Raw genomic sequence first — 69,711 nt, 5'->3', positions numbered from 1 at the left:
TTGGATACTTTTGGCAGATTCCCAGAGTATAAGTCCAATGGGGCTGCGTCTACATTGCAAGGCAGTAGGCCTTGAACCCTGGGTACCGGCTTGACTGAGGCGCTCAGACCCTCCACCCCGTGGGAGCCTGAGTTTGAACCCTGGGCTTACGCTGGGTGCGTCTACACTGCAGTGAAATACCCGGGGCCGGCCCACGTCAGCTGACTCAAGCTCACGGGGCTCGAGCTGCAGGGCTGTAAAATTGTGGTGTAGATATTCGGGTGTGGGCTGAAGTCTGAGCGCTGGGACCCTGCGAGAGGGGAGGGGCCGCGAGTATGTCGCCAGAGTTCTGGATGGGCTTGTACAGCCCACGCTGCCCCATCTTCACTGCTATCACACGGGCAGGCCGACCGCACTGCAGCCACACCGCCGATGGCTGTAGTGTAGACACACTCTACCGTTCTAGCCCTGGCGGCTGCGGCTCGAAAACGTGACCCCTGCAAGGTTCAAAAGCGAATAAGGCAAATAAAAGAATCCTGGGGCATTTTAAAAAACCTCCTCATTTTTAAGCCAGTCTCCTGAGTTTCTAGGACTTAACTCAGGAGTTCTGGTCATTTGGGGTTGGCCGTGGTGGTTTCTCCCTCTGTAAAATGGGGCTAATAAAACTCCCTTTCTCCCACCCTTTGCCTGTTTAAGCTCTCAGTAGAGGGATTTTCTCTTAGGAGGTGTGGGCCCATCACTGCAGAGTTAACGCGAGCTATAGCCCCGCTCAAGTGAGAGCATCCACACTGCAAAATAACACTAGCTACACAGAGTGGTCATGTTAGCTGCGGATGAGTTATGCTTACTCCCGCTGTCGCCTGTATCCCCTGGCGGGCCAGCCAGCTTGAACTAGAAGCAGCCCCGACCTCGGGTTAAGGGGCTTTGCGTGTGGACGGGATCGAATTGGGGCAACACTCGAGTTAATTGTGCCTGGTTTAACTTCCAGTTCAAACAGGAATTAGCCCGGGGACATTCTCTGGCCAGTGCTGTGGAGGGGTTCAGACAGGATGACCATAGAGGTCCCTTCTAGCCTTATGATCTGTGCGTGTTTGCCACCTTGTTTGTACAGCGCCTGGCACGATGGGGTCCTGGTCTGGCTGTGGCCTCCATGTGCTGTTTTATACAGATAACAAGAACGGTTATCTGTGATCTATTGAGTTATCCTGGCCAAAGTGGAGTAACAGAGAGAGGCGAGCTAAGCTAGGGAGTTATAAAATCCTCAACTCGATCCATGGTCAGGTCATTAGCCTAGAACCTGTGAGACCTGGATTCCGCTTCCTCTGTGGCTTAGGGCAAGACACTTTGCCTCTTGGTGCCTCATGCCCCATCTGTCCAGCGGGGATTACAGCACTGCCCTGCCTTACGGGGGTGCTGTGAGGATGAATACATTAAAGATGGTCAAATGCTTGGAGATCTACCGAAAAGCGCCCTATAAGAGCTAAGTATTTATTTCTATTGCAGGAATGCCTAGGCGCTGCCATCATGGACCCGGGGTGCTAGGCGCTGTACAAACACAGTCCCTGCCCCAATGATCTTACGCTCTTTAAACGTCCAGTGAATGGGTTTTGTCCGAAGCTACATTTTCTTCTACCCTTTGCAGCCCCGACACTGTCACCAGAATGTATCAGATTCTGTAGCTGAGAAATTTCAGCCTTTTAAATCTTCCCGCAGTAAATGTTGTTTGTCGTCAGGCCAGCTCCGGCAACGCCTGCCTTGTTTTCCTGGTTACGATTCAACCATCTGTAGAGATGGGAGGAAAAAATGGGGTTTGCCGATAAGTTGTTTGGTGATTAAAAAGGCAAAATTGAGACAAACACTGGGGACTCCTCTGACCGCAGGTGCTTAGGGGGAGACAGAGGGCGAGCAGCGGTTAACGCTCTCCAGTGTAATTCCACTGCTTTGCTTTCCGTTGAAAAATGAAACTCTCAGTAATGCTAGCACTTTATCTTTCCCGAAACACCTATTGGCAGAGGATGGCCAAGTGCTTTGCAGCTAATGGATTAGCTCACAGCTCCCCTGTGCGGTAGAGATCGCTATTGACTGGTAGGTAAACTGAGGCTCAGCGCAGTGAAGTGACTGGTCCAAGGTCACGTAAGCAACCAGGAATCCATGCTGTGTATCTTTGACTCCCACTTGCCTGCTCAACTCACTTGACCACACTCCCCCTCCCAGAGTAAGAGAAGAACCCAGGTATCCTGACTCCTGTTCTTCTACTCTGACAACTAGATCGCGCTCCGCTCCCCGAGCTGAGGCTAGAACTCTCAATCGTATGATGTAACCACCAGCAAACACTCACCTCACACAGAAAAATTGCAGCGGGGGATTGCCCTTGTTCTGACACATCACCCTCTGCCCATCCTGCCCCTTCCCCTTTCTCCCACCAGCTCCATAACTTTCCTCCTCCTGCAAGCTCTCGATCCCACTGAGCTCCAGCAGCCAGACGTCGCTGAGCAGCCCAGACCAGGGTGGCCCTTTTCCAAACCGGGATGGTATTTTTGTCCTTTTTTTTTTATAAGCAGCAGGAGATGCTGTTGTCCCGGTGGCAGCGCTGTGTGAACGGTAAGTATGGTGAGGTGCAAAGCCTTGAAATAAGTGGCCCGCAGGATGCAGTGACCGAGGGCCCCGATGCTGCAAAGGCATCCGCGCGGACAGATCCACCCGCAGGGGGTCAGCGGACAGAAGGGTCTGCCTGCCTGGGATCCCTTTGGCAGATGGTAGCTTAAGTGACACCGGTTCATCAATGTACACAATCCACTCCCAAATGTCTGCATCTCTGCTCCAACATGCTCCACCCCAGGGCATGAGATGAGAGATTCCCGATCTTCAGAAAGGGCCACGCCCCTGAGCTGCTCTGAAAATCCCGGCCATTGAAGGTGCTTCGGTTGGGCCTCCAGAAATGGAAAACACCCAAAATCACTAGCCACTTAAAAGAAAAAAAGTCGTGTGCTGCCAGCCCAATGCACTAGAGCGTCCACTCTCCGAGCCCTGGGCATTGGCAGAGAGCGTGTGGCACGTGGACAGGAAATCTGCGGCTCCTTTTGCCTTCTTCCAGCCACAGCCAACGTCCTGCCTGGGAAAGTGTCGCGCGTTGTTGGCTCATTCGTTCAAGGCTTTGCACGGGTAGCTCTGATTGGTCGGTGGCCGTTGTCCTCCCCTGGCTGTTATAAATATTCGGTGGAAGGAGTGAAAAGCTCCTGGACCCGGTGAAATCCGGAAGGGAAACAAGTGCGATCAGCAGCCGCGCCGCTGTCTCTTGCAGCTCAGGAGTGCTGAGGCCAGCAAAGTCAATGGGAAATAGGGGGGATTTGGCTCCTCTGAAAGTCAGGCCCTCGGATACTTCGATTGCTGTTGTAACCCACTGGGCGGTGCGCGTCACTGTCCCTCCCTGTGCCTGATCCACGGAGGATATGGCTCTGTCACGGCTCTGAGCCAGAAGCCCTCAAAATATAACTTAAATGGCGCCTAGGCCTTGTGCTCCCTCCCTTATGGATTCACTTCCTGCGGGCAACGTGGCAGGAATAGATCTTGGGGAAGAATCTGAATGAGGACGGAGGGTGGTGGCTTGGCAGTCCAGAGCTAGGAGGCTGCTCCGTGCCGTGGGAGTGATGGGGAAGAGGTCACGGAGGTAGCTGTAGGAGAAATTGGGCATCGTGGCTGGAGTGGAGGGGGCAGGGGGTGATGCTCCCCTAAGAGGATTTAAGGAGTTGGATGGGGGTCTCTCCCTTGGGGAATTTGCTTTGCAAAATGGCAACATGGAGAGCCATATCCTCAGGGGGTGTAAATCGGCATTGGTCCATTGACTGCAATGGAGCGATGCCAGTTATACCAGTTGAGTTTCTGGCCCATGAAACATCTATCTGATGGTCTCCGTACCCTCCCTCCTGTCTGTCTGTCAGTCTCCGTACACTCCCATCTGTCTGTCTAGCTCCTCCAGCCATGGGTGGGTTCCACCAGTTAAACGCAGGAGATGGGGTCCTTTCCACCCCTCTCTCTCTCCCACACTCACAGCCCCATTTGAATTTTAGGGCGATATCAATAATAATCTGCCCATCAGAGGAGCTCTCCAGCTCTAGATCCCACCCACAGCCTTTAGGCAGTCGCTCGCCTTCCTGTTTCGCGGGGGTTTGCGTCGTACCGATTGGCCCTCTGCAGGGTTAGCAAGGCGTGCTTAGTGCGATGGTGAAAACAGGCCCTTGCGTGAAGCCAAGGAAATGAGCAACAACAAAACCCGGGTGGGTTGGTTTGAATCTGGCATGAGTCCGTGGGTGGGGGCGGGTTTGGGGTTGGCTGAGCTCCGGCTGCGTCATACAATCACCAGATGGGCAAGATCGGTGCCCTCTGCTTCGTATCCTGAGCCTGATTCTCCTTGCGTTTACACCAGCGTCCGTCCTTCGGCTTCCATGAGTTGCAGCGGGTTTGCAACGGAGTAAGGGCCCCATTGAGAGCCAACAAAAGGACTCCCCTTGGCTTCAATGAGCTTTGGCTCAGCCCATGTATGAGATCAGAATCAGGCCTCGGTGGGGGGGGTGCAGGGGCAGAGCATTGTGGGCACTCGGGGGAAGAGCAAGGCCGCCGTAGGTCAAGATCGCAGTGCATGTTGGGAGCTCTGAGAAGGCAGTGGGGTGCAGTGGGTAGAGCAGAGGGGGCTGGGAGCCAGAACTCCTGGCTTCTATCCCCAGTGCTGGGGCGGGAGTGGGGTCTAATGGGTGGAGCAGAGGGGGCTGGGAGTCGGGAGCTTTAACTGTGAACTCTGAACTCTCCCAACGATTTGCACCAGCTGAGGAGCCGGGCCTCTGCCTTTCTTTTGGTTCTCTCCCTCCACCTCCCTTTGCTCCCAGGACAAGCTGGCGGGGTGGGGCCTTTGGGGGGGGGGGGGGGTGTTTTTTGCGGGGATAACATAACCAGGCATTCCCGGGGGGGGGGGGGGGTCTCTCTTGTACTTGGCTCCTTTGAGACTGGTTGGGCTGGCCCTGGGGGCTGTGGAGGGAAAGCCCATGCTACCCCTTCCCATTGCACGCTGCTCAGCAGCCGAACTCTGTCTTCCAGGTTGGAGAAGGAGCTGGAGATTCTGGAGAACGGGGACTCGGCGCCTCCCACCAAGCAGAAGCTGGGGAAGGAGGTAGCGGTGACAGCAAAGGAGGAGAAAGCAGCAAACACACAGAAGGTCAGGAGGAGGGGAAAGCTTAGCCCTGGCTGGCCTCAAAACCGTCCCTTAAAGAGGTCAGTTCCATTAACCCCCTAGAGAACCGCGAAGCCCAGAATAGCAACGGGATCTCCATGCAGGGGCCCGCCCACTGCACAGGTTGGCATAGAGAGGCTGGGCGGTTAAAGGGATTACCCCGGGAAAGCATCTCTGACTGTTCCCTTGAGACAGCTGTGAAGGGGCAGCAGGGACAGAACCAGCTGCCTCCGTTTACCCTCAGCCACCCTTACCCAAGTCAGGGGTTCTGCTGCTGTAATGCACCGAATGGCCTCGAGTCCCGGGGTTCGGGGACACGGGCCTGGAATCGGTTCATCTGTCGTCGCGTCGTACGTGCGTGTAACGGCAGGTGCCCGAGCTGCAGTCAGACATGTGCACGTACATGAGGCCCCGGTTTCCCGGCTGCCTTGCGCCGTCGTGTGCCGCCTGGGGGTAAAATGCCGCCCGATCGGAGTGGCAACATTGGGTATCCACTCGGCGCGGGTGTCGGGGGCGGTTCTGCTCAGGAGTATTTTGCACGTGCACCGGTGCAAGCCGTGACATGAAAGCAGGCAGGGGCGACTCGGGGATAGGGTATGCAATGCTGCGTGGCTTTATTAACAGGTGAGATCGAAACAGGCGGCAACCAGCGCCTCTTCCCCTGAAAATAATGTTAGGGTTACCATATTTCAACACTGAAAAAAGAGGACACTCCATGGGGGCCCCGGCCCCGCCCCAACCCCATCCCCATTCCAACCCCTTCCCCAAAGTCCCTGCCCCAACTCTGCCCCCTCCTCTGAGCACCCCGCATTCCCCCTCCTCCCTCCCGCTCAGATCTTGGTTGGGGGTTGCTAAGTGCTTCCCTGCTCCCCACTCGCCTTGCAGCCTCTGTGATCCCTGCTCCCCCTGCACCCCTCCCGCCCCTGCAGCCTCTGTGACCCCCGCTCCCCACTCGCCCTACAGCCCCTGCATCCCCCCCGCCCCTGCAGCCTCTGCGCCCCCAGCCTGCCCTGCCCCTGCAGCCTCTATGCCCCCGCCTGCCCTACTCCTCCTTGCCCTGCAGCCTCTGCGCCCCCCGCCTGCCCTGCTCCCCCGGCAGCCTCTGCCTGGCGGGGGCTTCGGATGCTCAGCGGCGACCGGGGCGGCGCGGGTCCCTGCAGCCCCAGCACACGCCGCACTCCCGCCCCGCGCCACAGCCTCCTTCCTGCCGCCGCCGCGCACGTTCCCCGGCCTGTCTGTCCCCGCTGGAAACAGCTCCGGGTTCCAAGCCGCGCGGGGCGACGGGGCCGCAGGAAGGGTCCCCCAGTGGCCGGGGGGTCCCCGCCCGCGAGGGAAGCCCGAGTCGCTGGCTGGGCCCGGCCTCCCCGTGGTCCTGCGGGCTCGGCTGAGGCGCACAGTCTGCCCGGCCTGCGGGGGCAGCAGCGGCCCCTCCGCCGCCTTCTGCGGCTGCATCCCCCCCTCTCCCGCCGCCCGAGCTCGCTACAATGTAGCCGGGGCGGCTGGGCTGCGCTGCGGACCCAGCGGGTCGTGCTGGGGCCGGGCGGACCCTGGCTTATGCTGCCTCCCTATTTCCCCGGACGTGTTCGGCTTTTTGAAAATTCCCCCCGGATGGGGATTAGAGGACCAAAAAGCCGGACATGTCCGGGGAAATCCGGACGTATGGTAACCCTAAATAACGCCCCCATCTTTCCCAGAGCAGAGCTTTCCCGCCAGCCCACGTCCACCCCTCGAGAAAATCCCCACCCCTCAGCCGCCGCGCTCGGGCCAGCCCCACAGCTCTGCCTGGTGCACCCCCGCCCTGCCATCGCAGAGCTCAGCAGGGACAAGGCCTGCTGGCCAGCGGCCTGTTTGTGCGGTTAATCAGCCGCATGGCCCAGTCTGGCGTGGAAGCAGACGGTTGTTTGCCGGGGCAGCTGCCGTCAGCGGCTGTGCTCAGCCACGCCCCCTGCTGGATCAGAGGGGACACTCCGAGCCCTCCGCACGCCCTGCCCGGTTGATGGGGATGTGAGTCCTCGTGGGGAATTAAAAGGCGATGATTGGCTGGTGTTTGTCAGTGGGTGGAAATAATTGTGCTGATGAAGACAGAGAATGCTGGAAAGAAGCTGGAATCCACCTGACTGAGTTCTGCAAATCCATTTGCATCCCTTCACCGCCTGGCTGGGGAGCTCGACGCCGGGTGAAGGACAAGACTCAGTCTAAAGGGGACTCGCTGCTGTTAGCCCTGAAGGGTCTATGACACAGCAGCTGAACGGCCCTGATCCCATCCGTGCACATAGACAGTGGCCAGTTCCGCACCGTATTCCCCTTTCAAAGTGCACCAATTCGGGGCGCTCCGTTATCTCTGGTTGCCCGGCCCCCAAGTACTGTGATTTGAGCTAACGAGTCTCAAGCCACATGGTTAGAGTGAGACGTACCCGCTGGGTCTGAGTGCTGCTAGCTGGCAGCAGCAACTAGCGGAGCAGGGGAGCCGTCTGCTGTTCTGGTGGTTGGATTAGCTAATGCCTGCTCGACTGGGTGGAGGACTCGGGTGCCAGAGGAGGGCTGGGAGTCAGCAGTGCTACTTGTAACCTCTCTGTTCTGTTTTGCAGACTCCGCTGGGCACAACTAAAGGTGGGTTCTCTCCTGTCTCACCCACACTCCCCTCACCTAGGAGCGAGCTCCCCGGCGCCCCTGCTCTGAGTGGTGGCCTCCTATGTAGGAGAAGCAGAATGTGATGCCCTGGCCTTGCAGTCCTTGGTCCCGGCCGCGTGGCTGGGCAGCACTCGGACAGGCTTGGCCGCTGGATGCCAATCGGTGCTGAGCTCCCAGTCGCCTCGCTCTGCAGGGAGTGAATCCCCAGGAGCGGGAATGGCTCCTTCAATCAGTCGATTTCCCTTTGCTTGAGTGCCACCCAGCCCTGGAAATGCCCCCAGCCCTACGGCTCGGGGTGGGTTGCCGAAGCCAGTCACCCACCTTACCAACCCCCCCCTTCTCCTCTCTCCATTAAACAGCTATCAGCCGTCTCTGACTGCACCTGCTTTCTGCAGGGTGAACTAGGCGCTGACCTAAGGCACGAAAGCCCATTTGCAGAGGGCAACAGCCTCCCCGGTGGTGGGAAGTGCCTCCCCCCAGCTCCCCAGGGCGCGGGGTCGAAGAGGCGAGCTGGATGATCGTTGCTGTTGCAAGCCCGTGTTGAGCCCCTGGCCCGTCCCCTGTTGTGGTGGACATCATGGAGCAGGGCACGGGGCGTGGCTGGGAGCAGGGCATGGTGGGAACAGGGCATGTCCCCTGCTACGACAGGTCACCTGGATAGAGAAGTCATTGTTTTTCCTCTTCTTTCCCACAGCGGAGCAGAAGATCTCCAACAGCCCCATGAAGTCGGTGGAGGGCACTGACATGATGAAGGCAGGTACGTACGTCGCCTCTTGTCCCGGGGAGGACGCTGGAGTCCTACTGCCCCATGGTACTTAGCGCTGGATGGGGGCAGGATGCCGTGGGGCTACACCAGGGTCGTGTTGAATCGGAAGAGAAAATCGCAGCAAAGCCGCAGTGCTCAGAGCAGGGCTGCAGGTGTCTATCAGCGGGAGTTGGGGACAGGGGTGTACGGCACGGGGGTCAGGGCTAGGGTTAGGGTTAGGAATGTGCAGGGTAGGGTCGGGGTGTTCGGCCAGGTAGGTTGAGGTTATTGGTGTCCATCACCCGGGCTTAGAATTGCAGACAGCCATTAATTTGATGGTCCATCGATACAAGTCGTACGCTCTGCACGTGGAACCGTTCCCCGGGGGAAGGGCATGCGAAGGCCCCTGATGCCAGCCAGATCCTATTAGGGGCAGGCTGAAATCCACCTTGTACCAGGCAGTCAGCACTTGGAGCAGTGCTGGGTACCCAGTGTCTGGCGCATCCAAGGGCTGTACCCCAGGGAAACGTGAGTCACGCACTCCTCACGTGAGACACGGGGTCGCCCGATGCAGTGCTGGGCGCACGGCCCCGTGCGTTAAGGACACACTGGAAGCGTTTCCCTCTTAGCCTGTTTCCTGGCTCTGTATCTGGTACGGCACTCGAGTTACCAGGGAGAGTCACCTTCCATGCACGCCCTCCCCCCCCAATCAAAGCCAGTTGGCTGGCTGAATCTTTATTTGATTCAGTCCCTCGTGTTGTGGCTTCTTGAGTTTTATCCGAGATCTAGCGTAGCTGCCAATCCAGCCTCTTGTAGCCAATCCTGCAGGGACCGGCCTGTGGGGACACACCCCCCCCCCCTGCGCATTGCACCTTTGGCCTCTGCCCTTGTGTGGCTATAGACTAGGTGATCATGGGCCCCGGCCCAGGACGCGCTGGCTCCCTTTGGCGCCAACAGAGGCTGAGGGGACTCCGCCCCAGGGGTGTCATTTCAGAAAAATTCAGGGGGGCCAGGGGGGCAAAACTGCGCCGGCACAGAGACCATTATCTGTGATTGTCAGTCTGGGAGGGGGAGTGGAAGACAGAATGGAGCCTATAGGCCTAGGAAAAGTTGGAGGAGGGGCAAACCAAGGTCTTGCAAACTCCCCCCCCCCCCCCCCCCCAATAGCACATGATGCCCCTGCTCAGCACCGTGCAGGATTGTGGCCCTAATGGGGCATTTCAATCGCTAAGGACTGTGCTGCTCAAAACCCATTGTAGCACGGCTTCACCGGGCTGGCCCCTGCCTCAGTTTCCCCTCCCTCCAGGCCCACAGTCCTTTATGAGGGCCCTTATGCAGCAAGCTCCTGCTTCCCGCAGGGATCTCTTTGAGGCCTCCTGCCTGGGAGCTCTGGAGAGCTGTCACTTGCCCTTGTCCCAGCCAGCTCCCTCCCCAGGCCCTCTGCCCAGCAGCTCATCCGGCCCTCCAGTTCCTTTGGGCCTCTCCCTGGACTCCCCCCCACCCCACCCCACTATACCCAGGCTGCCACTTAGCTCTTCCAGCAGGCCTAGTTCTACGTCTCTTGCTCCCATCACCTGATCCCCTGTCCCCATTCCTGTCCCCTGGGACGGTGGGTTACACCTGGCAGAGGCCAGGCTGAGCGTCCGCCTTTTAAAGGGCCAGCTCCCCCTGTATCACTCTCATAAAGCAGACCCCACGCTTTTCCCCGCTGTGTTGTCACGTAGCAAAGGTGAGCTCCGCAGGTGGGTCCGACTGAACCGAACGGAACAGCGTGAGTAAATTCTATGGCCCAGACCCTCGAAGGTGCGGAGGTGCCGAACGTCCATTGAAATCAATGGGAGTTTGGTGTCCCAAGACCTATGAGGATCTGAGCCGGTAATCTTGTTCTGTTCTCTAGTGGAGGTGGGTCTGTGATTTTCCCCTCGGGAAGACGGTTGTCTCAGGAAACGAAGGCACAGAAAATTCAAAGTGTTGGAGCTGTTTCCATTTTGCAGGGCTTGAAAGGGATCCATTTGCCACCAAAATCTTTTGTGCTTTTCAAAACGGTTACCAGAAATATTTTGTTTCCCAAAAATACTTGGCCTTGGTGGCTTTTCTTTTTTTAACTGAAAACCAGGTTTTGGGTAAATGAAAAATGTCAATAATGATCATGCTTAAAAATACCAATTAAAAACACCCCTGGAGAATTTTGTGCAAGACAGAGAGTTTTTGACCGTGTAGAAAAAAATTTTTTGCAAAAATTTCAGTTTAAAAAAAATGCCATTTTTCAATGTAAAAAAATGGAGGGGCAAAGAATGCCAACCACCCTATGAGCGAGGAAAGGGGCTTTCCCAGCCCTCCTGTTGCAGTGCATGCGTGTATTAAAGTCGCAATAAATGATGCTGCTCACCAGGTTCTGTTTAACAGTAATTAGGGACTGGCTCAAATCTGAAACCCTTCAGCCTTTGGGAACGCTGGCTCTCGATAGAGCTGGGGGACATTTTTAATGAGAATAGTTTTGCTCCTCCCCCAAAAAATTGGAAATGTCAAAATGTTTCCGTTTTTTGTTTCAGAGAGACGTTTCTTTTCAGAATTTACCTACAGGTATTTTTAAGAAAATTACAAACATTTCCCAAAAGCCAAACAAAAAAAACTTTTGTTTTGGGTCGATCCGAAACGTTTTGTTCCATCTTAAATGAACTGTTTTTGTTTTTCTCTTGCATCAAGAAAAACAGAACATTTTTCAGTTTGGTTCAAGGCGAAGCAATTGTTAAATCAAGCTTGGCTGGTTTTCTGAACACTCCGCTCTAGCAATTGGTTGGGGGCAGTTCTCTGGCCTGGTCAGACACGATCACAATGCTCCCTTCTGGCCTTGCAATCTAGGAATCTAGGAACAATTACTCAATTCAGCCACCAAACCGAAAAATCGGTTATTTGCCCAGTCCTAGATTTGGCTGTGAATCCAGACTTTGAGCCCAACTCCAATAACTATTAGAAGTCCTACCCACAGCTCCTTCTATGCAGGATTGGCTCAAGCTTTCGGTTGCATGTCTCTGCCATCTGGCAGTTACCCCCGAGGGCGCAGGGAAGATGGAACTCAGAACTTGAGCGAGTTTGTATCTCCGAGAAGCAGGTGGACGGGCACCTGCCCATGGGATGGGCAAAGGACAGGCCACTCCACGGTGAGCTAGCTCCAAAAGCATTGCTGTGAATTTCGATCCCCGACACCGACCAGACATAAAGACGACACGGCTATTTCTGAACTGCGTCCACTGGGGCCTTTTCACACATGTGTAGCTACCGGGCCAACCCCAGCCCTGCTTTGCCAGCGCTGCGTGGCGAACGGTGGCGTGAATGAGCTACACCTTGAGTCCTACCACACAGTAAGGTCGAGCTAATGCCAAGAACAATCCAAGCCACAGCCCCAGAACCTCTGCCTTCCAAAGTGGAGATACTCGTTAACGACACGCTTGTTACATACATGTAAACCCACTTAACGTCAAGTGCGATCCATACAGCTCGATTGCTTTCCAAGCCCCAGGCAGAAATGTTATTTATATAATCTTAGATGCTGTTTCTGGCCTTACCCTTTTACCCTCTTATTATTTGAAATCACGCTGCAGCTGCACTTGTTTGGGTTGCCTGTGGATAGAAATCCCCTTACTTTCCCTTGGGTTGATTTCTTTCTTTCTTTGCCTCCTGCTCCTTGTGGCTTGTTGGCTCAGAGGGAAGGACACGCTGATTCATAGCATGGCTCGTCTAACCCCCCAACGCAGCACTGCAGCCTGGCTGCTTAGATAAAGCGGGCTGGCTAATCTAAAGGCTGCTTGCAAGCCAGCACAGCTCAGCTTGGCGCGCTTAGCAGCACGGATCTCCGTAGGTCCATACCGCCATTCTGCTGGTGCTCTGGTGTTTGCAGGTTAAGTACAACGGGGCTTAGCAACGTTGCATGAAAGGGAAGCTACATTCCTGTTGCAAATGCCTTTAGCCAGGTGAGTATGGATCAAGCCTTAGAGTCCACGGCTCCATCGAGGAGCTACCAAGCCAAGGGGACAGAGCAGGCCCCAGAGTTCAGGTGTAGCACGCGAGAGCTGGGTCCGAGGCGTTCTCAGCGACGAGGATCCAGCGGTCGAAGTGCCGAAGGAGAGCAGACGAGCCCAAAGCCAGGAAGCGCTGCACAGATGCCAGTGGAGCTACGCCATTTTACGCCAGCTGAGAATCTGTCCCAGTGCCTGGTTCTCCACCGGCTTGCGCCTTGCGTTGTCACGGACGCCTGCGCAGAGCAGGGGGGACACCCTCCCAGCCGCGGGAGTGGGGAATTCCAGCTGGGGGAGTGTCTTGCACCCACTTTGCACAGGGGAGAACAATGCCACAGAGGGCAGTTGGGCTCCTGGGGCTCGCTGTTCATTGGAGAAGCCGAGCCCTGCGCGTCTTTGATTCATACCTGCTCAGTGGACTGACGGAAACAACTCCTAGATTCTCTTCTGCCTCCTGCCTCCATCTGAGAGATCAGAGGGCAGGTGCTTTCCTGCCGTTCTTACGACAGCTGAATTTGAAAGTTGGGGTTTTTACTAAATGTACAAAACCGGAGTGAGGGTCAGATCCCTGCTCAGAGTCCTTGGCGGGGCCTTATCCTGCTGGCCAGTGGAGAGAGGCGAGCTAGGCCCATCCCTCAGCTCTCTAGACAGAGAGGTGACAATGGAAGCAGTTCTCTGTCCACAATGTCGCATCAGCTACCAAGAGGGGAGACCAAACAGCCCCAGAGGTAAGGGAGCTCACAGCAGCACTGGGATGGCCCAGGCGCTAAGGATGCTGGAAGGTAATGTACATCCGTCTGGGAAGGCTGTGCCTGGGACGTAGGGGCTGCCTGCCACGCACTCCTCCCTGCTGGAACGCACACTGCCGCCTCTCCCCACCTAACATCTCCGAGCTCGCCCACTGGCACCCCCTCCTCTCCATCACGCACCCCCTTCTCCCCCTGCGCTAGCTGCCTGCTTCTGAGTGCTGGAGCCTCGTAGCGGGGTGGGAGCCGGGGGCTGGTTTAACTCTCACTGTCCTGTTTGTATCCCAGCCATGTACTCAGTGGAGATCACAGTGGAGAAGGACAGAGTAACTGGCGAGACCAAAGTCCTATCCAGCACCACCCTGCTCCCCAAGAATCATTGCCTGCAGGGGGTCAAGGTGTACGAGGATGAGATGAAAGGTATGGGCCCAAAGAGCGTCCCTCCCTCCCCAGGCATCCTGGAGGCCAAAAGGGAGGTGAAGGGAGAAGGTGGCTGTAGGCACAGCCGGAGGAGCATCAGTGACCGTTCACTTGCTCTCTACCGCTCTCCAGCTTCCCTGGGGACTGGCAGACGGACCCCTGCCCCAGCTGCGGTGGGTCATTGGCACCAACTACTCAGGGTTAGCAGCTAACAGCCGCCACACCCTGCGTCCCCGCCCAATACCCAGCGCCATGTTGCTCTCCCGGAACCAGTAGATTCAATCTGCAAGCCCCTGGAGAACAGTAGGGTTCTAAGGAACAGCCAGCATGGATTTGTCAAGAACAAATCAAGCCAAACCAAGGCGGGTGCACAACTGCTTGGAAAAACTGTGCTCAGAGGGTCGTGCTCAATGGTTTGCTGTCAAACTGGGAGGGCGTCTCTAGCGGCATCCCGCAGGGCCAGCTCTGGGTCCGGCACTAGGCAATATTTTCATGAATGCCTTGGGTAATGGAGTGGAGGGCATGCTGATAAAACTTGCAGATGACATCAAGCCGGGAGGGGTTGCAAGCACTTTGGAGGACAGGCTTAGAATTCAAAATGACCTTGAGAAATAGGAGAATTGCTCTGAATTCAACAGGAGGAAATTCAGCAAAGACAAGTGCAAAGTACTTCACTTTGGAAGGAAAAATCAAATGCACACCCACAAAACGGGGAATAAATGGTGAGGCAATAGTACTGCTGAAAGGGATCTGGGGGTCCTAGTGGATCACACATTGAATATGAGTCAACAATGTGATGCAGCTGTGAAAAAGGCGGTTCTCATTCTGGGGTGTGTTAACGGGAGTGTCGGGTGTAGGACACGGGAGGTGATTGTCCTGCTCCACTTGACCTTGATGAGGCTTCATTTGTGTCCAGTTCTGGGCACCCCATTTTAGGAAAGATGTGGACAAATTGGAGAGAGTCCAGAGGAGAGCAACAAAAATGATGAAAGGTTCTGAAAACCTGCCTAGGGGAAAAGGTTCACGAAACTGGGCACCTTTAGTCTTGAGAAAAGACGAGAGAGAGAGAAGATCTGATAACGATCTTCAAATATGTAAAGGGCTGGTATACAGAGGCTGGTGATCAGTTCTTCTCCATGTCCACTGAAGATAGGACAAAAAAGTAATGGGCTTAATCTTCAGCAAGGGAGATTTAGGTTCGATATGAGGAAAAACTTTCTAATTATAAGCGGAGTTAAGCTCTGGAACAGGCTTCCAAGGGAGGCTGGGAAATCCCCGTCATGGGAGGTTTTTAAGAACAGGTTGGCGGAACCCCGGTCAGGGATGGTCACACAGGGGGCTGGTCTTAATGACCTCTGGAGGTCCCTTCCAGCCCCGCATTGCTCTGATTCTCTCTCTCTCTCGTTGGAGGATGTCAGATAAGCGCTTTCATGTCCCAGGGTAGCCCCAGGAGATGGAGGAAAGATTCATAGGATGCATGACATAATCTCGAGTTGATGCATCGGCGTGTGTGGGAGGTAACATTGTTTAGGTCGAAGCTGTGTGGTGCCGTGGCTTGGATGCTGGACTCTGGGTCCAGTTCAGGCCCTGGCTCTGCTACTTAATTTGTGCGACCTCGGGCAAGTTGCTTTCCCTGCCCTGTGCCTCAGTTTCCCTAGTGTGTGACATGGGGGCTAATATGACCTGACTTCCTGTGTTACCTTGCTTTCTCGTTGAGAGCCTCCATGACTGCAGTTACCTTTTGCCTTTTGTGTTGGGCCACCGCATCAGCTGACAGCCGCTTCCTGGGATTGTGAGTGGATAGCAAGAGGGTGGTGCTAACTATCGGAAAACAATAGTGATTTGCTGCAACCTTCCCCTCGCAGCAATCGTCCCAGGCTGCTGGGACAAATGCCCCAGCGTGGCAGAAGCCGCGTGGATTGCTGGGCAAGGCAGCTGAGGTGTGATGGGAGGGACGTTCAGACTCTTTCGGTCAAGTGCAGCTTTGATCTTGTTTGTCGCCCGGCGGGTGCAGGGAGGCATTGGGGCTGAAACAAGCGAAGGCACGTTTAAAAGTCCCTTCGCCCCTTGTAGCGTTCAGCAGATGTGGGGGGATCGGTTTACAAACGATGGGCAAACACAGCCCCATTTTCAGTGAACATCAGTCCCCATGAATGGCTCTTATCGAGGGTGTGCTGCGACCTTCCCTGTTCCATTGGTAACCGACACTGGCCCCACACCTACTCCACACATTGGGCTTCGACGTGTGTTCTGCTTAGATAGGTTTGTAACAGCATCTCCACGGGATGCCGACAGGAGCGCTGAGCTTGGGGCTCCCTTGGTATGTGGACTGCTCATTTTGCTCTGATCAGGTGCTTTGGGTTTCTCTCCTGGCCTGTCCCATGATCTGTGTGTGGGTTGCACTATTTTGCTGCCTTGCATTATTCACACACCCTTGTCTCCTGGGAAAAGATGCACCAAGCTAGCCACATAATAAACAGCAGAGCCACCTTCCATGGGGATAACATGTCCTCACCACCAGGGGGAAATCAAACCCAAATGCCTTAGTATGGAGCAGTAGCGCCACCTAGTGGCTGCGTAGACTAATCTCAGGGGTGGGGATTCTTTCTTATAGATGTCCCAGGTCGTCATCCCTGTACTGAGGATGATCTAGATAGATTATGCCTGTGGATGTATCCTAGCTGACCAATTCTAGGACTGGTGGTTTCCTGTTTAAAGGGTTTTTTCCTGTGTGGGTGCCCAGTGGGATCGGTCCCAAGCACTGCTTTAGAAGCCATTGGTTCTCTTCACCTGACTGAAGATGGGGGTTTGCTGGAATAATTCCCTGGACAGTAGCAAGTGCTGATCTGGGAGTGTCACTGGATGACAACCACGGTTTCTGGTGACTGGGTCGAGGGTGCAGCAAACAGCGGAGTGTAGGGCGTGTCTGCTTCTTTGAAGGGCTCAAAAGCTGCCTGATCCAGAAGGGGAGTTCTGGGTGTGGGTCAGATCCTAAACCAAGAGGCACCCAGCTCCAGATGGGGGCGATAATGTGAGATTAGCTCCGTAGATTCCTGCCGTCTGAAACCTAAGCCCCCAGCCCCGGCTTGGTTCTGCCTACCCCAGATCCAGGCACCACCTCTCATCTCTAGACCAGCCTGGCACACGCCCCCTTGGCCTTCCTCTGAGCCCTCACTGTCTTCTCTGTCTCTCCCGCAGTGGTGCACGCGGTCCACATGGAGGATGGCGCCATCGAGAACGGGGTGCACCTTCTCAGCTCCTCTGAGGTGGACGAGCTGATCCACAAGGCAGATGAGGCGAACCTGAGCGAGGCCTCCCGGAGGGACTCCAAGACCAAGGAGCGCGAAGAGGCCAAGAAGGGGAGTCCCGGGAGCAACCTGCCCAGCCAAAAGACCACGCCCCGGAAGGAGATCACTGGGGTGCAAGCCAAGCCAATGGACAGCCCAAGAATCCTGGCCTCCGGTGAAGGGGCAGAGCCTAGCAAAGAGCAGCCGGTCACCATGATCTTCATGGGCTACCAGAACGTGGAGGACGAGAACGAGACCAAAAAGGTGCTGGGCCTGGGGGGCACCATCAAGGCCGAGCTGGTGGTGATCGAAGATGCCGACAACAAGCCAGCAGCGGCTGGAGCGGCAGACTGCACGGGCAAGGACCACGCCCCGCCCAACGGCAGCACCGTGGAGCCTGTGGCCGCCCTGCCGCAGAAGGAAGACGGCCAGGTCGGGGAGAAGCCAGGGGCCAACGACACGGATCCCAAGGGGGCCGATCAGGACCTAGACATGAAGAAACACCGTTGCAAATGCTGCACGGTGATGTGAAACGTCGGCCGGCTCCTTTTGACCTCCCCTCATTGTACAGCCAAAAAGGACTGCCCCCCATCTTCTGTTACCCTGTCCCTCATAGTTCGCTAAGTTCCACAAACTCCAAGTGACACAGTATTTTATTTACTTACCAGACACAACTTCTTTTTCTTAAGAGACTGGGGAAACAAATGCAGTGTTTGTAAAGTGTATAATAGGCAGCACCATCTCCCGGCCGCGGCATCGCTCGTCTGACGTCCGCTTCCATGCAATACGCCACCGGCGCTGAATATTATATTTATTATACACGCTTATTTTTTTCCCCCTGCCTTTGTCTCTCCCCTCTGCTCCCCTGTGCCATGGTGGGGTTTCTCAGAGCTCCTCAGCCCACCGGGGATGGCCATCACGGAACTCTCCCGCCTGTAGGACTCCCGTTTTTTTAATTGTACTGATGGCTTTCCCCCTCGTTAAATGACACCCTCCTCTGTTATCCGAAGGATGCTGGAGCTGATCTCACTGATGGGGGGGCTCAGGAGAGGGTCATAGGACTAAGAAGCCTCCTTAGATGGTTCTTCAAGAACTGGCTGTTGTTAGGAATTTCTTTCCGGCCTTCTGGAAGGGGAAGGAGGGAGGCCGCCTACGTCCCAGCACTTTCTCCACACGCCCTGGCGTCAACGGGCCACGGTTTAGAAACACCTGTATCATCTTGATAAGGCCACGGCCCAGCCGACAGAGCCCGCCTGTCCAGCGGCAGCTTAACTATCCCCCTCGCCCCGGGTTCGTTCCGACGACAGGTCTGGGGAAACCCGACAAGTCACAGACACAGCGCCCCAAACCACAGCTCCACAAAAAGTTTGAAGCAGAGGTTTCGGCCGGCACGTGAGCTGCTGGACCGAACTTAAATTTGGCCTGACCTTGCTGCTTGGAGTTTTTAAGCACTGACGCGAGCCTTCAAACCAGCCACAAGAGGGACTGTTTCTGCGGCAAAAGGAAAAGGACACTCCCCGGAGTCCGTGTGTGACGTTCCAACACAGCTTGGCCAAGGTCCGTGGGGGTGGGCTGTGAGATGGACCTGTTGTTTCAACACCTAAAGTTGATCGTTCCTGTGGTGCCTGGGGCAACGCGCAGCTCCAGAAAAATGCAGCGGTGTAAAAAATAAACAGATCCCTGCTGGATTTCCAGGCAGCAGAATCAGTTATTCTGGAGTCACTCCTTCTCTGAAGGAACTTCTATGTCCGGCACTCACAGTGGTGACCACAAGCCTTAAGGTACTTTATTGACCCCGCTGGTTTGAATGCCGGAACCGGGACCTATCAGCTCCCACACCCCTGTGATGTCATGTCCTCTGCTGGTTTCTACAGAAGAGCGGCTCCTTCATTTCTTAGCTGGCTTTTCTCTGCTGGAATGACAAGGCCGTGAGGGGGCGAGGTGGTTGGAAGGACACTGACTGCGTCTCCCCTTGCATGAACTTTTCCCTTGTAGACGCCGTGCCGGTAAGGATATCAGCCACTGAGCTGTTGACCGAGATGCTCCCAGCTCTGGACGGTGGGTGAAATTGGAAGAGGTTGGCCCAAGACTCGGCCAGCGGGAGAAGGGACTGCTCGTCGGGAGTTCTGGAGTGTTGTTCTGAACATGTTCGTGGTCATTAAATTGTGGAGCCCTGGTTAGCCACAGGTAGGGCCCTCGTCCCCTGTCAGCACCTCCACCCACTCAGCACCGGCAGCTCCATAGCATCAATGCTGTCGCCTTCCCGGTCCAGGGCAGCCCTCCCACGCAACATGCTCGTCTGGACAAAGTCTGAGCCCTCCAATCCCTTGGCACGTCCTCACTCGAGCATGCCCTGCCAGATGCCCTATTGCTGCATGGGTGGGGGCATTATGATTTGCCTTTGGCGCCACCTAGTGGCATTGATGGGTCCCCTCGAGCCAGTTGCTTATTCAGCACATTTGGCCCTGGCAAAGGAAAACGGTTTTCACTTTGTGGCCAAGGAGCCCAGCAAGGGACCCGACAAATGGCTTTGAAGGGGGGCAGAGTTTGGCAGCTGCCTCAATTGCTTGGAGACACCCCTAAACCAGGCCCCAGTTCTGCCCTCCTTGAAACCTAGGCAGGCCTGGTGACACTAATGGGGTTGCACCAGCTGTACCTGAAAGCAGAATTCCCCCGTCCCCCAAGTAAAGCGATGGGGCTGGAGTCTACTCTCGGCTACCCGCTGACTGTTGTGGGTCTGCCCCAGAGCTTGCGGACTCCTCTGGGGGCCACTCACAGAGGTTTCCGGCCTCAGAATATCTTTATTCTTGAACTGTGTTATGCTGAAGGAGGGCACCTGGCTTTTAAAGCAGTGAAGTGAGTGGTGATGCTTTGCTCGGCTTTAGTTCTTTTGCCGCTCCTGGTTCGAGTCTGTAGCTGGCCACTGGGCCCCAGCCACCTCCAGGGAGCGTCTGGTTCTTATCCGGGCTGACGTCCGTTCTCGGGAACACCTCGCGAGGGAGCTCTTCAGAACAGAGGCCTCCCTGATCCCTAATCGCTTTCCTTGCACCCACTCTCCCTGAAGCGTAGCGCTGTGGGCGTGGCGAGATCAGCCCCTCGCTCCCCTGATCACGCCCGATGAATTGCAGGCCAGACCCCAGCTGGTGTAAACTGCCAGAGCGCATCGACTTCAGTGGAGCGACGCCAGCTCACTGACACCAGCTGAGGGTCTGCCCCAGGCTCTGCAGCAGAGCATGACCCGGGAGGCAGTTCTGCTCCGCAACTGCCAGATTCGCAAGGATGCTACAAGTCCCCCAAAGGCAGCTTGTTGGCTCGCTGCCTTTGGGCCCTCCTCGGAGTGGGCGGTCCTTTACTGGGTTCCCTAGGGGAGGCAATGGGAGTACAGGACAAATCCCATCCAGCAGAACAAATCAAGCAATGGGCCATGACCCAGGGGGTGCCATTAGAATGCAGGCTCGGTGCTAGAGGTAAGACTTCCCGGCTAGACAGACAAAGCTCCTGGGTGTGGGTCTTGGGTCTCCTTTGCTGTGACAGGGGCTGAAATAGGACGAGCTGTAGGGTTAGTGGTAGGACTAGAGATTGGAGCTTGTGTAAGGAAAAGCTAGCGCTCAATTAGTGTTTGGTTCAGGACGACAGAGTCAGGGATGCATTGGGGCTGGGTCATTTATCTGCAGTGACTCATTTATCGATACGACTTTAGACCTTTTTTCCCACACCCCAGATAGACATTATTACAAATTTGCTCGTTACTGGAAACGGTTCGACGAACGCTCAATGAAAACGCTCCGGGAACTTGGCCTTAAGCAGGGCGTCGGGTTGCGGGCCGGAGTCTTTGGTATCGCCTCTGCTCTCCAGCTGGAGTGTTGAAATTTGTTACGAGCGGGGACGAGGAAAGGGATTTAAGGAGGTGCCCCTGGGAACGCTTCCTGCACGGAGCACACGTTTGTACGCACGTGAGCGTCCCAGGAACGTTCTTGCAGACAGACAAACACCAAAGCTTTTGGGCGTGTTCACGGAAATCACGCCAAACGCCCTCAAGGTCAAGTTGGGGCCAGATCCCCATCTTGAGTAAGTCAGCCCAGTTCCATTGACTCCAGTGGATTTACGCCTTCGGAGGGCCTGGCCCTGGGAGTTGAGGAATGCTTTTTATTTGTTGAAAATGTTCGCCCGGCTCTAGACGCTATGGGACCAGATTCTCACCTGGTGTAAATGGGAAGCCAATGGTGTTATGCCAGTTTATGCCACCTGTGTGGTGCATCAGTGCCAGCTCCGCCATCGTTACACCAGGTCGGTCAGTTAATGGGTAGGTGATAAAAGTGTGGGGAGGTGGCTCTGTGCTCCCTTGGTTTTCACCCTGTTCTCTCACATCATCCTTAGAGGCTGATCTCACCCAGGTAGCAACAGCATCTTCTGCCCAGGCATGCAGGTCCTGAAGGGGGACGTCATCCTGGCTTCTCTGTTATGTGGAAATTACCACTGGGCAAGATTAACAGCACGTGCCCTGGAGGCTTAACTGGACTCAGCAGGTGCCGAGGCTACTTGTTGCCCCTCTGCAGAGGGGTAAATTTCACCCTAATGTGATGTCTCAAGGATTAACCAAAGATCAGGCCCCTGACTGCACACAATGGTCTCCCCCCTCCTCCTCCCCCCGCGATTTGTGTAGCCGTCGCTGTTAAAGCGTTTCCCCTGCTGCGCAGCTTGAAAGGTTCCCGTGCTCGGTGTCGCCCCACGGCTACTCCATGCTGCACCCAGCTGTGGTTTTCACGCCCTTCCACTACGTGTCGGCGGTTCTCATCCCTGGCATTAGTCCTTGTTCGGTCAGTCGGCCGGAGAGGACTCGCGGTCCTGGCAAAGGTCATGGAGCACAACACACGTAGCAGCCTGCGTGCCCATGGAAAAATACCCCCCGGGGCCGTGCCCATGGAAAAATACCCACCCGGGGCCGTGCCCATTCTCCCTCCTAGCTCTACTGACTTTGAGAGGGGCCCAGAAGGAGGCAGCAGTGAAGCTGGCCCCCAAATAGAAACCAAGGGGTTAAAAAGTATGTGCCCACACGTGCGCACACACACACACACAGGGAGACATCACGACCTGAAGCCTTGATCAACAGCGAATACATTTTACAACAGGGAATACATTTTACAATCAAATTGTTATTGCCTCTTCTAGGCGCCGATCCAACAAAGCACTAACGCCCGTGTGTAACTGCACATGTTCTTTGCTGGATCAGGGATCCGTCGCCTGTTTGCACCTGGTTCCATTTCCAGGCTCCTCACGGTCCCGTTCAAAGATTCTCGTAGCAGGAGGAGGGCTGGGTCCAGAGAAGCAGATCCCAGTTAGTCACTTGCTATTTTCCCACTAGGCTGGCCAGTTCTCTTCGGTCTGTGACAATCATTTCTCCAGGGGCAGACGGAGGCCGAGGCTTTCCTCTCCGTGCTCAGCCTCCGACCCTTGGCCTTCAAACGCAGCAGTAGCACAGATGCTTCTCCCCTGGGATTGGGGTCTAGACTAGCTTCCCTTGGTGACCCCTGAAAGAGGTACCCGGCTTCCCAGCATTGGGTTTGGTGCAATCCAGGATGGACACTGGCAAAGCTTCGCCTGTAGCCGATTCCACCACCCCTCAATTATTTCATTTAACCAATGGTCTTAGCCCCCATGGCTGAGATCTTTGCCGAAGAATAACGTTAAGGACCCTGTAATCATGTCTATTCTCTGGGGGTGGGGGGGTGAAGAGGGGTGTGGCGGGGCGGTGTGAGAGTGACCCAGCTGTACAAAGAGGGACGTTGCCTGCCCGGCTGCCCTTGCCAGGTGCACGTTGTCCTCCTGTAGCCCCTTCCTTGGTCCCGTCCCAACCTGGGGTGGGGCCAGGCTGCGTCCTCTCCTCCACGGCAGGTGGCTGTCGAGAATCAGCCAGCTTCGTGCCACCTACTGGGTGGGGATCTGGCTTCTAGGGCTCCACGGATCCGCCCTTAGTCCGGCCCCGGGAGCTCTTGCTGTTCTGGGGGCAGTCCCGCCCCCCAGTCCACACATGGGGCAGATGGGGAGTTACGCTACGGGGCAGACCTCCCCCAGGTTCCAGTTTAGCTCTGGACCCAAGTCAGTCTTAAACCAGGCACCAGCCTAGTCACTTAGGGCCCGAGTCTGCTCCTGATGGGCTTTCCGCTGCTGCTGTTAATGGACTCCGGATCGGGCCCTTGATTCCCCAGCTGGATCAGGGTAGGGGTGGCTTGAGGGGGAGAAAGCAGGCGCCCAGCACATTCTGAACGGGAGACTGGTATGCAGCCCCCTCCCCTAGCCCCTTTCCCCCACATCTGCCTGGCCCCTTCCCAGCCGGTGTGTGTACAGGGCGGTCCCTCTGTGAGTCCACACCCACCGCCCCCCCCCATTCCTCCCCGCCCCCCGCTGCGTGACTCGGCTAAAGTGCACTTCCCGTGCTCCTGTGCTTTTTAATTGTGACGAGCCCCCGTTGTTTGTAATACACCCGAACTAAGCCAATAAACTGTGTGACTAATCAGACGGATGCCTCTGCCCTCTGCTTTGGGGCCAGCCCCAGAGGCCCGTGCGGGGAGATGGGACGTCACCCTGGATTCTTCGCCACCCTGGTCCTTGCATGGAAGCGTCCCGTAGGGTGACCAGATGTCCTGATTTTATAGGGACAGTTCCGATTTTTGGGTCTTTTTCTTATATAGGCTCCTATTACCCCCCCTACCCCCTGTCCCGATTTTTCACACTTGCTGTCTGGTCACCTGTAGCGGGGTGGTCACCCCGCCCCTTCCCAGAGGGGTTAAAACAGCCCTGGAGAGGGCAGCAGCTGGGAAAAGACAGGCTGATTGGGGAAGCAGCCACAGGTGGGGCCACGCCCCAATCAGACTGCGGCTGGCCCTATAAGAGGGCCGAGGGCCAGAGACTGGAAAAGAGATTCTCTCTCTAGCTTTGTGAGAGAGAAGGACCTGGCTGCTGGGAAGCCGAGGAGGGGACCTAGGGTGGTGAAGGGCTGGGGAGCTCCAGCCTAGCTAAGCCCCAGGCTGCAGGCCAAGCTAAGGGCCCACAAAAGGGCACTAGGGCTGCAGAGGGGCAGCCCAGAGATAGGCAGAGGCCGCTGGTCCAAACCCCCTTGCCGATGATGAGTGGTTTACAGACTGCAGTTTGCCCCAGGGGGCGGGGACTAATGGTGACTGGCAGTAGCCACTGAGGCAAGGTGGGGATAGGGGGTGGGAGTTCCCCTGGGAGGGGAGACCCAGACAGAGGGTACCGCGGTGGGCAGAACCCCTGGGCAAAGGGCACCGGGGTCCGGGAGGGACAAGGGGCCAGCGGCAGGCGAGACATCAACCGGCCTGTAGAGGGTGCTCCAGGCTGGAAAGAGCTAATTCCCTGGATGACCAGCAGGAGGCGCCACACCAGTGAGTCGTTGCCCCGCCACATCACCCTAAGCGTCCGAGGGCTCAATCTCAGGATTTGCATCAAAGGCTGAGAGGCACAGTCAGGGCCGGCTCCAGGCACCAGCCCACCAAGCTGGTGCTTGGGGCGGCACCTGGAGGGGGGCGGCGCAGCGCTCTGGCCCGAGAGCGGGGCCGCGACCGGGCTCGCCGCCCTCCCCCCGGCGCTGCCTCTGGCCGCCGGGGAGAGCGGAGCCCCGGCTGGGCTCGCCACCCTCCCCCCGGCGCTGAGCCTTTTTCCCAGGATCCCAGTTCCCCCCTCCTTAGCAGGCATAATTATACCTGTAGTGCCCGCCCTTGGTCCCACCCCTTACCATTTATGGTCATGGAGAGTCGTGAGTCTGGGGGCTTCGTACCACCTCTTTTGTATCCCATGGGAGGGGTAAAGTGTGAGGTTGTGCTTCAGTCAGGGACAGGCCTTTCTTTGGCCCTTTAGTGTTTCTGATGCTTCCCCCGCCCTTGTTCCTCCCAACTGGTTGCTTGACCTCTCGGGAGTGGCATTTGAGGCAGGACTGTCCTTCAAGTGTACGCTGGTATACTTACACTCCCACTCTGCCCAGCAACACTTTAGCTCTATCATCTATTTTCACCCCATCTGCTTGCGGGCAGGTGTAACACTCAGTGTCTTTGTTCACACATATTAGTAAGAATAGAAAACTATCAAAAGTCAAATGGGCAAAGAAGACCGAAAATTCTCTCTCCAGCAAATATACAGGCCTGAATATTAACACTCCGAACAGGATGGATGTGTATGGAGATGAATGGATGGATGGATAGATGGGGCATGTATGGGGATGGATCGATGGGTAATGTATGGGGCTGGATGGATGGATGGATAGATGGGGCATGTATGGGGATGGATGGATGGATAGAGGGGTGTGTATGGGGATGGATGGGTGTGTATGGAGATGGATGGATGGATAGATGGGGCGTGTGTGGGGATGGATAGATAGAGGGATGTGTATGGAAATAGATGGATTTCAAACCATGCCCCCTCCTTTGGATCAGGATTTTGGTGCAGGCCATTACACACATCACCCCATCTTGAGCCACAAAGAGGATAATGACCTACTACTGCTACCAGCTAAGGGGGTAACTCTTGTAGCTCAGCTGGCAGAGGCGCATGCTGAAGCGCCTGGGTTCAAACCCCATGGGGGTGGGAGCTTCATGCCATGGATCGGACCCTTTCCCAAGCTAACGTCCCCTCCTCAGATCATTGAGATGGAAATGGCCTGTTAGTTCCCCTCCTCTGTCTCCTGCAGGGTCTCTGCATGATGGTCTCCTGCTAAGGGCCATGTCTGGCCTCGCATGAAGCATTGGGCCTTCATGAGAGGCCACTCCCCAGCCTGAGCTAGCCCTGTGACTGTGCCAAAGCCTCCAACAAGGGAGAGCTCTAGGTAGCCAAGGAAGTGGGCATCAGGAGGGGAAGGATAATACAGAGCTTAATCTCCTTTCTGTGCAGATAACGATCTAGGCACACGAGAAGGGGAACCACGCTGACCAGCTGGGAAGCCATTATCGCTGGAGAATGCAGCTGCTGGCAGCGACAGCCGCCCCACGCCCCATTAGTGCTGACGGCAGTTCTGCTGGAGCGATGCTGGTATTTCCAGCCGCTTGTGCACGGTCTCTGGTTAAAAATGAAGGGGGGTGGGACAGTCTGGCTCTTGTGAAATGGGGAGCAGAATAAACTGGGAGCTAGGGGCATAGCAGGATAAGCATCTGCATAGATCCCGCACGCTCTTTGCATGCTCCGTGGGGAGCTTTCTTGGCAGGGTGGGGCTTGCTGGCTTGGACCCTGGGGGTGTTTGTCTCGGCTGAGCAGCAGGCTACGGGTAGGGTAAGGGAAGCGTTCCCCACCACATCGCTCGCTGCTCCCTCACCTGTGCTGGGCTTTTCAACAGCCGCTGCACCCCACCCCAGAGGTGGCTGCATGTCAGACTTTGGTGAAGTTAACCCCGATCTGTTGCTTCATGAGGATGGCCATGACAGGGGTTGCGAGGCTTCACTGGTATGATCTATAGCGTGACCATGACTTGAGCTCCGTGGCTGGAGGGCGCTAGAAAGATGCTAAGCGTGGTGACAAGTCCATGGGCTCACTATGCTGTGTGTCACAGTGGGGCCCGAATGTGTCTCCTTCTCTTGTGACAGCACCAGGCCCCCACCGGTTTGAGCTCAAGGAGAATCCCTAATTGCTGCCAGCAGTATAGGGTGTATGACACACACCGAGAGTTAAGCAGCCCTGATTCTGTCCAGTAGAGGACAATGGTGCCACCTACATGCTAGCCACTTCATGACACACATTACATTTTCCTTGGGTGATCTAGGCTGGGGCGTCCTGTCCAACTTCTCCTGCTCTTCCCTTCCCTTGGGGGCTCAGGGTGAAAGAGGATGCGCCGGGCTCTGGCTCTTCCTGTCCTGGTGCAGAACTTTCCTGCATCCCTTTTTATCCTGATGATTTGTTTGTTCCAGCCCCGGGGGGGAGGTGGAAGGGGGTTGTTGTCGATGCTAAAGTCCTTCCTTTGATCAGCAACATTCCCGTGGCCTCATTGTCAGCACCCCTCTGCCCCATTGTCTGCCCTTCCCTACAGCACCCGGGCTGGCGTTTCCACTGTCAGCTCCTGGGCCTCTGCCCAGCCATCAGCTATTGTTGTCTGCAAATCCCGGTAAAGCCCGGCTTTAGCCGACAGATGGTCCAGAACCTCAGGCCTGCCGAGTCCTGCAGCTGCGGACTGAGGGCCGCAGGGCCGTGATCCTGGAGGCACCGGACCCCCTGCCCCCCCATGGGACTCCCCAGAGATGCTCCCCTACAGCAGGTGGGTGACTATCCGGTGCAGCAGGGCAGGGCGGGGGATCCGTCTGGCTATTGCTGCTCTGAAATGGTTTAAGATCCGGTGTGTCCATCCTGCTGGGCTGGGCTGCTCCTGGGTGGCAGGGGCGGGGATGGGGGGGCGGGCAGAAGTATGTGGGGAGCTCTTCCATTTGGCTTCTGGCGCCTCTCGGCCCAGGAGACCTGGCTCCTGTCTTCATTGCAGGGCGTTGCCAGAGCCCCTCTGCCCCAGCACGGAAGGAGAAGCCTCCGTCCTTGGCTAGTTCTGCCGGGCTCCTGCAGTGTCCGGACAGAGCTGGAGTCCCCAGATGCACCAGGGACTGCAGAAGGGAGCTGCCCGTGGAGCCTGATCCTGCAGGGGGCTGGGCACTGGCAGGGCGCTCAGCACCCCCATGGGATTGAGCTGCGCTGTCGGGATGGGCAGCCCGGTGAGCTCGCCCGCCTCTTCGCACCGGCTGATCCCTGCCAGCAGGAGACGCTGACCAAGGAGGCCGGGCTCCTAGGAGCCCTGCGGGAAGGGAGCTGCCCTAACCCGGCTGGGAAGAGGGGCGTTCTGGGGAACCCAGCTTTAGCTGTGGTCACCCTCGCTAAGCAGGGAGGAGCCTGGAGCCAAACCCAGACCAGCCCCTCGCCCCAAACTCTAGGGGTGACTTTCCCAGTGGCCCAAATCCAAACCCAAGTTTGGGGGGGGACTGAACCCCAAATCCAGTTCCACCTTTTGCAAATGGCCTCTTGTCTTCAGAACGGGCTGAAGCCAAACCCAATTCTGAAAACATCGGGGGGGGGGGGGAGGAGGGGTTCAAAAGCCAGAACTGGCCCCTGCCCCCGCTGGAGCCAAAGAGGGCCTCTGGCTAGCCGGAAAGCAACGTGGCTGGTGGCAGGGGCCAGCCCTGATATCGGCGATCCCAGAGCACTGCACCAGCCCCAGCGGCCTAGTGGGTGGGGCACAGTGCTGCCAATCCGCTGCACTTCTGCCGGGTGACCTTGGACATGCGCTGCCCCGCTCTGTGCCTCGGTTTCCCCAGTTACAGGATGGGCTAATGCAGCTGCCCCTCTGCCGCATGTTGAGGCCAGGGGACTGGGACGGTGTACTGTACCAGGAGCTCAGTCAGCACCCACCCGCACCAGTGTCTATTCATGAGGCTCTAACGGGAGGCCAGGCAGCTGCCCGAGGGTGTCAGTGAACTGAGCAGGGCCACAGCTGAATACAAACTGACTGGATGAAGCAGGCAAAAGCGGCTGCAGTTTGGACTGTGCCCTGTGCTAGAAGCACGTGGGGAAGCTGGCTGGGCCCTGTCACGCGATGTAACCCCACTACAGGCTGGGACCTGCTGGAAGAATACAATCAAACCCGGTGGAGGGGAAGGAGAGCCGGGGTGGGGGTGGTGAGGCCGGAAAAGCCCCTCCGGGGACCATGCTGTGACAGGGATGACAGACGAGGCCTCCTCGTTCTTACGGAGTCTGGGTTTATCTGGAAGGGAAAAAACAGCTCAAATAGGTGCCGGGCTGCAGCCGTGATAGGACTCCCGTGTGAACAGCCCGGGAGAGCGATTGGCTGGATCCTAGACCCGGCCTTTGCCATGCTCAGTTCAGTTCTATTCCCTTCCCGCCCTGGACAGCTGAACCTCCCCGATGGGCTGATCTCCTGGGATTTCCGGTCCGGCTCGTTCCCCGCAGCAGCAGAAACCTTCCCCAAAGGGGCCTGGTTTCCTGCTCTCCTCAGTGGGAGGCAATGGCACCTTTGCCTGAGCAAGGACTGCAGGATCCAGCCAGATTTCCAACCTGGAGCAGCTTCGTCCCCGAGTCCCTGCCCTGAGCGTGACAAATCACTGGGGTCCCTCCTTCCCTGGGGGAGCTACACTGATCCAGACAGGCATGGCTACCCCTTTTCCTCAGGCGGCAGCTACAGATCCGCCTGCCAGCCCCTGGACACAAGGCTCACGCAGGCACTTCTGGTGCAACAAAAAGCATCCTGTCGGCTGCCCCGATCTCTTTTCCCCCTGGGCCAGACTTGGCACAGCGCCGCCAGCTCCACGCTGGTCCCGCCCCAAATCAGGGGCTGCAACTGCTGGCACAGGCGACAGTTGCCTTGGGGGCTGCCCGGAATTGTGCCCCTGCTTCAGCAGCCTCTGGACGCACCTGGTGTTGCCAACTCGTGCGATTTTTCTAAGGAGTCCCGCAACGCTGGGATGTTTTCCTTGCAGCCCCAGCTCCTGGAGTCCTGGGATTATGGGAGATTCTCCACTTTCATTGGAACAAATGTCCATTCCTAGCCCTCCAGCTTGCAGAACTGTGACCCCGACACACACACACACACACACACGGAGGTTCAGAGAGCGCAGAAGGCAAATAAAAGGAACCCCCACTTTTATTACTGCTTTAAAATGGTGTGATTTTTAAGCCAATCTCGTGATTTTGGGGCAGGCCAGACTCTCGGTTTTTCAACGCCAGAGGCTGGCAATAGCTCATCTCTGGCCCTGTTCATCCTTTGGCCAGCTATGGCCCCTTCTCCTCCAAACGGCTCCTGGCCTAGAGCAGGGCTTCTCTAGCCGTCTTCCCAACCTGTGGGGTCCTCCTAAGCACACTCAGGCTAGCTAGCCTACCAGTGACCCACCCAGACCCTGTGTATGGTAAAGGCTGGACGCCAGTGGGTAAGAACACCCCAGAGGCTCCGCCGCACTCTCCAGCGCTTTCAGTTCCACTTTGCAACCCCTTTCGAGAGGCCTTTGCATTTCCCGTAACTCGACACACACAGAGCAAAGGTCGGTGGTGCAATCTCTGGGTTTTGCTTGGCACCAGCAAGGCTGCAAACAGCCATGGGTCCAGCACATACCGTGTGCTGAGTCGGGCTCGGCCTGCTGTCCGGGCCCTGAACCCAGGAGTAAAGGCTCCTCTCAGCTAGGGTCAGACGCTCCCTAGAGCTCCCTCAATCCTCCTGAGCTTCAGCCCCCCCCCCGCACCCCATTGTCCTGGGCTCCTCGTGTCCTGCTCTGCCAACGCACCTCGGTCCTGACCAACAGTACCCCTGGCCAGTCCAGCCCTGGACTTCGGAGCCAGACGCTCTTGGCTCTGCTGTGGCTTTCTGATGTCGACAGATGTCCACTGGCTTGAGGATGAGAAAGTCCCAGCTGCTCCCACCCTCTTCTATCACCTTTCTTCCAACTGTTTCCAGCCAGGCGAAATCACATCACGGCAAAGCGTGACGTCGCGGCCGGTTGTGTCTTGCTGCTGCACGATCCAAGCGCCGTCTGCCCACTGGGCCATCTAGAGAAGGCCGCTGGTTGTAACCAAGCCTCTAAGGGTCTCATGATCCTTTGCACCCCGACGGAGCGACTCTGCTCCCATTCAGAGCTTTCCCATCCTGTCTTCCCACTCGTTTCCGTGCCAAGCTCAGCGGATTGACCAAACCCAGAGTGGAATGCCACCCGGGGATGCTGGCTACTGCTTTACTCCAAGGCGCCATCTGCAGTCCATCAGTGGTATCTCCCTGCATTTCAACCTTGCGCTTCAGCACCATCTCTTCTTACAAGTGTGGGCATGGGGCAGAGGAATCTCGGGTGTTAGTGGTTGTGGGGAGCGGGTGTCGTATAGCAGACAAGCACTAGCCTAGGGAGAAAGGCCGTCAGCCTTCCGGAGGAGTCAGCGGGGATATCCCCTCAACTAAGCTAACTTCAACCACAATCAGGATGCAGGAGCAACGTGTGGGTGCCTGTGTGATCTGGGGCTTGCCCTGGTTTTTTGTCAGACAAAGGAAGAAAGAAGAGACTCCTCCATGTGCCTGGGGTGGCGGGAGCAAATCCGTCACGCGGGGCAACCGTCCAAGATTGTTTCGTTCTCCCAACACCAGGAAACCATTTCTCCCTGGGCCTGGCAAACAAGCCATGATCTAACGCCACATTCTGCCCCGTAGGGCTTGGCTGGGGCAGGGCCAGGCTGGGAAACAAGGAAAAGGACATTGAGCCACTAGGGGAGCCCCCATTCCTTGCAGGGGGCGGGAAAGGAGCTGATTTCCAGGGCTGGATGAATGAACGTGATTTTCCAAAGGGTTAATTTCTGGATGCCGCTGGACCTCTCTGCTGTTGAGGAAGCAACATTAAGGTAAATTAGATCTGATCAGTAGGAATGTCAGACAGTCCAGGCCTCCGGGCCACCAGGTGTTTCAGATCATTGGATCCCAGTGGCCCAGGAATTCTGGGGGCTTTTTTGTACATGTCTATCCCTGAACCTGGAACCAGATCCAGCTCTGTGTTGTAGGGACACACATGACGCAGGCATGTGCAGAAGGCAGGGAAAGCTGTGTAATCAGACAACTTCAGCCTGTCTCTCACACACTCAGGCGTCCTACGTGGTCACAGACGCACGCCAAGCACATGTATGAGTGTGGCTCATAGGATCACACCACTGAGGGATGGGAAAGACCTGTCAGCCTATCCCTGTACAGGGGACTGATCAGAAACTGTGCCCAGCCTTCGCCAAAAAGCTAGCTGGGTGTTCCTCTGCCCAGACACCCTGTTACAGCACATGAGGCCTAAACCCTCCCCAGGATCTAGGCATGTGAGAGCCAGCCGGGTCCCTGTTATACACAGCCACATGGGAGCCCAGCTTTCAGCCCATCCCTCAAGGAGCCTGGGGGCTCACATCGAACGTGGCCTGCCACAGAACCATGCGCAAGAAACAGGCGTAAGTGACGCCTCCTCCAGGGCTGATGCCTGGAGCCCGTTGTCCCCTGATCCTGGGGCATTCAGATGAGGCGGGCCCAGCTCTTCCCTCTGTTTCCCTGTCCCGCCCGCCCCCTGCAGCCAGTTCACCTCTCCCAGGGATACTCGCTCCTTTCTGATGATCACGGCTCGTTCTCGGGACAGGTGGGATGCTGTGGTGTTAGTGCCACCCCCCTGCTGCCTTTGGAGATGACAATCTGGGGGTCCAGGTTTCCCAGGGAGTTGTGTGAGCCCAAGGGAGTGTGTGTGTGTGAGAGAGACACACACAACCTAAAGCAGGCAAAGTGGTGGGGACACCCAACCAGAAGAGCAGCGGCTCAGAGGGCTGGATGGGAGCTCAGAAGCACAAGGGAAGGGAGCAGCCAGCCATGAGGTTCACCTGGCTTTTCCTCTCCCCCCCATGACCCACGCCTGCAGGGCCCTTGGCTGGGCTGCCTTCCCCATTCCTGCTGAGTGTCGTGCGGCTCTTGCTTAAGAGGGTGCAGCCAGCTCCCTGCAGCGCCTAGAGAGGAAGTGGAAGGAGGAGCGCTCGCCAGCTGGGATTGGCTCCGGAATAACTGGTCGCTCCCCAGCCGGGTGTAAACAGACTAAATCCCCTTTCTCTTTCTGCTCCAATCAGTCCTACGCGCTGATGGATCGCGGTAACCTGCAGAGGCTGGGTGCCTCATCACAATCAGACTGACGGCCGTGGGTCTGCCCTGTACTGCGGCTCTTTCACCTGGGACCCGGCATTGTGTGCCACGGGGCAGCCTTCCTGGCACAAGCTGTGATTCCAGGGGCGAGAGAAGATGTTTAAATACACCCCGCCGTGGCAGGTCCTCTGTTCCACCCTGGAGCCCAGGGCACAGGTAAGCGCAATGGTGAGACATTCTTAGGCTGTTTCTTCATGTGAATCTTCACCCCCAGCGCTAAGAGGAGGCTGTGTGACCTAGTGATTAGAGCAGGGGGGAGATGGAACTGTGAGCCAGGACTCCTGGGTCCTACAGCCTTTCCATCCCTGGGCTGGAGTGTGCCCTAGGGTTAGGCTGGGGATCCGGACTCCTGGGTTCTGTTCATGCCTTGAGTACAGTGCCTAGTTTAGTGATTAGAAACGGGCGGGGGGGAATGGAAGCCAGGATGCCTGTGTTTTCTATTCCCAGCTCTGGGAAGGAGTGCACCCTATGGGGTTCAGACTGGGAGCCAGGACTCCTGGGTTCTATTCCTGGGTTTGGTTGGGGGTGTAGTCCAGTGGTTAGAGCAGGTGGGTCTGGGAGCCGGGACTCCTGGGTTCTATTCTTGGTGAGTGTTCTCTAGCAGGTTAAGCAGGGGACTGGAAATCAGGATTTCAGTGCTGGCCCAGTGCTTGGCTACATTCCACATCAGCTGTTGTTACCTCCAAGTGACCCTGGCTGACACCAGACAGACTGGTTAGTTCACCGCTCCCCTGGAAGCTGCTGGCTTTCGAACAGCCCTGGCGTTCGCAGGTGTAAGAGGAGAGCTGGTTGTCCGTGCAGGGAGCCCTGCTGGGGTCAGGACTCTGCGAACATCAACATCCCACTCACATCAGAGGGAAGCGAGAGCCTAAATCACCTCTCTGGAGCACCGCAGCATAATGGGTGCGTCCTTCCTGGACTTACCTGCTGCAGGTGTGTTCTATCCAGAGTCCGCTGGTACGCTCACCAGCGCGGCAGGGACCTTCCACCCGCATTCACCTGCTGTATTCAGCCACACGCCAGGTACCTGCTGTCTGCCCTTCCGTGAAACACTCAGCAGCTGGGAGGTGTCCTCTGCCTGCACTCACCTGCTGTGTTAAGTAGCTGCGCTCTATTTAAAGCTGTCTGAAATGTCCAGCAGCCGCAGGGCTCTGAGACCCAGAGCTAGAGCATCGGTGACACCTGCCAAGGGGTACAAGAAATCCCAGCGCCTGGTTTTGAACTAGACACACCCTCGTCCTGAGGGTGCGGTATCTTTCTTACCCACGTTAACAGACAGTGGACTTTGTTTCAAATCCATGGGGAACGAGACCCCGTGCTCCCTGCCCAGAACACATCTGCTTCTGCATACTGGAGCCTTAGCCCCGGTCTACACTACGAGTTTAGGTTGAATTTAGCAGCGTTAGATCGATTTAACCCTGCACCCGTCCACACAACGAAGCCATTTTTGTCGACTTAAAGGGCTCCTAAAATCGATTTCGGTACTCCTCCCCGACGAGGGGATTAGCGCTGAAATCGACATCGCCGGGTCGAATTTGGGGTAGTGTGGACGCTATTCACGGTATTGGCCTCCAGGAGCTATCCCAGAGTGCTCCATTGTGACCGCTCTGGACAGCACTCTCAACTCAGATGCACTGGCCAGGTAGACAGGAAAAGCCCCAGTGAAAAACAAGAGCGACACTCACTAAAAAAAACCCTGCCCGAGCTGGGTGAGGCCTGGGGGAGTGGGAGGGGAGAGTGTTTTTTCACTGGGCTCACAGCAGAGCTGGTCAATCAGAGGGCGTGAGCCTGCCTAGAACACCTGGGATTTTCAACTACAGCTTAACAAGCCCCGATCTAGGGTTTCAGCATTGTTTCTCCCAGGCAAAGGAGAGGCTGGATTCTGCTGTGAGCGGGGATCCCAGCCCGGGAGCGATGCCTAAATCTGACGCCGGCAGCAGTGCCGGGCGCTCTGGGCGCGTTGTAGGAAGTGATGGGGGGGTTGGCTGGGGAGGGGGCATCGCGGTGTCGCTCTCTCGCGCCCAGTCGCTCTCATTTACACACACTGAGAAAAGCTTTGGCCCCGTCTCTCTGCTGAGATGCCACGTTGATGCTCAGCAGAGTCTCCCTGGCCCGGCTGGGGGAGAGGCCAGGGCCCGGCAGAGGGTGAGGTGTGCCCGGCACTGGTCTGAACTTGCTGTTTTCCCTTTCCTCTGCGATGCCCCCCTGGGGAGCGGGTTTTCCCCTCTCTTGTTCAGCTTCCAGCTGGGGCAGGAAATCAAAACAGGGACGGGATTTTTGTTCGGTGTTTGTGCAGCGCCTGGCGCCTGGGCTCTGACTGGGGCTCTTAGGTGCCAGAGTAATACAAATACTAAGGAATAATAATCATCATCATAATTATAAAGCAACGGAAGAGGCCACAGTACCACCACGGATCAGCTGCTAAGAAACACCAACCCACCCGGACACCCCTTGGCCCTGGAGGCATTGGAACATGGGGCTTCTCTGGAGACCTCTCTGGCCAGGGAGAAGCGCAGTGGTGGGACTGGCCTTGAAGGGGTCGAAGCCGCTTGCCGTTGTCAGGAGGGGGCCCTGGATGGCACTATCAGGCAGCAGCGCTATGTATCAGGAGGTGCTCTTGTCTGGTGCCACTGTTGATTGGCAGGTGGCATAGGGTGCTGCCGTTTACTGGTCGCTCGCACTAGGTGGCACTTCCAGAAGGTGGCGCTGTGAGCGTCATGAGGCTTTCCCCCAACCCGTGAACTCAAAGGATGCCGGAGAACACCCCCCTCCTGCCCCTGCCCCTGCCCCTGCCGCTGGCGCTGGCTTGTTAGATGGTGGATGCACAGGGGTCCTCTGCAGAGAGACACTGATTGCATCCGCATGCCCGTGGGAAGGGGAGGCCTTTCCCCTTAGTCTGACTCCCCCTTTCCCCTCGTTGGTCTTGCCTCCAGGAGACGTGAGTTGTTGCTGAGGTTTAGTATGAGCTGCCCAGAAGCACCTCCCGCCAACTGGTCCTTGGCAGAGCAGGGTGATGGTGGCAGCGCCAGTCCCGGGGGAGGCTTCCGAGTTAGTGCCACATCCTAGGGGGAGGCAAGAGAGGCCAGAGTTTGATTCCCAAGATCCCCAGGATGGCATGGGCTGGGAGCACCAAGGCAGCCAACGAGAGACTCCTGAGGGATAAGCCCTCTCCCAGGAGGCTTTGCAGCTGCTGAGCTGAGTGTTCGGGGGCTAGGGTACCGTGCGTTGGCGAGAGCTCCCATCTCAGCTATGCATGAGCAAACACTTGGGGTATCAGACATAATACACAGCTGAGACAGGAGAATCCTGGCCGGGGAGAGGCGTCCATAATGTAAACAGGACAGTGCGTGTGCCTGAACCCACCTCCTCCTGAAGTGTTTGCTGAGCAAGGCCATTTTGGTACCCTTCAAGGGCTCTTGGGCACAGTCCTGCCCTTTCCAGAAATTTGCTTCCTTCTCAGCAATAAGCCACAGGTAAAGAGCTCTGACTACCACGCTCAGGTATTGGGGCTTTGTTCTAGCATCTCCACTTGACAGTCACTAATCCCGTGTCTCCCACGCACCGGCTGATGTGGCAATGAGCTGTATGATCTCCCAGCCCTCGGGCAATTTATATGACATGGGTGACAGTTACAAGGGTGCAGGTAGCAAATTCCACATCCAGCTTTGGATCCAAACAACCGTCGTCCTTCTCCGGTGCCGTGTGTCGGAGAAGCTCCAAGCACTTTACATAGAGAGAATGTAGCACTTGGTTGGACCGTGGCCACAGGGGCTGCTGGGTAATAGAGGATGTGGTGCTTGGCTGGGCAGTGGCCCCAGAGGCTGCTGGGTATTAATGTGGTGCTTGGCTAGGCAGTGGCCCCAGGGGCTGCTGGGTAATAGAGAATGTGGCGCTTGGTTTGGGCAATGCGCTGCACTGCACTGATGAACTCACACTCACAACTCTACTCGTGCGATGGGTCAGCGTCGTCTTTATACAGATGGGGAAACTGAGGCCCAGAGAGGGGAGGCGACTAGCCCAAAGTCACAAGGCAAACCTGTGGCAGAGGTAGGGAAAGTATTTTAGTCACAAGATTTCCCTCAAATGTCAGGATGGTTTAGATCTAGGGCTTCACTAGGGTCCGGATCTAAGAGGGTTTAGTTTGCTGCATCAGAGAAGGTGATGGGTGGTAAGGGAGGGCATCAAATGTATTAAACCGTGGAGCCCGTGTCTCTGCCAGGGCAGGGGGTAGTTTTCCCAGCAGATGTCTCAGTGCATTCCAGGCTGCAGGACAAAGGATCGAAAGCCACCTCTCGCTGCAGCCAATGCGAGGCCTGCCGGAGAAGGGCCAGGCCTGTGGCCCTGGCTCCCTCCCGGTGAGTCCCTGCAGTAACTCAGCTGCCCGATAGTTCCAGGGTGCTGCAAAGTGCAGGTCATCACGATGAGGTGCACGTTGGGGGAGGGAGCAGGGCACTAGACTCAGGTTCAACAACCCTTTGCCTCCAACAGCGAGCCCAGGCAAATTCTCAGAATTCCTCCACCGACTTGGGGCCAGGAGCTTATCAGGACAATGCAGCCCCTGGTCTCCTGGCAGCTCCGGGAGCGTCACCCCACCCTGCCCCCAACCCAGACCTGCGTAGTTCAAAAACACACTCGCTCGCAAACACCAGCCCAGCCGGATGCCCCCTAAGAGGTCTCCATGGGGAACTGGAACGCCCGTGCTGGAGGGTCCATTTGACAGTACGTGCATTGTGCTCTGGGTGGGGTGGGAGGGCTGGATCAGGGGTGGGGCCTCAGTAGACTTTGCAGCTCCTGTATAACTTTCTACTGCTACTAGTAATACAGCCTAGCTCTTCTATAGCGCGTGTAGCCAGGACTCTCAAACGCTTACACTGTACTGTATGCGTCGTCTGTACACCAGTCCAGTGTGTGTGAACATGCTCACGTGTGTGCAAATGGGTCCGTGTGTGTGTTTATGCATGTTTGTGTCTGTGTGTATGTGTGTGTGCACCTGTGGGTGTGAGTGTCTGTGTACAGATGCCTGTGGGTGTTCTGTGTGTATGTTTTGGTCAGTGTTCACGCATGAAAGGAGCGAGAACCAAGCCAGTTGTGTTTGTGAAGAGCCTGTGGTGTTAAGTCTGGGGAGGGACCGGGGGCTGCTGGGTAATAGAGGATGTGCTGCTTGGTCTGGGGAAAGCCCCAGGGGCTTCTGGGTAATAAAGGATGCAGTGTTGTGTATGGGCAGTGGACCCAGGGGGTTCTGGGTAATAGCGGATGCAATGTTGAGTCTAGGCAAAGGCTGCAGGGGCTGCTGGGTACTAGCGTGTGCGGCGCTTGCTCTGGGCAATGGCCCCAGGGACTTCGGTGCCCTTTTTAATATTTGTGGGGCAGACCCTGAGCAGCCCAGGAATGCTACAGAAATGCCAGCGCCCTGCGGGGTCGCTCCCTGCTCGTCCCTCTCACAGTAACGAGGTGACGGGGCTACTTCTGGCCTCTCTTTGCAGTCGTTCTACCGACCAGGAACCGGAGGGCAGGAGAAAGGGGCAGTAAGGAGCAGGGTCTGGGAAGGGTTGGGTTTTGCCCCACTGCCTCCTTAGTTTCTCTCCCAGGCTTGAGAAGCAGCAATTCAGGTCTTGCTTTTCTGGTCCATGTTGCTGGCAACAATACATTGCTGAGGAAATTATTACAGAGAGTGGGGGTTGCTGTGGACTGAGTGTGTGGGGGCCGGCGCGGCCCGGAGCGATGGGGACCGGGTGCGCTGGGGCCGGCACAGCCCAGAGCGATGGGGACCGGCCGCGTTGGGGCCAGCGCGGCCTGGAGCGATGGGGACCGGGTGCGCTGGGGCCGGCGCGGCCCAGAGCGATGGGGACTGGGTGTGTTGGGGCCGGCACAGCCCAGAGCGATGGGGACCGGGTGCGCTGGGGTCAGCGCGGCCTGGAGCGATGGGGACCGGGCGTGTTGGGGCTGGCGTGGCCCGGAGCGATGGGGACCGGGCGCGCTGGGGCCGGCACAGCCCAGAGCGATGGGGACTGGGCGCGTTGGGGCCAGCGCGGCCTGGAGCGATGGGGACCGGGCGTGTTGGGGCCGGCGCGGCCCGGAGCGATGGGGACCGGGCGCGTTGGGACGGCCAATCCCAGCGCCCTGGCGAGGAATGTGCTGTAAGAGAAACTGGCCCTGTGACGGGAGGCCCTTTAAATATGAGAAGCCACGATCTCTAATGCTCCTAAACGTTCCATGATCTACAGCTACACCCACCTCTGCCCATCCTCTCCCCTCTGGAGCTGCAAGGGGTGAGTCCCTGGGCATGCAGTGGTGGGGGCTGGGTCCAACTGCACTGGGCTTGACACCCTATTTTCGCCCACCACCCATGGGTTCTGTGGCACTGTGTGACTCAGCCCTGGCCAGCAGATGAGAGTTTCCGCAGTCAGCAGGGTCACTGCCAGGCAGGGATTCCCTCCTCTTGGCTGTACCAAATTCTCCCACGGAGGGGGGTATGATTTGGTCTGTGGGCTCCTGTCCATGGTCTCTCATCCCCTCCCTCCTCCTCGCCTAGGCCGCCAGTGCGCCGCTCATTCTCCCCCCCAAACTCCAGGGCAGTGAACCCCACAACTAGCAGAGGCTTGCCCCATACCTTCCTATCCGGGCATTAGAAAAGGTTCAGAGAAGGGCAATTAAAATGATTAGGGGTTTGGAACGGGTCCCATATGAGGAGAGATTAAAGAGGCTAGGACTTTTCAGCTTGGAAAAGAGGAGACTAAGGGGGGACATGATAGAGGTCTATAAAATCATGAGTGGTGTGGAGAAAGTGAATAAGGAAAAGTTATTTAATTGTTCCCATAATACAAGAACTAGGGGCCACCAAATGAAATTAATGGGCAGCAGGTTTAAAACAAATAAAAGGAAGTTCTTCTTCACACAGCGCACAGTCAACCTGTGGAACTCCTTGCCTGAGGAGGTTGTGAAGGCTAGGACTATAACAGGGTTTAAAAGAGAACTGGATAAATTCATGGAGGTTAAGTCCATTAATGGCTATTAGCCAGGATGGGTAAGGAATGGTGTCCCTAGCCTCTGTTTGTCAGAGGGTGGAGATGGATGGCAGGAGAGAGATCACTTGATCATTACCTGTTAGGTTCACTCCCTCTGGGGCACCTGGCATTGGCCACGGTCGGGAGACAGGATACTGGGCTGGATGGACCTTTGGTCTGACCCAGTCTGGCCGTTCTTATGGTCTTATCCCCGGCCACCTGCTTTAGTGCTCTCCACAGAGAACCCTCTTCCAGTCCTGTTTGGAGCCACGATGCTACCCAGTGACCACTACGGAAATCCCCAGGGTGTGGGGGGCCTTCCTTGGGGAATCCCACCATCTCCTGAGCCACTCTTAGCATCACCAAACTCCCCTTCACGTTCACACACGCCCCATTCGCTGTCTGTCCCCTCCCCTCTCCTCTCCTCCTAGGAAGAGCCGAGAATAGAACCCAGGAGTCCTGGTGCCGCTGTCCCTTACTGTAAACATAACCCATATCCCTCCCTCAGCCCCCTGCCCCCAATCTTCTACTTGATCAGCTCCCCTCACAATGTTCCTCCCTCTGTAATTGAGAAAGCTGGCAGGACTAGCAAAGAGCCCTGTTGCTTCCAAAGACAATGGAAGTGGGCGTGGGCCTTCCTCGGAGGTAGGTCCTGGATCACGAATATCCATCCAAGGGTTAGTGCTTCTTCTCCTGCTCCGTTCCCCACGCTCCCTGGGAGTGGGGCAGGGAGTTTAGGAACCTGACCATCCATTCAGGGGTCGTAGAGGGTGCAGGCCAGGAGTATGGTTGTGACATTGTCCCCTCTCAAAGCACAGAGTGCTGCATGTGTGGATCCCGTGCACGTGTGACATACGGGGTGGGGGATCCTTGGTGGGGGATCATACAGTGACATATTTCCTGCCTGCCCGCCCCACTGCACAAAAGCCAAAAGCAGGGAGCCAGAAGCAGCATCAAACTCTCATGCTCTTTGTTGAGGCTTCCCTTCATAAACCTCGCAGCATTTCAGAAAAGTGGTTAAGTCTCATTATCCCCATTTTACAGATGGGGAGACTGAGGCACTGAGCTGGGCCGTGACTTGTGCGCGGCCAGCCAGCAGGTCTGTGGTAGAACTGGGCAGAACATATTTCCTGCCCATGTCTCCCCCCACTCGGCCACGCTGCCCCCGGACCAAGATTTCCAAAAGTGACTTGGGACTCCGGGTGCCCAGCTTCAGACACCTTACAGGGGCCTGATCTGCTGAGTGCTGTCTGGTAATCGGGCTCCTTTAACGTGTCTAACGCTGAGCACCCCAAAAATGGAGCCAACCCAAATCACTAGTCCCTAGGGTCCTTTCCCATCCGACACTGCATTGCAACAGTGGGGAATGTTTTCAAAGGCCCGCTTTGGCGTCTAAGTCCCATTGACTTTCAGCAGGACTTTACCCCCTGAGGTGCAGATCCTCAAAGGGATTGAAGCGCCTGACTCCCACGCGCTTCCCACTGAGGCTCTGGGCTTTGGAAAAGGTTCCCGCTGCAGGGGCCTGCTCCAGCTGGCGGCTCACTCCGTGGCAAGGCCGTCGGAGGAACGTGGAGCGTACAATGACGTGTCCAGTGCTGACCACTTGCTGACACCCACCCACATTCCACAACGGCAAAGCCACTCCCAGCAGGGACCTTTGGCCCCCGGACAGGAGATAAGCTGCAGGTGGGTGATAAGTTTCCAATCTCCGTGTAGTCAGGAGCTATAAAGGAAGGATAATTACCCGCCGGTATGAAATGAGAGAGTCATATAAGAATTCAGCTGAGCATAAACTCTTGGCAACTGCAGCGCCATTGGATTTCGGTTCCCAGTGTGCACCGGGCCCAATCCATCCCTGGAGTCAAGCGCCTTACACCTGCTGTCCCAGTGACTCTCTCTAAGCAGGTCAGTGTCCGTGCAGTGAAAAGCCTATGGGAGCCAGTCAGACCTGCTAGAAGCAGAGGTGGCTTCAGTGCCAGTGCATTGCACCTGCTTTCTCCAGGTGTGAATTTGACCCTTTCATCTGTGGGCAGTGGCTTCCCAGAAGCACTGCAGAAATGGCTTCTGAACGAGTCGGAAATAGCTCCAGGGTCTCTTCTGCTTGGAGCAGACGTTCTGCACCAGTCACGCAGTAGGAAAGGCTGCAGATACCATTGCCAGAGAGGGGGTGTTATAGTTCGAGTAGGGGACTGGGAGTCAGGACTCCTGGGTTCTCGTTCAGGGAAGGAAATGGGGGGTAGTGATTAGGAGCGGGACTCAGCTCTGGGAGGAGAGTGGGGTCTAGTGGTTAGAGCAAGAGATGAGGCATCCTGGGTTCCATTCTACACCCTAGTATCTTGCTCTAATCTGTCAGTCAATTTCCTCCACTATAAAATGGGGTGTCATAATATTGACGTAACCTCCAGCTGGGAGGTTGAGTTAACTGTATTTGTAAAGCCCTCAGCTCCCGGGAGGAACAGCTGTGCCAAGTTCTCCAGTGGCTGGCAGAGCCATCCCTCACATAACTCAAACGTGAGGCTTGTCACTGCTTCGTGCCTGACGCATGCAATGGCTAGCCTTAGCAGGTGACACCGTTTTACTGACCGCAGCAACGTCACAGCTGGGAGAGATGCGACCGCATCACAGCAGCCCTTTCATCAAGCTGTACAAGGCATGACAAGATCCAGTGGTTGGAAGCTGAAGCTGCAGGCTAGAAATAAGTGGAAATATTTAAAAGTGAGGGTGAGGGGCATTAATCATTGAAACAACAGACCTACGGTGCTGGGGGATCCTCCAGCGCTTGAAGTCTTTACATCAAGACTGGGTATCTTTCCAAGAGCTGCTGGGTGAGTTTCTCTGGCTTGGGTTATACAGCTGGTCACACTAGATGATCATAAGGGTTTCTGATGGCATCGAGAGACCTATAGTCAAGGTTGTGAAGAGATGTTGTGAAGGCCAAGGCTATAACAGGGTTCAAAAAGGAACTAGACACGTTCACGGAGGATAGGTCCATCAATGGCTATTAGCCAGGACGGGCAAGGATGGTGTCCCTAGTCTCTGTTTGCCAGAAGCTGGGAATGGGCGACAGGGGATGGATCACTTGGTGATTCCCTGTTCTGTTCATTCCCTCTGGGGCACCTGGCATTGGCCACTGTCGGAAGACAGGACACTGGGCTAGATGGACCTTTGGTCTGACCCAGGATGGCCGCTCTTATGTTCAAGGTGCAATATACACCTCTACCCCGATATAACGTGACCCACTATATCCCGAATTTGGATATAACGCGGTAAAGCAGCGCTCCAGGGGGGCGGGGCTGCGCGCTCCGGTGGATCAAAGCAAGTTCAATATAACGCGGTTTCACCTATAACGCGGTAAGATTTTTTGGCTCCCGAGGACAGCGTTATATCGGGGTAGAGGTGTACTTACTTTGAGCCTGATGCAAGACCTCCTGAAGCTATTTCTATTAACTTCAGTGGATCAGGCTCTTACTTGTTACATGTAATCATGTCTCCTTCTAGTGTCCCCAGCTACTATAACAGCTGGCGACTTACTACCCCTGGATGGAGGGTCCCCTTTAGCTCAAATGGAGAACTCTGTTTTTGGTGCTGAAAGGTCTGATTCCTGCTGACGTGTGCGGCAAGGATTATTACATAGATACCCTGGACTCCCAGCCCCGCCCCAATACATGAATGAATGCACTGCGTAGATATCTATGGCGCACCCCATCCCTGAGAATTCTGTGCTCCACTAATCGACCCAGGATGCAATATAACTCCTGCCACAACAAAGGAGGTAACGGGTTTACCGTCATCGGAGGATTAGCATAGACTCTCCGGCTGCTGTCGCCACCTTCAGCAGGTTTCATAATGAACAATTGGCATGAGAAGGCGTAAAAGCCAAGGTCAAGGGCTGGAATTTATTTCTGTTTTGCACGATACTTGGGTGAAAGTTCGCTGCATTTTATGAGCCATGGAACTGTGTTTATGATCCACACCCTTTCGATCATTTCAGATATATACCCTAGTTGCTGGCGCTTATCGTTCCCTGGCTCGAGAGGGGGAAATCTGCGAGAGCTACAAAATGTGAACGCTAAATGACATTCTTTTTCCATCCACAGGTTCATTCCCCTTTGCTATCTGAGCTTGGTTGTCTTTCCCTGCCTAGGTCTTCTCTAAATATGATCCCCTCCCCTTCATTGCTGAATATCCTGTGTCCATAACGCACCCATGGACATAATCATTGTGCTAAGCACCACAGCCACGGAGAACTTTATAGCCATAGAACTCAGATCCTCCTGCTCCAGACGCATAGGTCTGTAGCACTGAGCTAAAGGAGAATCCCTTGTGCCAGCAATATAGGGCCTATGACACATAGTTAAGCAGTCCTGATTCTCTCCAGTAGAAGGCAGAGATGCTACATACACACCAGCCACTTCCTCAATATGTTTTCATCATACGATGCCCCAAAAAGTGTACAGTACACAGGTGTGGTGCCACCCACAGCTTCCACAGCATTATGTGGGTTATAGCAGCTGTCACCAGGTGGCGCTTTTCCAAGTTCTGAGTGTGTGAGCAAGTTTTGATTCTTAAGAAGATATGCAGTGTTGTTGTTAGTTTTGGCTTATGCAAGGGTTTTGTGTAGGGGCAGCTTCAGGAGAGAAGGGGCTGTGAGAGCAGCACAAGAATTTCCTGCCTGCCATGGACTCTGATTTTAGGCAATTCTTGATGCAGAGTTGCTCCCAGGGAAGCAGACATTAGTGTTGGGCTGAGATTCCTGGAGGATTGCCCTGCATGCTCTTTGACCACCTCTGTTCGGGAACTGGTGTATATGTGTAAATAAAACAAGTTACACTTAGAATATATCCCTATTCTGCATCGCTGATTTTTCCTCCACTAGGAAGCTGACCTGCAGGGCCCTGGACATCAGCTACTGATCAGCAGAGGAGTATCTCTGGGGTCAGAATGGAACACTGGTGTCAGGAGAATGAGCAGCGTTCTCATACTCATTTGTGACTTCTGCTCCTTGTGTTTCTCTCTAACATGTGACTTCCCTCCCGCTTTAGGGACAGCAAAACGTCTTTCATGCAGAAGGCCTTCAGGTGTATGAGGAACCCGCGATTAACCCCACTGGTGAACTGCAGCTCAGAGTCCAGGAAGACGCTTCTGAAGAGTTGACTGAGGAATCGCCCCAGGAAATGGACAGAGTCACCAGAAACCTGATCTTCCATATCCCTCACACGACTCCTGAATACAACACTCACCAAGGCAGCTCATCTGCAGAACCGAGAGCTGAGAGCAGCGATGACGTGTTTGCTCCCTACAGCCAGGGCAACCGGAAGGCTGAAAATGGCCACGACTGGAGACCCAGCTATCTGCCAGAAGACAGATCTGAATTAGCAACAAACTCTCTGGATGCTGGAAGGGATCTCTGGACTCCACCTCCAGACAGAGAGTCCAAGCTAGAGCTCGTGAAGTCGGGGATGTTGTATGATGTCAGAGCTTATAAAGAGGAGAGGAAGCCATCCAAGCTGTACTCAGATGATGAAGAAGAGCTGAATTACCCGCTCACCCGTTTGGACATCTCTCCCGAGAAAGCAAAAGAGCTTGAAGAGGAGAGGAAAGAGGTCATCCAAAGCCAGGTGGTGAAGAGAAGCTCCACCATGGCTGAGAAGCAGAACTCCATAGAGGAGCTGGATTCTCTAAGCACAGGCTCAGCTGGTAGGTATGAGGCTAAGCAGGGAGGAGGCTATGCCACCAGCTTTGCCCTTTGCTTTGATAGCCCTTCCCCGGCTCAAGTGAGGACGACCGTCAACCCTGAAAACATAGACAGGGAGCAGATCAACTTTGCCGCTGCCCGGCAACAGTTCCTCACGCTGGAAAAGACTAACCCAAGCTTGCTCTTCAGCCCGAGGCGGCGAGTTATGTCTCCAAAGCCAGAATCAACTCAGAACACCTATGAGGGAGGGTGGCACAGCGCTGAGGCTGTGGTAAAGATGTTTATGGACGATGCCAATGCACCCAGCCAGAGAGAGATCAACGGGTATGATGTGGTGTACAAGACACCCATGGCTGAGGAGCTGTATGCTCCCAAAAAGGCTGGTATAGAAAGGGAAGATCCCAACGGGAGAATGGCCAGCTTGACCAAAACCTCTTCCAGAGATGACCTGGACTCCGGCTTGGGTGAAATGTCCAATGAGTTCAGCGCGGGTTACATTAGCGATGGAAGCATGTCCAATGAAGTTTTCGACACTCAGCTGGATTTCAAAGCCAGCAACCAGGATCCTGCCAAAGAGCTGAAGGCCAGGAATGAGACGCCCATTGAACGGGAAATCCGCTTGGCAATAGAGAGGGAGGAAAGCCTACGGAAAGAGAGAGGGATCCAGAGACTGACCAGCAGCAGTGAGCTGGTGGAAATCCAGACCAAGCCCCTCTTCTCCACGTCTCTCTCTTTACCTTCCTCCAGGAAAATGAAAGACAAAGGCCGTGTTTCCTTCTACGTCCAGAGGGAGATCGAGCAGGAAACCAAGCGGGAAGAAGATCTGAAGAAGGAAGGGAGGCTACTGGGGATGTATGATAAGGGGACGCAGCAGGAACTGGGTGAGCGCAAGAAAGTGTTCGAGCAGGAGGATGCCTTCCCGGCCCCACACAAAACAGCGTTTGCAAAGAAATCAGAGGACCTAACGGGGACCCTGAACGGCAAATTTGCACTAGAGCAAGCCATGGATGGCAGCTTCGGCCCCACGGAGAGCACCACAGATGGAAAGAGAGTCCCTAACCACAATGTGAATCTAATAAGCTTTCAGGCTTATCAGCCATATTCCACGCTAAACACCAGTAAGAGAAGCACGGCGGATGAGCTGCTGTCGTGCAATCAGCCCTCCGGCAGCTGCAGCAAGTTGGTGGATGAGGATTCCTTCGGGGCAAGGTGCCCCAGCAGTACAGAGAGGGCAGATTCCACACCAAGTCCGGAGGAGAGGGTCAGGGTGCACAAGGAATACTTTGCCACACCGTTCTGGAAACCCAAGATCTCCTTTGTGAGCGACCAGGGGACACAGGGCCTGCTCGGAAAGGAAAAGATGCTGGAGCCAGCGGGCGCCCAGGAGGACCAGTACACCCTGAAGAAGTGCAAGCCCCAGACGTCTTGGCTGATCGAGGAGGAGATCCGGAATGCTCTGCAGAGGGAACAGGAGCTGCAGGAGCAGCGGAGGCACAGGCTGCTGACGGACAGCTTCTCTCCAGCCACCGATGACGGCTCTGCCTGGGAGAAGGGCTTCCGGTCTCAGCTTTCATCTCAGAGCTCAGGTGAGGAGAGAGAGACAGAACTATGGGGCTTCGCTCCCTTGGGGTGACATTCACCCCCCTGCAGGGGGCCAGCGTGAGTCCTATGCATCACCAATGTCCTTATGCCCCGGGATCCTTGGTGACAGCAGGGCCCCTTTTATCTGCCCTGGCTGCATAAGGGGACCTTAGAGTGAGTGGAAACAGCCCCAGGATGATTTTTGCCCCCCGAACACACTCCGGCGCCCCCCCCCCCCCGGCTGGCCCAGTTCCCAGTGTAGCAGGTGTATTGGAGTCATGACCAAGAGCTATTCTGTGCTTCCAAAGGCCCCTAGGAGACCATGGGAACCATTGGGCAGGTCCCTGCAGAGCCCCAGAATTGGGGGAGCACAACCAGCCTACCTCACCTCCCCCCCCCGCCATCCTTGTCCTAAGCCCAGGAATGGAGTAACTGAGAACCAGGCCTTTAGGCTTTAGATGGTGCACAGAGTTGGTGCTGGCCCCCTGAGCAGAGAGGAGTTTTTCCCTCAATGGATATTCAAGGAGCCTGCAGCCTAAGAGAAGGGTTCACAAGGGGTTAAGCGCTGGGCCCAAACTGGGACCCCAGATCCTTGTTCCCCTACCCCACCCCACCGCTTCCCATGTTTGAATTCAAATCCAGCTCCAAAGTTCATGGCTCAAGCCCCATCTCCAGCGAACAAGCATCTCCCCAAGGAGCGCCTCCTGGTCTGACTCAGGCAGATGCCACGCCAGATCACCTTCCCCTGTTTGCACATTCCTCTCCCGTGTCAGCCTCCCACACCCCTGGGAATCCAGTCACGTCTTGCAAGCTGCCCAGCTGCAAGCAAACAAACAGAGTAAAGGTTAAAAATGCCACATCCCCTCCACACCCCTGGGGCAAACATCCCTGAGAACAGGAGTGGGTGGGGGTGGGGATGGGGATGGGGGGGCAAAGAAACTCCTCCCTGCAAGGACTTGCTCAGCTCTCCAGTAGGATGCCCGTATCCTGTTAGCAAACAATGCCTGCTGGAGGATTCCATTACTGGAGCACAGAGCGGCTCGATCCAGAGCCCACTGACGTCCCTGGGAGTCTTTCCGTCGATTTCAGTGGGCTTTGGATCCAGCCCAGATTGCCTGGGCGGAGGCCGGGTTGGGGTGGAGAAAGCATAGAGGGCGGTCTTAATAGAATTAGGAACTGCAGACCCAAGACTCCTCTGGATTCTGGGGGTGCTCTGGACTCAGGCCAAAGGAAAACTCCTGAGACTTTGCTCCTGTTTTTTATATCTCATGGGCCCAGTGACCTCTGAAAACGCATCCCCGGTATCTGCTCCCTTTGCACGTGTCTCTTTCTCTTTAAGCCGCCTCGGGCATCGCTGACAGCTACTGGGTGACTGAATCACCCGTCTCTGTTCCTGCCTCGCACCAGTCAGGGACGCCGGGGTCAGCCTCTCCACCTAACGTGCCCAGTCCCTATCAGGGCTACACGGGCAGACACGCCTCTGAAACAGCCCATGACGGTCCCACGGGGCCCCCACGGGATGAGAAGAAGAAGCTGAAGCTGAAAGAAGACAGGAAGGTGAGCGCTCCTGCCTGGCAGCCTCGGGGCCGGCCTGGGTCACAGTCACGTTCTCGCCGCGGGCTGGGTGTGGGAAGCGTGGCCGTGCACTTGCTCAGGTATAAAAGGCAATGACATTTTGTCGACGTTGCGCGTGGTGCTGGCTGTGAGAGGAGAGGCTGAGCCTCCCCTGCTGCCTTATTCCACCTGCCACTTGGAAAAGCGGTAGGTTAAGGCACCAGGCCAGGGCTTAGGTGACCTGGGGTCTATTCCGGGCTCTGCTGCAGATTCCCTGGGTGTGACTCAGCTCAGCTCCCTGCCTGTGAAACCTGCCTACTTCCTGGGCCTGCGGGTGCCCAGATCCTGCAGGGAGGGAGGCTGGCTAGACGGTGCAGCAGCTGCGCTGCCTGAGGGTCTGTCTGTGCCACAATTAGAGGGGTGAGTGCACATGGAGACCTGCCCACGCTAGCTTTGATTTCGCTAGCAATAGCAGTGACGCTGTGGCAGCTTGGGCTAGCCGCTTGAATACGTCCCCAAGGGGCTGGCTGGGCTTGTACCAATGCTGCCTCGTCACTACTATTGTTCTTGGAGCTAGGTAGAATCATAGACTATCCGGGTTGGAAGGGACCTCAGGGAGGGATCCAGTCCAACCCCTTGCTCAAAGCAGGACCAACCTCAACTAAATCAGAGCTAGCTTGGCTACGTCCACGCATGCCGCCGTCACGCCTCTGATGGCAGCGTCGACACACCCTTAGCCACCGCAGCGGTGTGGGTTCCCCTCCGCACCCAGCGAGCTCTGCGGCTGGAGCTATGCCTGTGCCCTATTCCTCTCCACCCACTTTGGGAGGGCTGGCGGTGAGTGGGGTCTGTGCTCCACCGCCCCACAAGCAGGCGCAGACTCCTTGAACCTTCCCCTCCACACACACTTGATGCAGGCCCAGCACAGTCTGTCTCTGTAGGGCAGGGGTGGCCAACCTGTGGCTCCAGAGCCACATACGGCTCTTCAGAAGTTAATATGCAGCTCCTTGTACAGGCACCGACTCCGGGGCTGGAGCTACAGGCGCCAACTTTCCAATGTGCCGGGGGGTGCTCGCTGGTCAGCCCCTGGCTCTGCCCCAGGCCCTGCCCCCACTCCACCCCTTCCCGCCCCCTCCACTGAGCCTGCTGTGCCCTTGCCCCTTCCCCACCCCCCAGAGCCTCCTGCATGCCATGAAACAGCTGATTGGGAGGTAGGGGGAGGCGCTGATCAGCGGGGCTGCCGGTGGGTGGGAGGCCCTGGGAGCGGGGCAGGGGAGCTGATGGGGGGCTGCTGATGTATTACTGTGGCTCTTTGGCAATGTACATTGGTAAATTCTGGCTCCTTCTCAGGCTCAGGTTGGCCACCCCTGCTGTAGGGGGTTTGCCCCTCGTGCCTGTATTCTCTTTATCACCCTCCCTGTTTCTCTGCCAGGTTCCTTTCGTCTGACCCTTTTTTTCCCCTCTTGCAGTATGCAAGCATTGAAGCAAGCGATGACGTCAACGCAGAGGTAAATACATCAGACACTTAAGCCTTGCCTCGGACTTCCCCTGTCTTCTCAGACCCGCCTCCCTCCCCCCAAATACCCACATGGTCCAGACCACGTCTGCATTTCTCTGGCACTCATTTCCTTCTAGCCAGGAAGATTCCAATCACTGAGCAGAGCTCCGAATGTCAAGTCCCCCTCCAACAGGCACGTCAGGAAAGAGAACTGTGAGGGCATCTCTATGTGGAATGCCAAGGGCAGGGAAAGGGTTAACAGCCTATCCTTGCGCAGTGTAGCTACTTTGTCTGGCGTTGCATGGAGGAAGTTATTCCATTGTGAGAGGAGTAGAATAGAAGTTTTTTTCTAGCCAGTCTCTCACTCCAAGGTCAGACTGTGCTAGGAGCCAGCCCCAGCTGGGGTGAAGGGAAACTCCAGTGGGTTAACACTAGTAGTGAGTTCATTAGAAATAGGCCGGATCCAAACACCCTCCAGCACTGGGGAACATCAGATGGGAATCCAGCCCCTGGAGGCTGAGAGACTTCTTGGCCGAGTCCAGGTCTCTGATCGACTTTGGGAAGTCCTGATCTGAGTCTCAATCCAACTCTAGGTTTAGTTTTGTGAGCTCAGGCTGGGGGGAGCCTTCATTTCTTGGTCCTATTGGGCACACATCGCAAACACACCATGTTAATTTCCTAACGTTTCAAGTCAGCTGATGGAAAAGGAACGTTACTGAAATACCCGAAACAGACAGGGCCTTGAGTCTCTGCTACTCTGCACCTTGTGCTGTTGTTGACATCTGTGCCAAAGGGATGTAAAGGGCTACTCAGCCGGAATGGTAGCGGATTACACCCATCTGCCACTGGTGTCAGAGATGGCACAAGGTGCTGGGCAGCAGTGAACCAGGCCTGTAGTGTTCAGTGCCTGTCCACGCAGTGCCTTAGGCCTGGTGTACGCTGGGAATATTGCAGAGAGAGCTGGTCTCTGCTGGGGATGGAAAATTCTTCTCCAAACTTCATGGATTACTAAAGAGCATCTTCAAACAGCTGAATTGGGCTGACTAAACACAGCACTTAGGCAACAAAGATGTTTCCAAGCACGAGAGAGAGGAGTGGGCTGACAGAGACACCTCCAAGAGTGAACGCTCCTGGAAAAGAAGAGGAAAGACAGTCTGGTGGTTAGTAGCCTGCAACTTGGGAGTCATGGAGTTTAAAGCCAGAGTGGACCACTAGATCATCTTGTCTAAACTCCTGTATATCACAGGCCAACACCAACACCAGCCAGCACTCGCTCACTAACCCAACAATCGGAATGAGGCCAAAGTATTAGAGCTTACAGGAGACTAGACTGTTATGTGCCACAGGCAGAGAAGGAGGAGCTGAGGTGCATCAGTACCTGAGGCTCTCACAACGGCAGGGAAATAATTAAGTGAGACTCAGATTCAATTTCCTTCTCTGCCACAGACTTCCTGCATGACCTTGGGCAAGTCACGTAGTCTCTCTTTGCCTTAGTTCCACATCTGTAAAATAGGGATAATAGCACTGCCCTGCCTCATAGGGGGTGTTGGGATGATAAATACATTAAAAAGAGTGAAAAGCTTAGACACTACAGTAATGGGAGCCATGTAAGTATAATAGATAGATCCTGCTTTCTCATTCTGCACAGAGGGCAGGATTTAGCTGGACAGGTGTCTCAGCAGCCTGGCCCTACTCAGTGCTTGTTTAAGACACTTTCCCTGTGGATGTAGACATGTGTAACTAGCCAGTCAGTCTGGCAGATGTGCCTGGTTCAAAAACAAAACTCCCACCAATTTCAATGGGAGCAGGGCTGGCTACCTTATCACCACCTTCCTCTGTAAGGGCCTGTAGCGGGGTGCCTACTCTGCTCCTAAAATAGAAGGGGTTAAAAGCAGCCCTGGAGAGGGCTGTGCCTGGGGTTGGCTGATTTGGGAAGCAGCCGCAGCTGGGCCACGCCCCAGTCAGGCCACAGCTGGCCTGTATAAAAAGGCTGTGAGCCAGGAGCCCATGCAGTCTCTCTCTGCATTCAGAGAGAGAAGGGTCTGGCTGCAGGGAGCTAGAGACAGGGTACCTGAGTGGAGCAGGGCTGGGGAAAGGCAGAGGAGCTGGGGAGCTCCAACCGGAAAAGCCCCAGGCTGTGGCCTAGCATTGGGCTAATAGGTACTGGGGGTTGCAGAGGGCAACCCAGGGGTAGGCCAAAGCAGCAGGTCCAAACCCAACCTTGCCAGTGATGAGTAGGCTGATATTGCAGTCTGCCCCAGGGTGTGGGGCTAGACAATGACTGGCAGTAGCCTTATACTGAAGCGAGGTGGGAATAGTGGGTGGGTGTTTCCCAGGGAGGGGAGACCCTAAGACTGAGGGGTTACTGCTGGGGGGCAGCATCCCAGGTACAAGGGCACCGGGGTCCAGGGAGGGACACGGGGGGCCAGAGGACAGGCAGATCACCAGCCTGCAGAGGGTGCTCCGGAGCTGGAGCGAGCTAATTCCCAGGAGTCACCAGCAGGAGGTGCTGCAGGGGTGAGTCCGCTCCTCTACAGGGCCTGATGTTGGGATTTTTTAAAAGCGGCCTCCAACTTGAGTCACCACGAGTCAAATTTTCCATGAGCTGTGGGTGGTCAACTCTTCTGAAATCAAGACAGAAATGTGTCAGATTAGGCACTCTGAACTTAAGACAATTCAGATCAGTGCGTGCTGCTGAAAATGTTAGGCCTAAGATTTGGGGGGAGGGTGGGGACGGTGGGAGGAAGGGAAGGTTAAGGAACAAACACAGTCTTATAAAAATAAAAAGCCAGTGCATAGGAATCAGTCTATAATTTTGTGTTTAATTTTAGATTTTAGAAAGCACCAGAGTGATACGCCACAAGAATGCCATGGCCAAACGCTGGGAATCAGGACAGTTCTTCAACAAAGATAATGCCTGAGGAAGCTCTCGCAGCCAAGGAAAGAGCAGTGACCCCACCAGACTTTGCTTTGTATTTACATTTACTCCGCTTTGGATTCAATCTATGCTAAGTACAAATCATCCAATTGTTTCTCCACATGATGATTGTAAGACTCATGGACTTTTGAAAATTGCAGACGTTTAAATCTCAAAAGGCGACTGTTTAAAATTTTTAGCTTGTGCTTGTATCCCCGCCCGCCAAAGGAATATTTTTAAGGTGGAGAAATGGATCACTTTAGTTTAATCTTCTCTGCAAGTAGATACAGGCTAGATGAAATGAAACGCGGACTGTAATTTAACTCCGAGCTGTGTCCCTGTGGCTGGCAAAAGGAGTTATTTCTGAAGCTGTCTTAGGTGCTTAGCTACCACGCCATTAGAACTTCCCTTGATAGACAGATGTCTTTGGATCTTCACAAGCATCGAAATGGGAAACAGAGGAGAAGTTGATATGATCTGCGGAGATGAGTGCTATATAAAATATATATATTAATGCTGTTGTTTATTTTGCTAATAATTTATTAAAGAGTCATACCTCCCCTCATTCTTCCCAGCCTGTCTTGTCAGTAGAGATGTTCAGGTGAAGTTGTGTTGGGGATTTGAAAGTGTGTGTGTGTGTGTGTGTGTGTGTGTGTGTTTAGGGAGAATGGGGGGAAGGGAGGGAAAAGTAGGGGAAAGCCCTTGAACTGCAGTGACAAGCTTTCCTGGAGGAAAGGGTAAGTAGGAATTCCCAGGAGGTCTCTTTATGTCTGGCCCAAGGCGTTCAAAAAGCGGAGGTGCTGCCCCACTCACAGGAGTGGGAAAATATAAGCAAACCTCAGGATACTAACTAGGGCTATCAAGCAATTAAAAAATGAATCGCGTAATTAATTGTGCTGTGCAACAATAATAGAATACTATTTAAATATTTTTGGATGTTTTCTACATTTTCAAATGTATTGATTTCAGTTACAACACAGAATACAAAGTGTAAAGTGCTCACTTGATATTTATTTTTTGATTACAAATATTTGCACTGTAAAAAAACAGAAGAAATAGTATTTTTCAATTCACCTCCTACAACTACTGTAGTGCAACCTCTTTATCATGAAAGTTGAACTTACAAATGTAGAATCACATACAAAAAAATCACTGCATTCAAAAATAAAACAATGTAAAATTTTAGAGCCTACAAGTCCACTCATACTTCTTGTTTGGCCAATCACTCAGGCAAACAAGTTTGGTTGCAATTTGCAGGAGATAATGCTGCCGGCTTCTTGTTTACAATGTCACCTGAAAGTGAGAACAGGAGTTCACATAGCACTGTTGTAGCTGGCATCGCAAGATATTTATGTGCCAGATACCCTAAAGATTCATATGTCCCTGCATACTTCAACCACCATTCCAGAGGACATGCATCCATGCTGATGACGGGTTCTGCTCGATAACAATCCAAAGCAGAGCGGACTGATGCATGTTTATTTTCATCATCTGAGTCAGATGCCACCAGCAGAAGGTTGATTTTCATTGTTGGTGGTTTGGGTTCTGTAGTTTCTGAATCAGAGTGTTACTCTTTTAAGACTTCTAAAAGCATGCTCTACACCTCATCCCTCTCAGATTTTGGATGGTACTTGAGATTCTTAAACTTTGGGTCGACTGCTGTAGCTATCTTTAGAAATCTCACATTGGTACCTTCTTTGTGTTTTGTGAAATCTGTTGTGAAAGTGTTTTAAAATGAACATGTGCTGGGTCATCATCCGAGACTGCTATAACATGAAATGCAAGTAAAACAGAACAGGAGACCTACAATTCTCCCCCAAGGTGTTCAGTCACAAATTTAATTAATGCATTTTTTTTTAATGAGCATCATCAGCATGGAAGCATGTCCTCTGGAATGGTTGCCGAAGCATAAAGGGGGCATATGAATATTTAGCATATCTGGCATGTAAGTACCTTGCAACACCAGCTACAAATGTGCCATGCGAATGCCTGTTCTCACTTTCAGGTGACATTGTAAATAAGAAGCAGACAACAGTATCTCCTGTAAATGTAAAAACAAACTTGTTTGTCTTAGCGACTGACTGAAAAAGTAGTGGGACTGAGTGGACTTGTAGGCTCTAAACTTTTACATTGTTTTGTTGGAGTGCAGTTATGTAACAAAAAAAAATACATTTGTAAGTTACACTTTCACTATAAAGAGATTGCACTACACTACTTGTATGAGGTGAATTGAAAAATCATGTTTATCATTTTTACAGTGCAAATATTGTACTCAAAAATAATATTGTACGCTTTGTATTCTATGTAGTATTCCACTAGAGGGCTCCAGAGCAGAAGCAAAAGCAGGATTTTCAGGAAGGTGGATACATTTCTTGAAGCAGCCACAGGAGGGAATTGAAGGGCAATAGTCAAAAGTACCCTTACTTAGGGTGAAATTCACCTCAGTGGAGATGGCCCAGTGACAGACTCAATCTCTCACTTGGCGCTGGTGTAAATTACTACACACGACCCACAGTAATGGAGAATGGGGCCTGTGGAGCGTCCACCAAATTGTCTCACCAGGGAAGGGAGAGGGTGGAACAGGCAGGAGAATCCAAGAGAACTCCTATTGAAGCACTGGCTTGTCACCCTAGAGATCTACATCCAAATTCTGACTAGAGGTAACATTTTCAAAAGCACCTGTGTGATTTAGGAGCCTAAATCCCATTGGTTTTCAATGAGATTTAGGCTCCTAGGGCCCAGATCCTCAAAGGTATTTGTGGCGCCAACTCCCACTGAAGTCAATGGGACGTCGCTGCCTAATACCCTCCAAGAACCTATGCAGCTTTTGAACATGGGACTCAGGCTCATGTTACCGGACATCACAAGTGAAATGAGCATGAAGTTCTCATTCAAATCAACGTTGCCCCATTCTCTCAAGCCCACCATGCAGCACGACGCTGGCTCTATTTCCCAGGCTCTGGATGGAGCTGCTTGGAGGTCAACGGTAGAAATGAATGGGGGAAGCCAACACACCATCTGCTTGAACGAGCCCTTGTCTAAGCCAGCGCTGTCAACCTCAGCTCTAAAGTCAGGCAGAAATTGACAGGGAAGAACAGACTCATGCGGCTGGGTTACTTTGTGTAACCACTGAGGGCAAACATTCCCTCCTTTCACTGCCTCTTCTGCTTCTCAAGTCTTAAAAGCAGCACCCGGGAGGCCTCATTTTATTAAAAGCCGCACGCACAAAAAGAGGAAGGGAAGCTGAGTTTTGCCTGAGTTCTGCTGCAAAGAGTGAAATTGCTGTCTCCATTCTGCCCATGTTAAACTCAGCCGGGCTCAGAGGGGTAGCCGTGTTAGTCTGTATCAGCAAAAACAACAAGGAGTCCTTGTGGCACCTTAGAGACTAACAAAATTTATTTGGGCATAAGTCTTCGTGGGCTAGAACCCACTTCATCAGATGCATGGAGTGGAGGGCTCGCCTCTCCTCTGAACGGCCAGTAGGGGGTGTCAAGCCCTATTTATATCTTGCTCCACCACCTATTGTTCTCCACACAGCAGCTAGGAAAGCACTGTGTGAGTCCTGTTCCGCCATGTGTGCAGGAGGCTACGTGACCGATCTTTTCTCCATCAAATTCTTGAGCCCTGTGATTGGGAGGGAGCCCAGTCCAGGGGCTAGGGAACTAGATGGGGAATCACAAGACTTGGGTTCTCGTTCCAAGTCTACTACTGACACGCTGTGACCCTGGGCAAGTCGCTTCCCCTCTTTGTGCCTCAGTTTCCACATTTGTAAAATGGGGAGAATGACACTGACTGTGCTTTGAGATCTCTGTATGACAAAGCACCCGCATAAAAGCTAATTTGCTGTAAACATTCCCAGTCTCCTTTACAGGCCAATATTATAGCATTTGTTTCCTTTTTGGATATGTGAATTATACGGACCGGAAGTACTGACAGTTACTCAGACCGGTGTATCACTACAAATCTCTAATCGTCTCTGTTTAGGAGGTGGGCAGCGAACAGGTGCAGCTGGTCTGTCTGTAAGCCTATCCGTTCATTTGCGATGCCAGTGTATCCTGAGAGAGAAATGACTGCATCATAGCCTGGCAGTATATGGATGACTGGCTCATTGGCAGATCAGAGGTGGAAATATTAGAAAGCGGCAACACCGCAAAGGTTTTCTTTGGAACTATTAGTAGGATGGACCACTATTTATATTGAGGGAGTCAGTGCCCTAAAAATATTTTTTTGAGACATTTGTAATTCAGCCACTTTAAGTGGCAACTGTGTACAACTTGGCATGCAAGCAGGTATTGCCTTTTTTAATTTAGATGAGAGCATTTCAGTGATTTGTGTTTTGTTTTTTTAAACACACACGAACTAGAGGGAATTACGTAGACTTTTCAAAAGAATATAAGGAAGGTAAATTTAATTCTGGGCCTCATAACCCAGTCTGAGTCCCTTTAAACCTGCATCCTCATTGTTCCCCTTAAAAAGATGAACTTGCATCAGCCAATGAAACAGAAAAAACAATCCCCTGTAATAAATTAAATTTCCTCCTGGAATTCCTCTAGCAATCCTATTAGGGGATCACAAGGATGCCCAAATCACCTGTTATCCCAGTACTCTGATTCTTGCAATGAGGACAGCTCTTCCCACATATTGTATGTAGCTCAGAGGCTACCTCTCCTGACTGCCTGGTGTCTCATAGTTCCCCCCTCCCCTCAAAAGCTTTAGGAAACCAATATGGGGACAACTGACATCACTTTCCAATGCAGGTAACCATTTGTAAACATTCTATCTTGTGTGCACAGAAATCCCATTGATGTCAATGGACTAAGGATAGAATGTCACGCCCTAAAGAGTAATGTGGTGGAAAGTCTGGAGGTAAGAGATAGTTTGAACAGCATAATGGTTTCTTAGTAGGTATGAGATACAGTATCTGACCTGATTTACTCTGGATAGAGTAATGGAGAACAGCTGTGCAACAATCTACAAGGGAATGATGTTACTTTGGTCCCTCTGTGTATTCAGAATTGGATGTATTTACATAGACAAATGCATTCCTTTTGCTTAACTTCTTACTCCCTATAGCCTACAGAGCCAAAACAGCTAGAAGAGTGACTTGGAATTCATTATCAGAGGGGTAGCCGTGTTAGTCTGTATCCACAAAAACAAGGAGGAGTCTGGTGGCACCTTAAAGACTAACCGATTTATTTGGGTATAAGCTTTCGTGGGTAAAAAACCCACTGCAGATGACTCCATGCATCTGAAGAAGTGGGTTTTTTTACCCACGAAAGCTTATGCCCAAATAAATCGGATAGTCTTTAAGGTGCCACCAGGCTCCTCATTGTTTTTTGTGGTGGTGTTTTTTTTAATCCATTCCTTCCTTGCTTACTCAGTACCAATCAGTAAATTCACTGACAGCACTGAGACTGCACAGGTGCTAAGTGGCTTAACTGGATATGTGGCTATGCTTATTTTCTCTTCTACAACAAGTAGCAATTAAACTCATGCTATCTACTTCAGCAAATCTAAACAGAATGCGACCAAGGCATGTGAAGTGCACTCAACTAGATGTTTAGTGTAAGAGCATCGTGAGGCAGGAATAGATGTGATCTGGGACAATCTATATACAACTGCTAGCAGATGGAATTAGAAGAAATAAGCTTTGTTAAATGAACCAGTGCTTCTTTCACAACCCTAGCTCCTTTTTGCTACTTCTAGGGCTCTCTTTATGCTGTTTCCTGCACACGTTTTCTTGCCGATAAAAGCATAAATTATGAAATTCCCATAGAGGTTACTATACAGCCCCCATCACTGCTGTATCTGAGTGCCATCCAGCCATGCATTAAGTGACATGACTGACATCTGCCACATATGGTTTGTTCTGTCTCTCATCCCATCCCCCAGGGGAGGTTTGTGTATGCAATGTTTGAGGTTTTTTATATGAATATGCTGCTCTGTGTTTATACCGGAGAAGGTAAGGTCAAAGTGCATCTTGCTCTTGGAGCAGAAGTTTGTGATGATCCTCCAAAAAAATGAATGATCTTTGCTTTCTAGAGCCTTACTCTAAGTTACCTGTACAGGCTGGCAGTGTTTTGACTTGTAACAGCCTCCATTGTTAAGTATTGATTTGGCTGAGAAAGGGTTAAGTGGGTTCTGGTGACTCATTGCCCCACCTGAATATAATGGAGGTAGGAGTGGCTCTAGTCTCTAGGGAGCGGCTATGGAGCCTGGGGAAAAGTTTTGAGCTGCTCTTTATCTTGTTGTTGGCTTTACTTTATTAATAAAGCCAAATCCCCCTAGAAAAGGGGGGAGTTTGGATTTCACACTGTGATTGCAGAGCAATTTGGTAAAGGTCCCTGGTTACACTGCCACTTATATAGAATCTATATATATTAACTTATGTTGATGAGATACTAAAAATGCTCCAATCTCTTTTTTTTCAAAACTAAAGGGGTAGAGATTCTGCCATAATGACTCTCCCATCAATACTGCAGGCGAAGCTCTATAGCATAGGAAAGTTAGAAAATATGGGATATGCCCCAAGCTCTGCCACTGATTAGTTATATACTTTTGGGCAAGTTAGTTCAGTCCTCTCTTTCAACCCCTATAGAAAGGGAAGAAAAATTCTTACTCAGCTTTGTAAACTACTTTGAGATCTATGGATTAAAAGCTGCTATGTACAGGACTGGATCCTACAATGGGATCCACCCACACAGATCCTCATGCCTGTGTGGAATCCCACTGCAGTCAGATGGACTTCATATGGCTAGATTCCTTGGCAGGATCAGCTCCAGAGTACAAATAATTGTTAGTCACTTGAAGAAAAGTCAATATCTGATTACTATTAAACATAGTGATTTGAATGACAGAAATGAAGCGATACCAGTTCTGGGTTACTGGTTTCACCTTCTTGGAACAGACTGACAGTAATGAAGTAAAATTTTGTTTATTATGAAATGCCAACAATTATGACTGGACATTAAGAAAATACATCTGTTAAACAACTTTTGAACTGAATTACAGAATTTGACTACTGACTCTAATCCTCTACAGACTATGGTTATCACACAGAGGAAAATAGCTGCTACAAAACTTTTCAGTGCTATTAACGGCATTTGGGCGGTTGGTAACTTACTAAAACACATTCAGAACTTCTTAAATATAAGAATTTCTTCCTCATTTAGAAAAATAAGAATTGATCTAAACACTTATGTATAAAACATTCTGATGAGCTATAGATTAGTAGCTGGCAACTACTGGTGATCTTTCATCATTCTTCTTCATTCCCAAAGCCAACTCCACCTGTTTATCTTTTAATTGTAAAGAGAGACAGATAAATTACACATTAGACCACAAGCTTGGTTTACAACAGGATCAATTTCTCCCCGCCCTATCCCCACTGAACATACCTGTAATTCTCAGCCAGGGTATTCAAACACAGGTTCTTTCAACATTAACATTACTGAGCTAATTCAGTAGAACATTAACAATGTTTTAAATCCAGGATTCAGATTTAATTCAGTAAATAGAAGGTAAGAATGAATTATATGCTTGGTCTTTTTATTGATGGAAGTCCTTCATGTTGAAAATGAAGGTGGTGGTCAATTTAACAACAAAACTTTGTAAGTACTTTGGGCAGTCTGCTGAGAAGAGGGGTTCCCTCGCTACCTATACTAACCGCTGTCATTTTAAACAACTCCAAAACTGATTTAAAACATACTTATACCAAAATAGGCACAGCAGAAATCAAACTGGTAACTCTTATTTCATGGACTTTTTTTCAGATCCTTTAACTTGCTGGACAATGACTTTCATCATTTTCTCCATTTTGGTTTTTGTCAGTGATTTTCTACAGTACCATATTTGGTCCCATATGCAGCACAAAGGTTTAGGAGATAAGTAAAATGGATCGCGGTCATGATGCATATCCAATGGCCTTCTCTTAGCATACTCCTTATAGTCCCTGACTGGACAGTTGCCTGGATTATCAGGTTTGGCATAAATACATAGAACTGACTCTTCTGTGCTTGCCTGTGTGTTCCGATCATCTTTCCACTCCAAGTACTCTAATCCCTCCTTGTTCTTTTTTAACACAATCTGCCCCCACCACAGATTTGGAGTCTGACTGTGTGTGTTTGTCCCAAAGCCTCGGATGATGTTTACAAGCATTAGGTGCAGAAATCCTTCGGGATGCATTCGACTCAGTATGCCCTTTTTACGAAGATCCTCTACATCTTTATCTGTCAGGTTTTCCAAAATATTCCAATCTCTCTCCCTCTCCTTCTGTGCTAGATTCTGGCATTTTACTTTTAAAGCTTCCTGAGATGCTGTGAACTCAGGCCCTTTAATCACATTATACTCGTATTTGTGTTCCTTGAGGTATCTGTCTATACTGCTCTGAAAGAAGAATAAAGAGTTGGCGGAAAACTCTGTGCCATTCTGTTTCCTGACTCTAGTATAGAAGGAGGCGAGGTAATTATCAAGGTCTGCAGGTGGCAGTGTGAAGATCTCACGCGTTTCAGAAGGATAATGTGATGCCAACCAGTCTCTGAACATTTTTATATCACCAATATTACGAATTCTCTTACTCTCCGACTTCTTCAATGTCTCTAAAAGATAAGAGACAACTCTGTGGATAGAAAGAACTACAGAGGCTATCAAAGGCATGTAAGGCGATGCAGAGCCATGTTCACCTTCCTTTTTAAAGCATTCAAACATTCTGGGACTATTATGATCCTGCTCCCTTTAAGTTTTGTGTGATCGCATCCTCCCACCCATCCCCCTGTTTTGTCCACCTGTTGCCTCCTGTCTGACACCTCACCTGTAAGTTCTCTGGTGCAGGGAACTGTCATCTTTGTTATTTTACTGTGCAGTGCCTAGCACAGTAGGGTCCTGATCCTTGATTGACATTCCTAGGTGCTAACATATCAAATATTTAAAAACTCATCATTCAAGGGGAGCAGGCTTAGGCCTTAATGAAATTCTATACCACTCACTGAAATTATGAAATTCATCCCTATACAGAGAGACATCTTAAGTTATATGCCACACTTAAGACCTCAAAATAGGGCTTAAGGTGGAACTTTAATTTGTGTGTTGGGAAGGGGGTGAATTTCACCCTGTATGATCTAAAAATTGAGGCCTAAGGCCACAATCTGCAGCTCTTCCTTATGGAACTAGTCACATCACTAAGGATTGCATGATTGGACCTGAAATGTGGACTCTGAAACTGGAGCAATCCAAAAAGGGATAGTGTGTATAAAAATTCCTCAATTTGCAACTATTGTCATGTGTATATGTTTATAGTTAAATAAGGCACAGTAGCGAGTCAAATTATGTTCTGTTATGCTCAGGCAGTCCCCGGGAAATCAATGAGAGCTGGCCTGTGTGCAGGTCTCAGGATTTGGCCCAATATTAAGCTGCATTTATTTTACATGTTTGATGTGCTGCACAAGCCATTAAGCAGAATACACTAAGAAGTGGTCTCCAGCACAGACGCTTCTTTATTAAAAAGGAGCTCTAGACCTGAAACATAAATGTCAGCTGAAAGTTAGCTCTAGGGGCTGAGAATCAGGAAAAGCCCACCTGTTTAAAACGGAACAAGTAAAAATATCTCTTAAAAAGGATTGCCATTATTCCAGCGGGGTTTTTCTCAGATTGTTATGGGGTTGTCACATCTATATGTTCCATGTAGCCTAGGAAGAGAATCACTTAGGGTGAAATTCATCCCTAGGCAGAGGGCTATCCCAAGGTCTATGCACTACCTAACCCCTCGAGGTGGGATGTAAATGGCTTGAAGAGTAGGGAGAGGGAAAGCAATCTCAAGAAATGGTGGAGATTTTATCGGCACTCGTGTGAGTGGGTATCCCTGCCATCAGCTACACAGGCATACATCCTAGGGGGCTTATTGGAACTCTGCTGCTGCTGGATCTCTAGGTAGCACTTGGCAAGGAGGCCTTTTCTTTCAGATGCAGACCTCACCACAGTCACCCTCACCTTTCCTACCCAACCTTCAAGCTGGATTACTGGTAATGTGCTCTGAGGAGGACACCTTGTTTAAGACCATTTGGGAAGAGCAGCTAGTGCAGAATGTAGCTGCTAACCTACTGAGTGGCATTTCTCATATGTAGCACGCTACACCGCTCAGCCCCATTGATTACACTGGCTACACAGTGGTTTTCAGATGAAGTTTAAGGTGAGTTTTCAAACCTGGGCAGCCTTAAAGGGTTTGTGCTCTCACCTACCTTTCTCTCTCCTCCTATGACTTCACTTCCCACAGCCCACGTATGATTGCCTTCAGGGTATGCTGCAAAGGTCCATGTGCTGTCCTGTGGGTTTTTTCCAGGTGTGAAGAGGTGGGTGCTGAGTGGGGTTCTGAAGCTGATGGCTGTGAATGTCTCTTGTTGGCAGTGAGTCATTTGGTACATGATTTTTGGTTTCATTACTATTGTTTCTGCACAGAGAGTATGGATCTACCAACCTAAATATTGCTGCTCCTTTTTTACGAAAACTATTGCATGGTCTACTTGAAGAAATAAATGGATTGTAAATCAATGAACACTGAGACTGCAAGCTAAGGCTGAGATTAAGATAAAATGGCTTATGACTCATTGTTCAGCAAAAACAATTCTTGCATAAATGTCCCCAGGTGAATTTACAATGGCTGTTGATGAGATACACTATCAAGTCAATTTCAAAAATACTCTAACAATATATTCACCAAGTGTAGTCATGCTGCAGCTTTTTAGTTTTGTAAGGGCTTGTCTAAACACACACCCACTTAATCCAAATTCACTCTCAAGAGTAGACAAGCCTTAAAACATTATTCCAGTACTCTGTTCAATCAAGGAGAATTATATCCAATCTTCTGCATCACAGAATCTTACAGCAGCTTTTTTCTGTCTTTAATGTACTAGCTAATTTAGCAATATGGACATCTACCCCCAAGAGGATGAACTGAGAATCATTCAGGCATGCCATAAGCCCTAATAATGGTAGAGCTAAAGACTATATTTCTTTTAGCTCAAGTGGCTGGGGATCTGTAACTCAAGAACTATCCATGTTCTATCATGGCTTGCTGTCACTGTGACATCTCAACAGTCACGATGTGCAGTTTACTGGCAACCATGAAATCCTAAGGGGCTCTGGATCTGCCACAAAATCTAGATATCCATTTATTAAGCACCACCCTGAATTTTCATATTGCTCTTGATGGCCATCAGTCAGATAGAAGGAGTCATCGCACCAAACAATTGTGGAAAATTAAACCTACAATCCCGACTTTTGGGACTGTTTGCCTGAACATTCAAAAGATGGCTCTATATTTGCACCTGCATTTTTGCATGCATAAAAATCATTTGCATAAAGATCAGGTAGACATCCAGCTGCCTGATATTTTATGTGAAGCACCGTTTGCAAGCAACAAAAAAATCAGATGCAAATTTATTCGCTCTACTGAATCCTCTTTAAAAACTTGGCCCTTTGCTGCTGCTTTGATGTTTTTAATCACTAAATTAAATCGGTATGTGTGTAACTGGCACTAAAAATCCATTAGCCACACCTAAGCTAAAATCACAATTGTGTTCTGGTTCACTTCTAAAATGAAGCAGATCCATTTATTAATGGTTCCCAATATTTGGCAAGAAGGACAGTTTGTTTAACAGTTTATACATACTCTGTACATCATCCATTTTCTTCTTGAACAAGGCAGTAACTGTCTTAAAAGCTACTATAATCACATGCCACATTTTAGTTATTCATCAAAGAGCATATTCTTATGAGGAATCTTATGACATTGTCTCATGTAAAAATGTGCTCTATGCTGACACATGGCATGAACGGCAAGAAGTGAATTTATTTTACAAATAAAAAAGTCTGTCCATTTTTAGTTACCAAAAAATTTTAAGATCCCAAATTCTAACAGGATACACAAGACATAAAACTTTTAAATTAATTGCTTTAATATCTTTAGCGCTTTTAAGAAAAGGGGTGAAATTCTGGGCTCATTGAAGTCAATGGGAATTTTGCTACTTACTTCAATGGAGCCAGAATTTCCTTGCAGTTACTACACTAAATTGTTTTAAAGATCAGTTCCTCTTTCTCTTTCCTGGGGAAACCTGAGTTCATACTCCTGGTTACAGTTTATTGCAGGGACCACATCTTAAGAGGTACAGTGTGTGGTGCTATTGTGGTAAAATCAAAGTCTAAAATGTTCCAACTTAGGTGACTAGCTTTAGCAACCCAAATGTATATTATAGGGCATCTAAATAAGTGGCTTGATCTTCGGAAGTGCTGACTGCTTAAGGCTCCTATTATGTCCGTGTGAGATTGGGGTGTTCAGGATCTCTGGCAATCAGGTGCTTTTATTTAAGTGCTCAGATATGGATTTAGGTGGCTCAATGGAGCCACCCAAATTGTAATATTCTGGCTAAAAGAGACATATACTAAAAAAAAAAAAACCACCCAGGAATAAAACTCCAGAAATTCTTACTTTTGTTTGAAGCCACGGGCAGACTGTCCTCAGAGTTTTCATTCTCCAGAGTAGGCAGGGCTAAAGAATTTGCAGCATTCTGTGGTCCTGGCTGTTTGTTCTCCTCAGTAGGTATTTCAGCACGGTTCCCAGCTAGTCCCATTCCTGATGTGGTGCACACAGACGGGCACAGCTGGAGCTGCTGATGGACAGCTCCAGTGAGTGCAGTGTCATAGAAAGCCAAGATTTGGGGGGGCTCAAACTGGGCCTTTGTTTCCATGCTGGAGACAGGAAATGGCTTTAACTGTTCTTTGGATGCTGTTGATTCACAGGAATTCCCGGCTTTAGAGGTTTTGCTTTTGGACTTTGTAGGATGAAAAGCTGTTAACTTCAAGCAGTTGCTTTCCAGGCTCCTATGATGGCTGTCTTCTAAAGTCTCCTGTAAACAGGGAATTACTGCAGCCTTTTCTTTAAAGACAGAAACTGATGTCTGGATGGCTGCTCCTTTGCTAATGACCTTACTATCTCCATGCATTTGCAGTTCCTCCTCAGCAGATGCTTCTTTATTCTGCAATACTTTTTCAGAATCACAATTACTTCTGCGTAGTTGGTCTCCTGTATCTGTTTCAAATTCTTCTTCATCAGAGATGTCTTGCAGGTCCTCCCTGCTTTCTGGCTCTTCATTACCGTGGTCAGTTTTGGCATGATGGTCAGTTGATGGAAGACTCCGCTCCACAGCAAAGCATGACCTCATGGAGTAGCTGTCTTTCTGAGGAACTACTCCACTCTGCTCTTCTTTTGTCATTGTTGTATCAGAGATTACACAGAATGCGTCCTCTTTCTTGTGCATTATTTCGGGGGATCTGCTGCATGATCCCACGTTAACTGAGTCAGCTTTCTTTTTTTCAAAAGGCGAGGCTACCCTGTACTTCTTTTCACTTAAATTATGTTCCATTGACCAGGAGTCATAGCTTCTGGACCTCTTTTTCCGTTCTGCAGCTTCCTCCCTTTCCTCCTGGCTTTTGAAGTATAATGCCCCACAGGGCCAGTGATATGCATGTCCAGATTCACATATCCACAAAACAGAATTGTCCCTGGTGGGATGTCCCATATTCTGTATAATTTCCAAGCTTGGGATTTGACTGCATATAGTTCCATGAGTATGTGCCCAAGTCACTAAATTAGATAGAGCCATGGCAACTGAGCTGACATTGTTGTACATGTCATCACAAACGTTCTCGTTCTGCAAAAGGGTTAGAATTATCTTAAGATATGCAAGAAAAACAGGATGATTTTAGCAACAGTTAATGGGAGCTGTTCTCAACCCCATCTATTTAAATTTTAAATATTAGAATAATTAGCTTGACAAAACTTGTGAAACTTCAAATTATTTGTTTGAACAGTTTCTTTGCTCAGCTATAAGAGATGGAAGGGAATTTGTGGATGTATTTATTAACTTATTTGATGAATTTCACAATAGATACAACATACAACTTGCACATGTATCCTATGATCTGAGCAAACTTACAGCTGAGGGGATCTTATACAATGAAATGGGAATTCTGAATGGAAGATGCATGTATTGGGTGAAACCATTCAGGTTAGCATTCAGCCAGTTTGCCATCCTGAAAATAATTATACCCATTCAAAACTAAAAAATAATTGATCAATCATCCCCCATGCACCAAGGTGTTCAGTGGCCCTGTACAATAACTTCATAATTGATTTATATAATATGTATCTAATAAAACAAACTCAAAACTACTCACAAGGATAAACAGCAGGGAATTTTTACATAAGAAAAAGGGCAAAGGATTTTTTTTTATTTTTTTTTTTTTGAGTTCACATAAGTATATATTTAAGCAAACACAGCTGAATGTGCAATAATCGATGAGGTCATTTAAAGTGTACTCACCATGCTGCTGTTTTTATTTGATGGAATATGCTTCCAATGGGAATTCAAGGGATAAATGTCTCCATATATTTAAGTAGTCCTTTCTTTCACAGAACCTAAAATAAGTATCATATATATTTTTACTTTTTTTATTTTTGGAGGCAAGTTCCATTCCACTAAACTTTTCAATATTCATTGAGCACAAACTAAATGGTCCCAGTCTTGCAAATACTTCACTTGTGTGAGCAGTACCATTGAGCTTAATGGGACCACACACAGGAGGAGTTACTCATGCCAATTTAAAGGGAAACAAAATATTAATTATGAACACAGAATTTTTAAAATTTAAACGTTTCTCTGGACTACTGGAAACCTGACCACAATAGCACTGTGATGGGTCTTGTTTAATTCTTCAAGCTGAGGAAAAAAGCAGAAAGAAATATAAACAGTGAAAAGCAAATTAAATTTTAATAATTTAACTTTTAATAAAGTTGCTAGCTACACAAGTGAGGAATTTTCTGTGTAATTCCTATTTATCCCAATAGACTTAGCAGAATCTCTTAAAAGTTGTCTATATATAGGCTCTTTTGAAACTCCTAGCCTTAATTAATTAACACCTGTGTGGTGGGATGGAGAAGAGCATCAGTCAAAGTTACTGTTAGTATGTATATGGTGGTAGAGTCAAGAGCAGCAGTTCTCAAACTCTGGGTCAGGACCCCAAAGTGAGTCATGACCCTGTTTTAAAGGGGTCGCCAGGACTGGTGTTAGACTTGCCTGGAGCTGAAGCCAAAGCCCTGACCTCACTGCTCGGGGCCAAAGCTGAAGCTGAGTCCTACCACCGAGGGCGGGAGCCCAAGGGCTTCAGCCCTGCACAGCGGGGCTCAGGCTATAGGCCCCCTACTTGGGGCTGAAGTCCTTGGGCTTCGGGTTTGGCCCCTCCCTCCCACCCAGGGTGGTGGGGCTCAGGCTTCACTCCCTCCTCCTGGGGTCATGTAATTTTTGTTGTCAGAAGGGGGTTACGGTGCAATGAAGTTTGAGAACCCCTGGTCAAGAGGGTTTATTCAGGAAGAGTCTGTCTTCATGTACTCCTTCTTGCCTACAATGGCTCTCCCAGACCTGAAGAAGAGCTCTATGTAAACTTGTCTCTCTCACCAACAGAGGTTGACCCAATAAACAATATTCCCTTACCCACCTTGTCTCTACAATGGCTTCAGACAGCTACCCAGCTACCCACGCTTAGGGGGAGAAACAAGAGCTGTGTGCTTTGATGTTCTACCTCTGGCCCCTTGCTGAGCTCACTGGCCTGGTTTTGGGCAGTAGGGCAAACAGAGCTGGAAAACTGACATCAAGGAGTATTGGCTGGACAAAGGTAACGCCCGCTCTAGGGTGTTTGGGGGCTGTTCAGGGGAACAAACCTGCACAGACACACACCCGCTGGGGGGCTGAAGATGGTAAGCTGTCCTAGGTTCACGATGGGTGGTGAGAATGGTAAGCCTCTAGGTAAGTCAGGCGTCTGTATAGACTATTTTACAAAACCTCTTTCTCTGATGCTTGGTTCCTCCTGCAAAGATTAAACAATACTTTGGGGTCAGAACGCGGTGTGGTCACTGTTTTTTCCCCAGTGATCAGACTCCTGAAGGGGTACCGAACCCAGTCGGACTTGCTGGGTAAGCATGTGCGGAGTACAGTAGCCCAGGGCCTGGTCTGAAAGCGGCAGAATTGCATGATTCCATTGCACGCAAGCGAAAGGCGTGAGCCCTGACAGCTGCGGGTGTGCCCTTAGAGAGGGTTCAGAGATGCAGCTAGCCCTGTAGTTGTGACACCCTGTACCCATAAAAAGCAGGTAGTGGGAGGGGGCTGGGGGAGCCAGGGCCTCTGTGGGGAGGGGTTGGCAGAGACAGACAGAGGAGCTGGGGACGGGGGAAAACTGGAAGGAGCCTGGGGCATCCGGGGGAGGCGAGAGGGTTACCAGGAGAGTGACCCTGGATGTGGGCGGGGGGGAGATCCTGCCCCTGCTCCCCCTTTTCAACCTGTTCCCTCCCCACTCGCTGCCTGGCCCCAGCCTCCTCCCCTCTGCCCCTCACCTCCCTCGCAGGGGCAGACGCTGCACTGCCAGCCTCCTGCACCTCCACACTGGCTTGGCTGGCTCCAGCCCAGGGAAGCGGTGGGAGAGGAGGCCAGCTCAGATGCTTGCAATTCCTCTGTCACAGCAGCCCCTGGCAGCCAGGAGGAGGAACTGAGGGGGAGCTCACTGAGCCCGGCTGCAAGCCATTCCAGCAGGTTTCTGGGGAGGCGCCATTGGAGCTGCCACATGGGATGGATGTCATGCTGTTGGCCTGAGATTTGGCGCAGACTGGGAACAGATGAGTGATAGCAGTGCAGGCTTCCCCACA

At 52.6% G+C, this 69,711-nt stretch overlaps 3 protein-coding genes across 4 annotated transcripts in view; 2 read left to right on the top strand and 1 right to left on the bottom strand.

Moving 5' to 3' along the window:
• The window catches only part of PALM (paralemmin), a 67,460-nt gene extending 43,899 nt beyond the window's left edge, over positions 1–23,561 (top strand). Inside the window, exons 5-9 of one of the 2 annotated variants that reach the window (XM_024204371.2) lie at positions 5,068–5,185; positions 7,789–7,810; positions 8,526–8,588; positions 13,627–13,758; positions 16,957–23,561. In XM_024204371.2, coding sequence (XP_024060139.2) covers positions 5,068–5,185; positions 7,789–7,810; positions 8,526–8,588; positions 13,627–13,758; positions 16,957–17,576 — 955 coding nt within the window. In that variant the 3' untranslated portion in view covers positions 17,577–23,561. The remainder of the gene's footprint in view (positions 1–5,067; positions 5,186–7,788; positions 7,811–8,525; positions 8,589–13,626; positions 13,759–16,956) is intronic. The other variant, XM_024204372.2, reaches the window with a different exon arrangement.
• Positions 23,562–38,679: 15,118 nt separating this feature from the next.
• Positions 38,680–53,514, top strand: MISP (mitotic spindle positioning). The gene is made up of 7 exons (XM_029912282.1): positions 38,680–38,855; positions 40,231–40,367; positions 41,485–41,627; positions 44,765–47,003; positions 48,338–48,555; positions 50,022–50,060; positions 52,882–53,514. The coding sequence occupies exons 1-7, from the start codon at positions 38,680–38,682 to the stop codon at positions 52,969–52,971; spliced, it is 3,042 nt and encodes a 1,013-aa protein (XP_029768142.1). The 3' UTR covers positions 52,972–53,514.
• Positions 53,515–59,933: 6,419 nt separating this feature from the next.
• LOC112109772 (uncharacterized protein KIAA1958-like) lies at positions 59,934–67,407 on the bottom strand. The gene is made up of 3 exons (XM_024204397.2): positions 67,340–67,407; positions 65,446–66,667; positions 59,934–61,564 (listed from the first exon to the last, which is right to left on the bottom strand). The coding sequence occupies exons 1-3, from the start codon at positions 67,340–67,342 to the stop codon at positions 60,717–60,719; spliced, it is 2,073 nt and encodes a 690-aa protein (XP_024060165.2). The 5' UTR covers positions 67,343–67,407; the 3' UTR covers positions 59,934–60,716.
• Between the last annotated feature and the right edge of the window lie 2,304 nt (positions 67,408–69,711).

This window comes from Terrapene carolina, unplaced genomic scaffold (assembly GCF_002925995.2).
Source record: "Terrapene carolina triunguis isolate 2854851 unplaced genomic scaffold, T_m_triunguis-2.0 Scaffold194, whole genome shotgun sequence".
Classification (NCBI taxonomy): Eukaryota; Metazoa; Chordata; order Testudines; family Emydidae; genus Terrapene; species Terrapene triunguis.
Note: the sequence above shows the minus strand (reverse complement) of the source record. Positions and strands in the feature narration are given on the sequence as shown.

Bases quoted from the DNA above. Each gene is read 5' to 3' on its own strand.
- MISP (XM_029912282.1), top strand. From the start codon at position 38,680: ATGGGGACCGGGCGCGCTGGGGCCGGCACAGCCCAGAGCGATGGGGAC. The intron at 40,368-41,484 runs GTAGGTCCTGGA...GTATGAAATGAG, and splicing joins GGCGTGGGCCTTCCTCGGAG to AGAGTCATATAAGAATTCAG. The intron at 50,061-52,881 runs GTAAATACATCA...GTTTAATTTTAG, and splicing joins GCGATGACGTCAACGCAGAG to ATTTTAGAAAGCACCAGAGT.
- LOC112109772 (XM_024204397.2), bottom strand. The intron at 61,565-65,445 runs GTAAGAATTTCT...CTTATCTTTTAG, and splicing joins GCCCGTGGCTTCAAACAAAA to AGACATTGAAGAAGTCGGAG.